The sequence below is a fragment of the Musa acuminata genome, chromosome BXJ1-9 (genome assembly GCF_036884655.1).
Source record: "Musa acuminata AAA Group cultivar baxijiao chromosome BXJ1-9, Cavendish_Baxijiao_AAA, whole genome shotgun sequence".
NCBI classification, from domain to species: Eukaryota; Viridiplantae; Streptophyta; class Magnoliopsida; order Zingiberales; family Musaceae; genus Musa; species Musa acuminata.
This window is the reverse complement of record NC_088335.1, coordinates 23,601,313-23,673,401: the sequence shown is the minus strand read 5'-3', so window position 1 is coordinate 23,673,401 and position 72,089 is coordinate 23,601,313.

The following is a 72,089-nucleotide window of genomic DNA, read 5'->3' as shown; positions in this document are numbered from 1 at the left end:
TGCTTCTTAAAATATGCAAATTTATCAATTTTGCTAGATGTGCAAGTTAGCATGTTTTGCTTCTTGAGATAGGCAAGATAGCACTTTTGCTTGAGATCGTAAGATAGCATTTCTTGCTTTTGTTGAGATAGCAACTTTTTGCTACTTGAGATTGCAAGCTAGCAAGTTTGCCTCTTTTCGTGATGTGTATGTTAGAAATTTTTTCATAATTACGATAAAAATAAAGTATCATTCTTATTGCAATATGTCATAATTAAGATAAATCTTGAATTTAAATTTAATTCAAGTCAATGTAATTTTAATCATGATTCTCATACATGATATGCAATGCATCAAATACATTATCATAATAAACTCATAAGTATTCAATGCATCATTTTTGAATAAGCTAGCAACTTTGCTTCCTAGAAAGTTTTTCTCCTTGCAATTTGTGAGCTAGCAAATTTTACACATGAAAGTTGGCAAGATTTTTTGCATATTTTTTTGATGAGCAAGCATTTTGCTTCTTCTTGAAAGATGCAAGCTAGCAAATTTGCTTTCTAGCAAGTTTTGCTCCCCCTTTGTCATTGTCAAAAAGAAGGGAATAACAATACAATAGTGTAATCCATTTCCCTTTACTATAATCTTCAAATCATGACAAGGGTTAAGTATCAACCTTATTTCAATATGTTTGTGCATCATTATAGTTTCAATTTACAACATGCATAATTTTAAAACTTTACATTTCATTTTTCATGTACGATATCGAAATATAAATCAATCATCATTATGAGCATATCATACATGATACTAAAACATTAAAATTTTTGAGCATTTATCAATATTTTGATCATGATACCAAACATTCATCATTTAGAGCATTCATAATACACATTATATACAATACATTACATACATCATTATAATAAAAAGCATAAGTATTGCATGCATCATTCCAAATCATAAATATTTCATATCATGATGGTATCAATTTGTCAAATTTCATCCTACCATGCATGATCATAACTTTTCCCTCTTTTATCATTTGTATGTATCAAAATAAATTCATGAATATTTCATGCATTCATATCATCACATAAAGAATATCAAGAAGAATTAACTGGCTGATGAGATAAATATTTCATGAATACAAGGAATTATACATAAAAATCATATCATGAGAGATAATATCAAAGATCATGAAGATAAATCATGAGTATCAATAGACATATTATGATTCTTTTTTAATACCTCAAAATAGTGAAAAGAAAGAATCATAGTAGACAATCTTGATTAATAAAAAGAATTTTCAAGTTAAAATTCTGAGAATTCAAGATAAAGCGTGATTTAGTTTAACAAATCTCCTCTTAAATAAATAACAAAAAGAATTTTTAGAAGATCATGATATAGATAGAATTCATTCAATCTTGTAGGAGAACAATTAATGAAAAATCTTGATTCATAATAAATCTTAATTTGTAAATATCAAGGAATCAAGATCATGATTTGGATAAAAATTTATTCAAATTTAAATTATCAAAATCATTTTCAAAGTCCAAAAGATTTACAAAAATGATACAAATGGATTCATCAAAATCAATAAGATGGAGAAAAATAATTTTCAAGAAAAATGTTTTCCTCTCTTTAGTTGTTTTAATTCATATGATTTTATTTCATTTATGCCAAATAAAAACATGTATCATGTTTAAAACCGAAAGTGCAAGATTTATTACGACAAAGATCAATAAGGCATAAATCACAAAAATCATCATGCATTATTTTTAAATCTCATGCATAGTATAAAATCACCAAGTATGGTACCAAAAATTTTTAAATTTTCATTACATAATTACATCATTATACATCATTGAAAATGATTTCATCAAACATAAAGCATTTTCAATCAAGTTCATTTTATTTGTTGTAATCACGCATTTTTCTTTTTAGGTGAATATAACTTTTCATGCTTAGTTTCCATACAAAAGCCATGCATTATTTTCAAAACCAAAAAAGCAACTTTCATTACGGTAAAAATCGATAATCCATAAATCACAAGAATCATCATGCATAATTTCAAAATATAAACTCATTAAGCATGATCTCATTACATTATTTCATCAAGCATGATTTCATAAAGTATTTTCAATTAAATACGAAGATTATCAAGATACACATTATCACTTTATCACATCATTAAAACATCTAGCATGATTTAAGTCTCACATTTTGTTCCTTTATCATATGTACTTTTCATGATTCTTTTCGAAATTACTAGCATGATAAACATGATTCCTAATTTTTTGCGTTTTCATAACATTATTAAACACGCAATTTTCAAGAAAAATAATTTTTTTAAAACTAAATAAAAAAAAGGAAATACATCATGAAAAGCATCATGTAATTTCAAAATAAATTAAGGGAGTTTCGATTACCTCATCGTTGAAAGCCGTTAAGGCGTAGTTTGCCACCTCGCCTTTGTTGATTTTCTCCTCGTCTTCGGAGGAGTTCGATTCATCCCAATTTGTGTTCTTCTTCTTGCGATCAAAGCAAGTAGTTGCGTTCTTTTTGTTATTTAATTTTTGTTTCATTAACTTTTTAAATTTCTTTGTGAGTTCAAGTTCATGTTCACCATCACTTGAGCTTATGCTCGAGTGGTCTTCAAATGTTCTAAGTACCAAATCCTTCCTATTCTTTGAAAAGTGATTTTATTCATCATGTTCATTATATACCACATTAGTCATTTCATAGGTCATCAAAGACCCAATTAGTTCTTCAAGTTGTAGGTTGTTTAGGTTTTTAGTCTCTTGTATTACCATTACTTTTGGATCTCAACTCTTTGGAAGGGATCTTAAAATCTTACAGTTTAAAATCCGAGAAACTTTTACCAAGTCCTTTTAGACTATTAACGACATCCGTAAAACGGGTGTACATGTCTCCAAAAGTCTCACTTAGTTTCATTTGAAAAAGTTTAAAATCATGCATCAAAAAGTTAATTTTTGAATCTTTAACACTACTTGTGCCTTGTGTGTAGTTTCAAGAATGTGCCAAATATCGAAAGCCGTTTCGCACAATGAAACCCGATTGAATTCATTTTTATTTAAGGCATAAAATAGAGCATTCATAACTCTAGTATTTAAAGAAACCGTCTTCTTCCCCAAATCATTCCAACCTTTCATTGGAAGAGAAGACCTTTTAAAACCGGATTCGACAATGTTCCATAAGTTCAAATCCAAAGAAAGCAAGAAAACTCTCATTCGAGTTTTTCAATAAGTGTAGTTCGTCTCATTAAAAAAGGGAGGACGAATGAGAGAGTGACTCTCTTGAAAGCTAAAAAAAGTCATTTCTCTTGGGTGTTAAACCAAATGAGAAATCACAAGGCTTTGATACCAATTGTTATGATCAAGAGGTCGGCACTAAGAGGGGGTGAATTAGTGCAGTGGTAAAATCACGTCTTCAAAAACCTTCGTACGTTGAAAACGGATTCTTCGGAAACTTAACTTGAAACACGTTCATAAATGAATTGAAGGCAGTAAGCAATTAAAGAGGTTTATAGTAAGTAAATGGAAGGAAGTAAATGTAAACCAGAGAACAAGCCAATTTTATAGTGGTTCAGTCAATGTGACCTACATCCACTTTCGACTTCCTCCTCAGACGAGGTCACCGGCATCCACTAGAGGTCTTCCTTCAATAGGTGAAGACCAACAACCTTTTACACCCCTCTTCTCCTTTTCATGGGTTTAGGAGACAACCCTTCCAAGCACTCACACTCCTCTTACAGAATTTTAAACTTGGAGTAGATGAGGGAATTTCTAAAAAGATTGCAGTAGCATTTTCTCACTTTTGAATACTCTGTGCTTGTGTGCTTTAACCTGGGATAAGAGGGGTATTTATAGGCTTCAAGTTGATTCAAACTTGGAGCCAAAAACTTTCCCATCTCGGGTTTCCCGAGCACGGGTGGTACCGCCGCCTACGTTGGGCGGTACCACCGCCTAGTGTCAGTTTGACACTAACACTACCCTGGGAGGTACCACCGCCCAATTTAGCGGTACCACCACCTGGGGGGTAGTGCTGGGCAGTACCACCGCCCAAACTTATAGTACCACTTCCCAAACTGGCGGTACCACCGCCTGGCACCCTGCTAGTGGTGGTACAATCACCCAGACTAGCGGTACCATTGCCTGACATAGTCTTGAAGACTGTGCCACAACGATGAGACTTCTTTGGGCACTGTTTGGGCCTCTTATTATACCCAACATAGTCTTTACATAGGCCTAATTGGCCCCTAATTGGGTTGGCCCAAATCCAAACCCAATTACGTACTAACTACGATTCCTAAGACATTTGCTAAGCTAAATAGGTCTCTATGTCTTGGTTTCTTTTGGTGAGCTTCCGATGATCTTCTAGCGAACTTCCGACGATCTCTCGGCAATGTTCCAGCGAACTCCCGGCAAGCTCCTGGACTTCACAACGATCTTCTTGGCGAGTTCCAACGAGCTTCTCTGGCAGACTCTGAGACTTCTTGGTTGGTTCCGCCAGAACTTACGATGAACGTCCGGACTTCCGACGAACTCTTGAACTCCCAATGAAATCGCGTCCTTGACTCCAAGACTTCATTTTGCTTCATGCCTTACTATCATAGTTAATCCTATACATGTAAAAATACACTTCGATCTAGACATGTAATACTATGCATTAATCATGTTATTCGGCATGTCATTGGTCTCTCGATGCTTCGTCCGATTCTTCAACGCATAGTTCTCTCTTGTGGCCTATTGCCCAATCAGCCAGTTAACTCCGTAATTCCGATATCCTTGGTGCAATATTCGCTCTTCTTGGCCCGATGCCCGAATCTATGGCCCAAAAGCCTTCTGTCGATATGTCGACCGATCCTTCGACCCGACGTCCAATCTTCTGACATATTTTTCTTTGGCATAACATGATTCTTCCTGCTTTAATTATCTTATCCTAATCGAAGCATCCTGCGTCACTCAAAATGCATATTAAAACATAAACACTTATCAATTGGTTTCATCATCAAAATACGAGATTCAACAAAGGGACTCGACCAACTCAACCTACGTCGGGAATTGGTCCCTACCTATAATGTGTTGAATCTTGGATTTTGATGATGAAATCAATTATAAATTATTTGATCTAATCTATATGTTGAAAAAAGTGTGCAGGATTACCTACGATAGTGGTAAGACATAAAGCAAATATTGTGCTGGAGTCAAGATTGAGACTTCGTTGGGAGTTCGACAGTTCGTCGGAAGTTTGGACATAAGTCGAAAGTTCTACCGGAACTAACCGAGAAGTCCAGGAGCTTGCCAAAGAAGCTCATTCGAACTCACCAAGAAGATCATCATAAAGTCTAGGAGCTTGCTTGTGTTGAATCTCAGATTTTAATGATGAAGTCAATTATCATTTGTTATCTAATCTATATGTTGAGATAAGTGTGCCGGATTAACTATGATGAAAATAAGATATGCAGCAGGAGTTGCGCCGGAGTCAAGACAATGATCACGTTGGGAGTTCGAGAGTTCGGCGGAAGTTCGGACAGACATCGGAGGTTCTACGGGAACAAATCCGAGAAGTCCATGAGCTTGCAAAAGAAGCTCGTCGGAACTCGCCAAGTGGATCATCGCAAGTCCAGGAGTTTGCCGGAAGTCCGCAGGAGCATCACCGAGGGTTCCTCGGATGATCGACGGAAGTTCGCCGGAAGCTCGCCAAAAGAAGCGATTGACGCACCGGACCAAGTTGCAGTAAATATCTTAGGAAATATCTTAGTTAGCACAATGATTAAGTTGGAAATGGGAGGTGATCCCATTAACTTAATCTTGGGGCAATTGGGCCCCTGAAAAACCCAAATTGGGCAGAATGGATCAACCCATTCAGACCCTGATTTCTGCCAGGCGGTTGAACCGCCCAAGTGGTGGCATCGCCTGGGCTCAGTCTCCGAGCGAGACTAGGCGGTGCAACTGCCCCAACCAGGAGGTGGCACCGCCTGGGCTCGATCTTCGAGCTCTGACAGGAGGTGGCACTGCCCAGAGGCTCAGTCTTCGAGCTCTACCAGGCGGTGCAACCGCCTCAGTCAGGCGGTGCAACCGCTGTTAGGATTGCGAGCACTAAGAGGGGGGGGGGGGGGTGAATTAGTGCAACGGAAATCTTTCAGCGATTAAAAGCGAAAGCTGTGTTCGTTCGATAAAAACTATTTTGATGCAAAAGCCAATTCTAAGATTACTTATGATTAAGTGCAGTTTATGTCTAAACACAGTTTGCGTCTAAGCGTAATTTATGCAGTTAGCAGTTTGCGTCTAAATGCAGATTGCGTCTAAGCGCAGTCTGCATCTAAGCGCAGTTTGCGTCTAAGCTCAGATTGCGTTTAAGCGCAGTTTGCGTCTAAGCACAGTTTACGTCTAAACTCAGATTGCGTCTAAGCGCAGTTTGCGTCTAAGCTTAGTTTGCGTCTAAGCGCAGATTGCGTCTAAGCGCAGAAGGCAGTTTGCAGTTATAAATGGAATCAAAACGTAAACGTAAACTGCAAAGAAACTCGTTCGTAAAAGCGTAGATGACAGTTTGCAGTTATAAATAGAATCAAAACGTAAATGTAAACTGCAATGTAAGGATCGTACGAAAACACCGATTTACGTCTGAATGCATATTCGAAAAGATCAGAACTTAGAAACTTGTTCGTAAAAGCGCAGAGAGTAGTAGCTATGTAGGAGGTTTGCAGTAATGATAAAGTGCTCAAAATAAAAGCAAACCAGAGATTTAGAGTGGTTCGGTCAGTCTTGACCTACTCCACTTTTGGCTTCCTCCACCGACGAGGTCACCGACGTCAACTAGAAGCCTTCCTTCAATAGGCGAAGGCCAACTACCCTCTTACAGATTCACTCCTTTTGATGGGCTTAGGAGACAACCCTTACAGAAGTTTTCTCTCCTCTCTTTACAACTCAAACTTGAAGAATAGAAAGAGGAGAACTAGCAGTTTTGAGCTCTAAGAAACACAGAAAGATAGCAAGATTTTGAGTGTGTGTTCTGTGCTTTCAGTGCTGAATGGGTGGGGTATTTATAGGCCCCAACCCAGTTCAAATTTGGAGCTCAAAACGATCAAATCCCGAAATTCCGGGATCAGGCGATTGCACCTCCTGACTGGAGCGGTTGCACCGCTTGGCAGAGCTCGAAGACTGAGCCTCTGGGCGGTGCCACCTCTGTCAGGGGCGGTTGCACCTCTCTGCCAGAGCTCGAAGACCGAGCTCAGGCGGTTGCACCGCCTGACTGGAGAGGTTGCACCGCCTGGCAGAGCTCGAAACTTGAGCTCTTGCGGTGCTACCTCCTAACAGAGGAGGTTGCACCGCCCAGTCTCGCTCGGAGACTGAGCCCTGGGCGGTTGCACCTCTTGGCTGGGGCGGTTGCACCGCTCAGTCTCGCTGGGAGACATAGCCTGGGCGGTGCTACCTCCCTGCCTGGGCGGTTGCACCTCCCACAGCAACCTGGGTCCGAATGGGTTGAACTATTCGACCCAATTTGAGTTCTTCAGGGGCCCAATTGCCCCAGGATTAAGCTAATGGGATCACCTCCCATTTCTAACTTAATCAAAGTGCTAACTACGATTATTTCCTAAGACATATTCTGCAGCTTGCTTCGGTGCGTCACTCGCTTCTTCCGGTGAGTTTTCGGTGAACTTCCGTCGATCATCCGATGAACACTCGGTGATACCCCTGCGGACTTCCGGCAAACTCCTGGACTGCGACAATCCACTTGGCAAGTTCCGACGAGCTCCTTTGGCAAGCTTCTGGACTTTTCGGATTTGTTCCCGCAGAACCTCCGACGACTGTCCGAACTTCCGTCGAGCTCTCGAACTCCCAACGTGATCATTGTCATGACTCTGACGCAACTCCTGCTGCATGTCTTTCTTCCATCGTAGTTAATCCTGCACACTCAAAACAAAACTTCGATCGAGACAATTAATCCTAAGCGATTAACCAAGTTGTCCGGCATGTCATTGGTCCCTCGATGCTTCGTCCGATTCTTCGGCGCATCGTCCTTTCCTGCGGCCTATTGCCCAATCGGCCAGTTGGCTCCGCAACTCCGATATCCTTGGCACAATACCCGCTCTTCTTGTCCCGATGCCCAAGTCCACGGCCCGAAGCCTTCTGTCGATACGTCGACCGATCCACCGGCCTGACGTCCAATCTTCTGACATGTTCCTCCGGCACAACATGATGTTGCTGCTTTAATTGTCTCATCCTGATCGAGGCATCCAGCGTCACTCAAAACGCAGATTAAATTATAAACATATATCAAGTAGTTTCATCATCAAAATACGAGATTCAACAATCTCCCCCTTTTTGATGATGGCAACCACTTGATGTCGGAGTTAAACTTAACTCCCGGAGTTTAAACAAACTCCCCCTATCAATATGCCATATTGATAGAAACTCTTAGATTCAAAAATCAAAGCAACATGTCATCATAAACGGAGTTAACCTTAACTCCCAGAGTTTAAACAACCTCCCCCTATCAATATGCCATATTGATAGAAACTCTTGGATTCAAAAATCCAAGCAACATGTCATGTCATCAACATACTTCTCCCCCTTTGTCATCAACAAAAAGGCGAAGTACCACAATCAAGTGTTTGTGATGTAAGTTTAACTCATTGCATGAAAAACATAATATCTATTGTTACCATCATGCAAGTTTGCTATTATTAAATAGTAAGATATTAATATGTAAAATTACGATTCAAGTTCTTGATATCTTAACATGATATGACATTCATAGCACCTATTCATATGAATGCTGCTTTTGATATCTCATCATAATATGACATTCATGACATCTATTCATATTCTTTAAATATGGCACTCTTAGTATCAATTTATATATTTCTCCCCCTTTGTCATCAACAACAAGGAGAACGATATAAGCAAATTTTAAATATAAGTGTGATGCCATAAGTTGGTTCATGTCATTTTCCAATAGTGAGTGATAGGATACCAATTATGCAAACATCTCGAGGAAAACATGACATAGAGATAGCTTTTATTGCTTCTTCCTTTTTATTTGTTATCTTTTTACATGAAGGAGGAAAGCCATATGTGAAGTTCAAATCGATAAGATGTTAAAGCACACTTCATTTTTGCAAGGATTAAGATATGTAAGTGAGTCAAATCCTTGTATATCTTCCTTTTATAAAAGGGAATCATCAAATATGTTTCTCGAAAAATATTTTTCACATGATAAGTGCATTTGCTAGATGATTCCATATGTCAAAAATCAATGATGTGAATTAAACTTGATATGACATATGCTTGTTAAGTTCGGAAGAGGATAATGTATCAAGAAAATCCAATTGTTAGGATCAAGAAAATCCGAAAATGAAATTTGACACTTTCATACATTCGGACAGGGTTTTACTAGAGATATTCAATTACAATCATGAAGGTAAAACATGCTTATTATCATGGAAATTTTTGTATTCAAGCACATAATTTCCAACATGTAATCATGGCAAGTAATTGTGTAAAATCATTATTGCAATCAAGTGATTTGATCATTCAATCAAAAAGGTCCGAAAAATAATTTTAACTCGTTTAATCATTCGGACATATTTTTGCCATAGTTTTTCAAATATAATCATGAAGATAAGGCATGCTCATCATCATGGTAGTATGATAGCAAGTTTACCAAATACAAGCTAGCAAAAAATTTCTACATTTTAAGGCCCGCAAGCTAGCAATTTTGAGATGTTCAAGAAAGCAACTCTTGCTTCTTGAAATATAAGTTTTGCTAGATGTGCAAGTTAACTTTTTGCTTCTTGAGATAGGCAAGATAGCATTCCTTGGTGATGTTCAATATAGCTAAGTTCTACATCATGCAAGCTAGTGAATTTTATAACATTTTAGAACATGCATAATCACCAAAGCATCATAAATTTTAATGATGTGCAAAATTACAAATTTTGCATGATTGCATTTGTGTGTCTTGAGATTTGCAAGATAGCACTTCTTGGTGATGTTCAAGATAGCAATTTCTTCTCTTTTGAGAAGTGCAATTTGCTTTCTTCTTGAATTGTGCAAGCTAGCTATCTCCCCTTTTGTCATTGTCAAAAAGAAGGGAAAAACCCTTTACATCAATTTTTAAATCATGACAAAGGTTAGTATCAATCTCATTTGTGCATCATTATATTTTCAAATTAAAACATGCACATTTTCAAAACATATAAACTCATTATTATATGCATGATTCCAAATCATCATTTATATTATTTCAATCATTGTTTCACTCATCACTATAGCTTATCATGCATAATATGTAAAACCATCTAACATGATATAAACATTTATTTTTTTTAATTTTTTTTAAGCATTCATAATATATCATACATTATCATAATAAAAAGCATATGCATCATTCCAAATCATAAATATTTCAAATCATCATGGTATTAATTTGTCACATTGCATCCTACCATGCATAATCGAAACTTCTCATTTGCATACATCAAAATAAATTCATGAATATCTCATGCATTCATATCATCACTTGAGGAATATTGAAAAAGAAATAATTGGGTGATGAGATAAATATTTCATGAATACAAAGAATTGCATAAAAATCATATCATGAATACAAGGAATACAAGTCACAATCATTCAAGAGAAAAATCAAGATCATGATTTTGATAAAACTCATTTCAAATTTAAATCATCAAAATCATTTTTATGGCTCACAAAATTTATAACATAAATAGATTCATGATTTCATTGATAATATATTTTCCCCCTTTTTAAGTGTTTCATTTTAAGTGGTCAATTTCATGTTAGCATGCCTTTTCATTTATGAAAGCATACATCAATTTTTTAAAGCCACTGTTATTATCATGAAAATCGATAATCAAGAATCATCATACATAAAAAATATATACTCATTAATCATAACTTCAAATTAAGCATGATTTCATATACTCAAAATCGAGAAATAACAAAGGAAATCAACATGATACACATTATTATTTCTCAACCACATATAGCATGATTTCATAAGGTATTTTTAATCACAATCATTTTGTTTATCATAAACATACAATTTTCATGATTATTTTCAAAATTACTAGAATGATAAGCATGATTCCTAATTGTTTGTATTTTCATTATAAAATTATTAACCATGTAATTTTTAAGAAAATTAAATAAAAAAGAAAAATGCTTTAAGCATCATGTAATTTCAAAGTAAATTAAAGGCATTTTGATTACCTCAGCGTCGAAAGGCGTAAAGGCATAGTTTGCCACCTCGCCTTTGTTGATTTTCTCCTCGTCTTCGGAGGAGCTCGATTCATCCCAGTTTTTGTTCTTCTTCTTGCGTTCAAAGCAAGTAGTTCCGTTCTTTTTACTTTTTAATTTTTGTTTCATTTGTAGTTTAAGTTCACCATCACTTGAGCTTATGCTCGAGTAGTCTTCAAATGTTCTATGTCCCAAATCCTTCCTGTTCTTTGGAAGGTGGTTCTCAAGTTCTTCACGTGCATTGCACGTCATTTCATATGTGATCAATGAACCAATTAGTTCTTCAAGTGGAAATTGGTTCAAGTTTTTCGATTCTTGAATAGCAGTTACTTTTGAATCCCAAGTTTTAGAAAGTGAGCGCAAAACTTTGTTAACGAGTTCAAAATCCGAAAAGCTTTTACCAAGTGATTTTAAACCATTGACGACATCCGTAAAACGGGTGTACATGTCAACAACGGTTTTGCTTGGTTTCATATGAAAAAGCTCGAAATAATGTAGTAAAATATTAACTTTCGAGTCTTTGACTCTACTAGTTCCCTCGTGCGTGATTTCAAGAGTGCGCCAAATATCGAAAGCCGTTTCGCACAAAGAAACCCGATTGAACTCATTTTTGTCCAAAGCGCAAAATAAGGCATTCATAGCCTTTGCGTTTAAAGAAAAATACTTCTTCTCGAAATCCGACCATTCGTTCATCGGTTTAGAGGGAAGTTGAAACCTGTTTTCAACGATATTCCATAAATCCAGATTTAGAGAAATCAAGAAAACTCTCATTCGAGTTTTCCAATAAGTGTAGTCCAATCCGTTAAAGAACGGTGGACGAAAGACCGAAAAGCCCTCTTGAAGAGCCATTTCTCTCGGGTGTAAATCCGAAATGAGAAATACCCCGCTCTGATACCAATTGTTAGGATCGAGAGCACTAAGAGGGGGGGGGGTGAATTAGTGCAGCGGAAATCTTTCAGCGATTAAAAGCGAAAGCTGCGTTCGTTCGATAAAAACTATTTTGATGCAAAAGCCAATTCTAAGATTACTTATGATTAAGTGCAGTTTATGTCTAAACACAGTTTGCGTCTAAGCGCAATTTACGCAGTTTGTAGTTTGCGTCTAAATTCAGATTGCGTCTAAGCGCAGTCTGCATCTAAGCGCAGTTTGCGTCTAAGCTCAGATTGCGTTTAAGCGCAGTTTGCGTCTAAGCGCAGTTTACGCCTAAACTCAGATTGCGTCTAAGCGTAGTTTGCATCTAAGCGCAGTTTGCATCTAAGCGCAGATTGCGTCTAAGCGCAGAAGGCAGTTTGTAGTTATAAATGGAATCAAAACGTAAACGTAAACTGCAAAGAAACTCGTTCGTAAAAGCGCAGAAGACAGTTTGCAGTTATAAATAGAATCAAAACGTAAATGTAAACTGCAATGTAAGGATCGTACGAAAACACCAATTTACGTCTGAATGTAGATTCGGAAAGATCAGAACTTAGAAACTTGTTCGTAAAAGCGCAGAGAGCAGTAGCTATGTAGGAGGTTTGCAGTAATGATAAAGTGCTCAAAATAAAAGCAAACCAAAGATTTAGAGTGGTTCGGTCAGTCTTGACCTACTCCACTTTTGGCTTCCTCCACCGACGAGGTCACCGACGTCAACTAGAAGCCTTCCTTCAATAGGAGAAGGCCAACTACCCTCTTACAGATTCACTCCTTTTGACGGGCTTAGGAGACAACCCTTACAGAAGTTTTCTCTCCTCTCTTTACAACTTAAACTTGAAGAATAGAGAGAGGAGAACTAGCAGTTTTGAGCTCTAAGAAACACAGAAAGATAGCAAGATTTCGAGTGTGTGTTCTGTGCTTTCAGTGCTGAATGGGTGGGGTATTTATAGGCCCCAACCCAGTTCAAATTTGGAGCTCAAAACGATCAAATCCCGGAATTCCGGGATCAGGCGGTTGCACCTCCTGACTGGAGCGGTTGCACCGCCTGGCAGAGCTCGAAGACTGAGCCTCTGGGCGGTGCCACCTCTGTCAGGGGCGGTTGCACCTCTCTGCCAGAGCTCGAAGACCGAGCTCAGGCGGTTGCACCGCCTGACTGGAGAGGTTGCACCGCTTGGCAGAGCTCGAAACTTGAGCTCTGGCGGTGCTACCTCCTAACAGAGGAGGTTGCACCGCCCAGTCTCGCTGGGAGACATAGCCTGGGCGGTGCTACCTCCCTGCTTGGGCGGTTGCACCTCCCACAGCAACCTGGGTCCGAATGGGTTGAACCATTCGACCCAATTTGAGTTCTTCAGGGGCCCAATTGCCCTAGGATTAAGCTAATGGGATCACCTCCCATTTCTAACTTAATCAAAGTGCTAACTATGATTATTTCCTAAGACATATTCTGCAGCTTGATTCGGTGCGTCACTCGCTTCTTCCGGCGAGTTTCTGGCGAACTTCCGTCGATCATCCGATGAACACTCGGTGATGCTCCTGCGGACTTCCGGCAAACTCCTGGACTGCGACGATCCACTTGGCAAGTTCCGACGAGCTCCTTTGGCAAGCTTCTGGACTTCTCAGATTTGTTCCCGCAGAACCTCCGACGATTGTCCGAACTTCCGTCGAGCTCTCGAACTCCCAACGTGATCATTGTCATGACTCCGGCGCAACTCCTGCTGCATGTCTTTCTTCCATCGTAGTTAATCATGCACACTCAAAACAAAACTTCGATCGAGACAATTAATCCTAAGCGATTAACCAAGTTGTCCGGCATGTCATTGGTCCCTCGACGCTTCGTCCGATTCTTCGGCGCATCGTTCTTTCCTGCGGCCTATTGCCCAATCGGCCAGTTAGCTCCGCAACTCCGATATCCTTGGCACAATACCCGCTCTTCTTGGCCCGATGCCCGAGTCCACGGCCCGAAGCCTTCTGTCGATACGTCGACCGATCCACCGGCCCGACGTCCAATTTTCTGACATGTTCCTCCGGCACAACATGATGTTGCTGCTTTAATTGTCTCATCCTGATCGAGGCATCCTGCATCACTCAAAACGTAGATTAAATCATAAACATATATCAAGTAGTTTCATCATCAAAATACGAGATTCAACAACCGCCAGATCCCGGAATTCCGGGAATTGATAGTTTTAAGCTCCAAATTCAAACTAGGTTGGGGCCTATAAATACCCCACCCTTTCAGCATTGAAAGGGCACCCAGAAACCACCGAAATTCTGATTTTACTTTGTGATTTTTAGAGCTCAAAAGTGTTGTATGAGTTAAAAGTTCTTCTTCCTCTTTTCTTCCAAGTTCTAATCTGTTAAGAGAGGAAAGGAAATTCTATAAGGGTTGTCTCCTAAGCCCGTCAAAAGGAGTGAAACTGTAAAAGGGTGGTTGGCCTTCGCCTATTGAAGGTAGGCCTCTAGTTGACGTCGGTGACCTCGTCGGTGGAGGAAGCCAAAAGTGGAGTAGGTCAAGATTGACCGAACAACTCTAAATCTCGGTTTGCATTTACTTTGAGCATATTATCTTTACTGTAAACCTCCTCAAAAGCTTACTGCTTTCTGTGCATATAAGATTGGGTTTTAAGCTTTGCACTTTCCGAATCGGCGTTTAGACATAAATCAGTTTTATCGTACGATCATCATATTTCAGTTTGCGCTTATGTTTTGATTTCTATCATAACTGCAAACTACCTTTATATCTTTGCTTTAACTGTATCTGGCTTAATCAAGTAATTTACGAATCAGCATTTAGATGTAAATCAGTTTTTTCGTACGAATATCATATTTCAGTTTGCGCCTACTATCTGATTTGAACCATAACTGCAAACTGCATTTATATCTTTGCTGCATCTTGCTTAATCAAAAGTTAAAGTGATTTACGAATCGGCTTTCTTACTGAAATTACTTTTATCGTACGAACACTTTTTTAATCGTCGAAAGTTTTCCGCTGCACTAATTCACCCCTCCTCTTAGGGCTCTTGATCCTAACAGCTTGGAGTCCGTCGAAAGATTGTTGAGAGATCATCGGTAATTCATCGGAAGATCGCAGGAAGCTTATCGGAAGAACAATTGATGTACCGGAACAAGAATGCTTTGTTAAATGTCTTAATTATTGTAGTTAGAACTTAAGTTGAGTTAAGAATGGGAGGTAATCCCACTAACTCAGTTAGGGGTCAACTGGGCCTTTAATATGGTTGAATTAAGCCGGTTGAAATAGCCAATTCATCACCTGAAGTCACGACTAGTGGTGGTACTGCCAGGGTCGGTTGTAGCACTACTTGGTGACCCAGTCTCCCAGGTGGTTTGGGTGATGGTACCACCCAGATTGGGTGGTGGTACCTTCGATAGTTAATGCGGCCAGTGGTGGTATCACCCCTATCAAGCGGTGGTACCGCCAGAGCTCAGTCTCTGAGCTCTGTCAGGCGGTGGTACCGCCCAATGTTAGTCTTTAGGCGGTAGTACCACCCAATAAAAGCAGTGGTACCACCAGTACCCCAAAATCTGAGCATGTGATATTTTTTGGCTCCAATTCTGAAGCCATTAGGGCCTATAAATATCTCACCCTTTTCTGTATGAAAGGGCACGGAAGTGTTAACATAATCTTAAATTCCTGGGGTGCTAAAGTGTTATAAAAGTGAGAAGAGTCCTCCCCTTCCTCTCTTAGCTTTATAACCATCCAAGAAAGAGGAGTAAGGCTTATAAGGGTTATCTCCTAAACCCGACAAAAGGAGAAAGAGCTGTAAAAGGTGGTTTGTCTTCACCTATTGAAGGAAGACCATTAGTGGACGTCGGTGACCTCGACGGAGGAGGAATCCAAAGTGGATGTATGTCACAACGACCAAACCACTCTAAATTCTAATTTGTATTTCTATTATCATCATTTACTTACTTTGCAATTGCTTCACTTTCTCTTTACGTGGCTTTCACTACTCTATGAGCAAACACGCCTTTAAGTCATTTTCGAGATTGCTTTCAATAAACAAAAAATATTCAAAACCAACAATTTTTTCGCTACACTAATTCACTCCCCCCCCTCTTTATGCTGCTCTTGATCCTGACAATTGGTATCAGAGCAAGGTTACTCTCATTTGGTTTGACATCCAAGAGAGATGACATTTGCCGGCAACCAAGAGGGTTATTCAATCACACATCCTCTAATATTCAATAGGATGGATTACATATATTGGAAGACTAGAATGAGGATATTTCTGATTTCTATGGATTTTGAGCTATGGAATATTGTCGAAAATGGTTTTTCTCTTGAAGAACTAATCGGGTCACTAATGACCTATGAGATGACTTGCAATGCTCATGAAGAGCTTGAGAACAACCTTCCAAAGAATAGGAAGGATATGACACTAAGAACTCATGAAGACCACTTGAAAGAAAATTCAAGCAATGAGGACTATGATGATGACTTGGCACTCCTAATAAGAAAGTTCAAAAAAATTATAAAAATGAATAAATTTAAAAATGACACTAAAAATAAAATTGAACCCAAGATAGAACAAGTTATATGCTACGAATGTAAAAAGCCGGGACATTTCAAAAGTGAATGTCCGCAAGCAAAGAACAAGCAACCAAAGAAGAAGAAGGCTCTTAAAACAACTTGGGATGATTCAAGTGCATCCGAAGAAGAGGAGCCAACCAACACAGAGCAAGTTGCTCACTATGTACTAATGGCTATTAGAGGTGAGAAATGTTTACCATCACAAGCTTGGAGCAAGAGTTGGTACCTTGATAGTGGATGCTCAAGGCATATGATCGGAGATCCATCTCAATTCTCTAAGCTCACTAGCCTAGACAAATGATATGTCACTTTTGGAGACAACAACAAGGGTAAAATCATTGGCAAAGGAACCATAGGTAACAAATCTAACTTTTTGACTGAAGATGTGTTGTTGGTTAATGGCTTAAAGCATAATCTCTTGAGCATTAGTCAATTATGTGATAAACGATACATTATTAGATTTGAATCCAATGCTTATATTATTGAAAAATCACACAAAAACATATCTATGATTGCCCTAAAACAAAATAATGTATACAATATCAACATTGATGATCTTTATAATAAAATATATTTTTTGGTTTTGAATGACAATGCTTGGCTTTGGCATAGAAGATCAGGTTATAATAGCATTAAAATTATTATTTTAAATCTCATCTAAAGAACTTGTAAGAGGTATTCCTCATATTAAGTTTGTTAAAGATAATGTGTGATGCATATCAACTAGGAAAATAAATAAAAGTTAGTTTCAAACCAAAGAATCAAATAAGTACCTCTAGGCCATTGCAATTGATCCATATGAATTTGTTTGAACCAATTGATACATCACGCTTAGGAGGTAGCAAATACGCCTTTGTAATTGTGGATGATTATAATAGATACACTTGGACATACTTCTTGTTACACAAAAGTGATTGCTTTAAGTATTTTTTAAAATTTTGAAACTTGTTCAAAATGAAAAGGGCTTTATAATTTCATCAATTCGGAGTGATCACGGTAGCAAATTTCAAAACCGTGATTTCTAAATATTTTGTGAATCTAATAAATACAACGATAATTTCTCTACTTCAAGAAATCCTCAACAAAATGCAATAGAAAGAAAAAATAGAAACTTATAAAAAATGGTAAGAACCATGTTGAACGAATATAGCCTAGCTAAATATTTTTGGGCCGAAGCTGTTAATACGGTATACTATGTCATGAATAGGGTTTTAGTAAGACCATTACTTTCCAAAATTTCTTATGAATTCTGGAACAACAAAAAACCCAACGTTTTATATTTTAAAGTTTTCAATTGTAAATGCTTTATCTTGAATGAAAAAGATGCTTTAGGAAAGTTTGATGCAAAATCCAATCAAGGGATTTTTCTTGGTGATTCTTTTATTTCTAAATTTTTTCATATTTTTAATAAAAGAACTTTGGTTATAGAAGAATCTGTTCATATTGTCTTTAATGAAGTTTTCGATTTTAAGAAAAATGAGTTTGATGATGATTTTAATTTTGATGCTTTGAATTTAAATGAACCTCCTCCTTCAACTAGCAACTTGGATGCATCTTCTTTTGAAACATCCTTACTCAAGGAATAAAAGTACGTAGATGCTCATCCTAATAAGCTAATTATAGGAGACACATCAAAAGGGGTTCAAACTCATTCTTCGATTAAGAATTTTTGTGCCAATGCCGCTTTTCTTTCTCAAATTGAACCTAAATGCACTGACGAGGCCTTGAAAGATGATTCAAGGGTTATCGTAATGTAAGAAGAGTTGAATCAATTTGAGAGGAATGAGGTGTGGAAGCTTGTTCCGAGGCCAAATGACTATTTAGTTATTGGTACTAGATGAGTCTTTAGAAACAAGCAAGATGAATTTGGTATCGTGGTTGGAAACAAGACTAGATTAGTGGCCAAGGATTTTAACCAAGAAGAAGGTATCGATTATGAAGAAACCTTCACTCTTATAGCATGATTTGAAGCTATAAGGATGCTCCTTACCTATGCTAGTAGTAATAATTTTAAATTATTTCAAATAGATATCAAAAGTGCTTTTCTTAATTGCTTTCTTTCCGAAGAAGTTTATGTTGAACAACCTCCCGGATTTGAGAATGATAATATTTTAAATCAAGTGTTTAAATTGACTAAAGCTCTCTATGGATTAAAACAAGCCCCAAGGACTTGGTATGAGAGACTTAGCTCCTTTCTTATCTAAAATAATTTCTATAAAGGCAAGGTCAATACTACATTGTTTATTAAAAATTTTGAAAATAATTTTCTTATTTTTCAAATTTATATTGATGATATTATTTTTGGTTCTACAAAAGAACCTCTATGTGAATCGTTTGCCAAGAGTATGAGCCAAGAGTTTGAAATGAGCTTAATGGGTGAACTAACCTTCTTTTTAGGCTTACAAATCAAACAACTTAGTAATGATATTTTTCTTAATAAAATAAAATATGTATTAGACTTGCTAAAATAGTTTAAAATGGATAGTTCAAAAGCAATCAATATACCTATGAGTACCTCTACTAAGTTAGACATTGACGAAAGTAGATAAAGCTTTGATCAAAAAACTTATAGGGGTATGATAGGTAGTTTACTATACCTCACTACAACTAGACCATACATCATATTTAGCGTAGGACTTTGTTCTAGGTTTCAATCTAATCCTAAGCTATCTCATCTAAAAGTAGTTAAAAGAATTCGTAGATATCTTAAAGGAACCTCTAATCTAGGATTATGGTATCCAAAATCTGAAAACTTTGAATTAATTACTTATGCCGATGCGGATTTTGTTGTATGTAGATTAGATAGAAAAAGCACCTTTGGAATATGTCAATTTTTAGGTCATGCACTTGTCTCTTGGTCTTCCAAGAAACAAAACTCGATTGCACTATCTACAACCGAAGCCGAATACATAGCAGCTAGTGCATGTTGTGCACAAGTCGTATGGATGAAAAATACATTAGAAGATTATAGAATTTATCTTAAGAATATTCTCATAAAATGTGATAACACAAGTGCAATATGTTTAACAAAAAATCCTATTCAACACTCTAGAACTAAACATGTTGACATTAGGCATCACTTTATACGAGATCATGTTAATAAATATGATGTAATCTTAGAATTTATTGATAAGAAACATTAATTTGCCAAAATATCTTTGCAAAACCTTTAAATGAAGAATAATTTGATTTCATTAGAAGGGAGTTAGGAATATTAAATTGTCCGAATGCATGAGTTTGTTGTATTTCTTTTCCAGTCTATCTTTATCTTAATGTATTTCATGAATGGAGCTTTCATGAATTTATTTCGTTTTTATCTTCCTTGATATCAAGTTTACTTCATATCCTTGCTCCATCACTTAATGATTTTTTATACACTTAGTCCCTTCACTTATGGAATTCATTAACAAATGCATCTCTCATGGATTTCACTCTTGTGAATTTTTCTCAGATTTGAATTATGAAGTTTTATTCATGAATTTCTTTTTCATGTGATGCTCCTCTCCCATGAATTCTTCCTTATTCTTCTCATGAAAGATGAATTTTATGAATTCCAATGAATATCTTGATTCTTGAAAGATGAATCTTAGTGTGTGATGATTACTTGCAAGAATGGCGATTTGATTTCACATGATATTTCACAAATTCGGTTCTTAATGGATTCCCTCCTTACCTTCCTTCCTCTTCTTCATGCAAAGTTTGGATGACAAGGGGGAGAATCTATCTCCTTAATGTTGATAACTTTTGATGTTAAGAACTTTTGAATGTTACCATGCAACGATACAATATCGATTGGATAAATTAGTGTGAAACTTGCTTGAATTTTTACCACACTTGCATTATTGAATTGTTCTCTTTTTTGTTGATGACAAAGGGGGAGAAATGATAACAAAATATGACAAATTGATGACCAATTGGCATTGGCATTGTAAATATAGGCAATGTATCTTATCGTAAATGCTTGTATCTTATCATAAATGCTTGAAATATGATTGGTACCGTCAAATACAAATACTTAAAAAATATCAAATGTTTACTTGAAATGTACCGTATGGCATGATTACTTATGTAGCATGATTACTTATAAATATTTCATTCCTAGTATCATGCTTGATTTTGTAATAAAATGATAAATGTCTATCATTACGATGAAATATCAAAATTACGATGCTTTATTTCGTATTGGAATCATGCCTCGGATTGATGAATCATCATTTTTTGAAATTTGAATCTTGGAAAGTTTCATATTTGAAATTTCTATCATATGTAAAAATGATGATTGTTTATCATTTTTCTATGTTGAACTTGAAAATGGATGTCATACATCAACATCATTTTTATTTATAAATATGTGGTATAGTATTTCTGAAATTGGTAAATCATGATAAGTATCATGGTGTGCATTTTGATAAGTTTAAAATGAATACAACTTATCAGTTTGATGCTTGAATTCAAAGGCCTTGAATTCAAGGTCTTTTCTCAAGTATGACATATAGATAGGGGGAGTTCAGGTTAACTCCATCATCAATTGATTATCATCATCAAAAAGGGGGAGATTGTTGAATCTCAGATTTTGATGATGAAATCAATTGTAAATTGTAATCTAATCTATATGTTTAGAAAAGTGTGTAGGATTAACTACTATAGCGATAAGACATAAAGCAAATATTGTGCCGGAGTCAAGATCGAGACTTCGTTGGGAGTTCGAAAGTTCGTCGGAAGTTCGGACGTTCGTTGGAAGTTCTGATGGAACTGACCGAGAAGTCTAGGAGCTTGCCAAAGAAGCTTGTCGGAACTTGCCGAGAAGATCATCGTAAGGTCCAAGAGCTTGACAGGAGTCTGCTGGAATATTGCCGAGAGATCATCGGAAGTTCACCGGAAGATCACCAGAAGCTCACCGGAAGAACAATTGATGTACCGAAACAAGAATACTTTGTTAAATGTCTTAATTATTGTAGTTAGAACTTAAGTTGAGTAAGGATTGAGAGGTAATCTCACTAAGCTAGTTAGGGGTCAATTGGGTCGGTTGAAATAGCTCATTCAACACCTGAAGTCACGACCGATGATGGCACCACCTAGTGACCTAGTTGTTGAATCTCGGATTTTGATGATGAAGTCAATTGTCATTTGTTGTCTAATCTATGTGTTGAGATAAGTGTGTAGGATTAACTACGATGAAAGTTAGACAAGCAGCAGGAGTTGTTGGGAAATAATAGGGGGGGGGCGACATCATATGCGCAGCGGAAGAACAAGAAAACAAAAATCCCCGATTCCCAAAAAGATGTTCATCGTCGTGCGAAGATTGGTGCGCAAAATCCGCAAAAACACAAAACTGCGTATAGAGATTGTGTTACCTAGGGAGATCGTATATCCCTGTTTCCTTGCAGATCCTTAGGAGAGGGTGAAGGAGGTCAAGTGTCCTCCTCTCTAGCGGTGATCCACACAGCAGGGTTGCGACGACGCTCCTCAAAACTCCAGGCCTACTCTGAGGTGGAGAGGGAGAGGAGAATAGGAAGGGCAAGCAAAGACACTAGCCTATGAGGCTGTGAATCCCTCCTATTTATAGAGATCCCGTGTCAAAACCCTAATGGGTCCTTTCCCTAGTGGGTATTGGATCTGCATCCAATAAGACAAGGGCTCCGTCGGATATCTCATATCCGAACCTCTACTCATCGCAATGCCTACCATATGTGTGTGACCCTCTAGACCCAATATCGAGCTGGCCGTGAGTCATACCTGTCAGAACTCCTTCTAACTAAGTGAATTATTATCTCTGTAATAATTCACTCGACTCATCGACTACGGAAGTACTAGGCCACTACGCCGTAGTCCCCAGACGATACAGGGGAATCCAATCCATTGGACCTGTCTGTCCTCAGTTACCATGTACCTATAGTCCCTCATCCATCTAATATCCCAGAGACCGTATATCGAGCATGGTGCTGTCAGACCCATACGGTTTCTTCTCGAGTCTCGCTCTAATCGGATTCTCCCGGAGAACTCTTTCTCTCTCAACCCGAATGACCCTGGCCAGGGATTTGTCTGAGCAAGAACACATGGGATATTCCTCTCATGATACCGAGAGTGGATGATCCTCTATCGACACTCAATAGCCCTCGTAAGGTCGACTACCACTCCCAATGACCAGCTGTACTAGATCTAGGAACAGCCAAACCTATAAGTCTGGTATCAAAGAGTGGAGCACTCATACAGGACATCCTTGGTGTCTCAAGTCTAAGAACCAGATACACCACTAGGACTACGGAATCGTTGTCTGACAATAAGGCATCATCAACCATCCAGCATTCCGTAAGCGGATCAATCAGTGAACTCATTCTCCAATGAGCACCTGTACTGTATCCCTAGTGTCCCTACACGAGCAGCTATGAGACCAGCTGCATCCATCATATGGACGGGTATACAGCACACCAGTCTATCCGGTTATCACGATGTCCCTCTCGAGTAACCTATGACCGGGATTATTTAGGGTATGTGTTTAAAGGTGAATCGATCTCATTATCGTGATCTCATCACGATCCGATTCCTATTGCACAAATCCAAGGACATCACAATATATATGCATTTATGCAATAGTTATAAAGTGATATACGCCAAAATATAATAAGCAAAAAGATTCTGTATCAAGTCACACGTGCCATCACTCACGTGATTGGCTTGCTGGGCACTTATGACTAGCAATCTCCCACTTGACCTAAAGCCAATCACCTATGTGTCTGATCCCCATCAGACCCCTGTGACGCTCAAAGACAATCTGAGACAATGGCTTTGTTAGTGGATCTGCAATGTTATCTTCGGATGGAACTCTTTCCACTGCTACATCTCCTCGGGTCACGATCTCTCTGATAAGGTGGAACCTCCTCAGAACATGCTTAGATTTCTGATGAGACCTAGGTTCCTTCGCTTGAGCAATTGCCCCGTTGTTGTCGCAATATAGGGAAATCGGCTCCTTACTATCCGGCACGACTCCCAAATCTGTGATGAACTTCTTCAACCAGACTCCCTCCTTTGCTACATCTGATGCAGCAATGTACTCCGCCTCTGTGGTCGAGTCAGCAGTGGTATCTTGCTTGGAACTCTTCCAGCACACTGCTCCTCTATTCAAGGTGTACACATACCCTGAATTCGACTTGCTATCATCGACATCAGACTGAAAACTTGAGTCAGTGTAGCCTTCAACCTTAAGGCTATTACCTCCATATACTAGTAAAAGATCCTTAGTGCTTCTCAAGTACTTAAGGATACACTTTACTGCTTTCCAGTGCTCCAAGCCTGGATCCGCCTGATACCTGCTCGTGACACTCAGAGCATGCGCTATATCAGGCCTAGTACATAGCATGGCATACATGATAGACCCTATTGCTGAGGCATAAGGTATCATATCCATGTTCGCCCTTTCTTCTGAAGTCTTTGGGGACATACTCGTAGAAAGCGATATCCCATGTCTCATCGGTATGAGACCTCTTTTGGAATTTTCCATGCCAAACCTTTTGACAATAGTTTCTATGTACCTGGACTGGGACAAGCCAAGCATCCTTTTGGATCTATCTCTATAGATTCTAATCCCCAAGATATAAGATGCTTCTCCTAAGTCCTTCATGGAGAAGTGTCTAGATAACCAAGCCTTTATTGTGGATAGCATTCCTATGTCATTCCCAATGATGAGGATGTCATCCACATATAATACCAAAAAGCTAATAGCGCTCCCACTTACCTTTCTGTATACACAAGGCTCATCTTCGTTCTTAACAAAGTCATAAGATCTGATTGCCTCATCAAATCTTATGTTCCAACTTCGGGAAGCTTGCTTTAGTCCATAAATGGATCTAAGTCCATACACACCTTATCTGGGCAGTTCTTGGACACGAATCCCTCAGGTTGCATCATATACACCTCCTCCTCCAGGTTCCCGTTGAGGAATGCGGTTTTCACATCCATCTGCCAGATCTCATAATCATAGTGTGCTGCAATAGCCAATAGAATTCTGATGGATTTTAGCATTGCTACGGGTGAGAAAGTTTCGTCGTAGTCAACACCTTGCCTTTGACGATACCCCTTAGCCACTAGCCTTGCTTTATAGGTCTCTACCTTTCCATCTACTCCGATCTTTTTCTTAAAGATCCACTTGCAACCGATGGGTACAATACCTTCGGGTGCATCAACTAGGTTCCAAACCTTATTGGAGTACATAGAATCCATCTCAGAATTCATGGCTTCTTTCCACTTCCCGGAGTCTATACTCATAATAGCCTCCTCGTAGGTCTGAGGATCAATATCCTCTACATCCTCTGCTCTAATATGTCCCACATATCTCTCAGGAGGATGGGATACTCTATCAGACCTGCGTAAAGTTGAAACTTGTGTATTAGATACCTGAACAGACTCGGGCTGTAGAGTGGTGCTTGAGCTTGGTTCTCCAACCTCGCTCAATTCTATCATTCTCCCACTGTCTCCGTCAAGAATGTGTTCCTTCTCAAGGAACACTGCTCTCTTAGCTACAAAGACCTTTTGGTCCTCGAGATGATAGAAGTAATACCCACAAGTTTCCTTGGGGTATCCCACAAATTTACATCGCCCTGTCCTTGATTCTAACTTATCGGGGTTGTGTCTTTTAACATGGGCAGAGCAGCCCCAAATCTTAACTACTTTAAGATCAGGCTTCTTCCCTTTCCATATCTCATATGGTGTAGACACCACCGACTTAGTTGGAACTCTGTTCAGAAGGTAAGCTGCGGTTTCTAGGGCATATCCCCAGAATGAGATGGGTAGGTCAGCGAAACTCATCATGGACCGTACCATATCTAATAATGTACGATTTCTCCTTTCAGAGACACCATTGAGCTGAGGTGTATAAGGAGGTGTCCATTGGGATAATATCCCATGGTCCTTGAGGAAGTGAGTAAACTCTGTACTTAAGTACTCACCTCCTCGATCTGATCGAAGAGTTTTGATACTCTTTCCAGTCTGGTTCTCCACCTCATTCTTATACTCTCTGAATTTCTCAAAGGCCTCGGACTTGTACTTCATTAAGTACATATATCCATACCTTGAGAAATCATCAGTAAATGTAATGAAGTAGGAGTAACCTCCAATGGCATGAGTTGACATGGGTCCACATACATCACTATGTATGAGTTCCAACAACTCAGTGGCTCTCTCTCCAGTTCCACTAAATGGAGAGTTGGTCAGTTTTCCACGAATGCAAGGCTCACAAGTTGCATATGACACATAGTCGAATGGATCTAGATATCCATCATTTAGCAACTTTTGAATCCTTCTTTCATGGATGTGACCTAGCCTACAATGTCACAGGTATGCACTGTTCAACTCATCTCGTTTCCTTTTGGACACATTTATATTCATGATATGTGGAGTGGTGTCTAACATAAATAAACCATTATGCAATGTTCCTTTCGTGATGATCTTATCATCTAATAATATCGAACAACCATTGTTCTCAAAAACAAATTTATATCCACTAACTGTTAAACATGAAATGGAGATAATGTTTTTGATAATAGAAGGAACAAAATAACATGCATCTAATGCAATAAAAGCTCCACTAGGCAGATGTAGGGCGACCTCGCCAACAGCTAATACAGCAACTTTTGCTCCATTACCCATCTTGAGGTCCATCTCGCCTCTCTCTAGTCTCCTAGGCCTTGCCAGAACCTGCAACGAATTGCATATATGATAAGCACTACCGGTATCTAATACCCATGTGTTATCATAAGAGTCTGACAAATGGAGACTGATCATGAATGTACCTGAAGCTTCATCAAGCTTTTGTTTCGCCCTTTCTGCAAGGTACTCTTTGCAGTTTCTCTTCCAGTGCCCATCTTTACCACAGTGGAAGCACTGGCCTTTGTCCTTTGTTGGGTCTTTCTTAGCAACCTTTGCTTTACCTTGTTTGCCCTTGCCCTTTCCCTTCATATTAAAATTCATTATGAACTATGAAAATGAATCTGGTAGGGACTGAAGCACAATGTCCACACACAAGTTATCCTCTAGGACCATTCCTAGACCTGTGAGTTTCTCTATCCACTCAATCATCTTTAGGACATGGTTCTGAACCGGTGTCCCCTCAGTCATCCTAGCGCGGAAAAGGCTCTTGGATATCTCATATCGTTGAGTCCTTCCCTATTCCTCAAACAATTTGCGGACATGTAGGAGAATGGATCTGGCATCCATCTTTTCATGTTGTCTCTGTAACTCTAGAGTCATAGAGCCCAACATATAGCATTGAGCAAGAGTGGAGTCATCAATGTACTTCACGTAGCGAGTGATCTCATCCTCGCTTGCCCCTTCTTCGGGCGTAGGCATCATTGTATCAAGGACATACACGATTTTCTTCGCTGTGAGAACAATTCTCAAGTTACGGAGCCAATCCGTATAATTTGGACCAGTGAGGCGGTTGACATCAAGTATGCCACGTAAGGGATTTGAAAGTGACATTTTCTAAAAATAAAGATGCAGCAGAAATGAATAATATGCAGATTTTGCAAGAAATAAACTATCAAGATATGGACTTCTATCTTAATATGCTCCCACTATTTTACTAACGAGTCACGCGACACCCTCAGCACGTGAAACGGAAGTCTCCGGCAGACTTCTAGTGGGGATCAGGATCCAATCAGCGTCTTAGTGTAACCTCGAGGGACTCGACCAATCACACTAAGCCTAAAAGGTAGACAACTCTTGCCGATCACAACTCCTTGTGATTCCCGTCCTGTTCGGCCTCCGAATCACCATGGTCTCGAGGGACTCGACCAACCATGATGCTCGGTTAAATCAACACCTTCGTTACAAGATGAGTCTGATTTGATGATATACCCTCGAGGGACTCGACCAAGCATATCATGCCCTCAGGTCACCGGTGACATCTCTATGTTGTAAGCAAGATAGCGAATTGCGATATAGGTGAGTCTCGAGGGACTCGACCAACTCAACCTACACCGGGATTCGGTTCCTACTCATAACGATGGAAGGCCACGTGGGTCAATCTAATTGCCTCACGTTTACCGACTTAATATTATCGAGAGATGTTTCTATGATTTGGTCTCCTAATATGACATGTCACACATATACATATTTAATATATATCTACATCGCATGCAAATATATATACATATCTAGTATGTGTATAAGCAATCACACCAGATGATCATGGACCACAACCTAATATGATTAGGCCCGAGCCAGTAGGCCTAATCACTCACATCAAGATCTATGTGTGCAACGGTGCATCTCCATGCCTTGTGATCGTCCATCTCGTCCTCGTTGGTTCCGTCGACATCTTGATGCATCTTCATGCATCACGATCGTCCGTCTCGTGGGTCCCGCTATGGCTTCCACGCTCCCGCTGCGCCTCCTCATGTGATTACAACTTAATCATAGGCACGCAGGCCCGATAATAAACGAGAAATATAATGGAGATTCGCAGACCTCAATAATAATAATCACAAGTACACACATCACACGGTCCATGATCATCCGTCCACTCATCATACATCACATGTATAAATAATCATCATCATGTAGGACTACTAGATAATAATAAAAATAATAATCAACTAAACCTTTTAATTAATTAATATTTTCTGAAATCAAGGATATATAGGGAATTTCTCAATTCCTAAGGGTATTTTCGTAATTTGGACAAAAGACAGAAACTGGAATTTCGCAAATTCCGAGAGGCAAAACTGTCTTTTGCGCAGAAAACCCTAATACCCTTTCCCCTTTTCGCTGCTGCGCCGCCGCCGCCGCCACCCTGCTGGCGGCGGCCTGTGCGGCGAGGGCGAGGGCACTGCCCTCGCCTGCAGGTGGCACGCCCGCTGGGGTCGCTGCCGCTGCAGGTGGGCGCCCCCGCGGGCGCCGCCGCCTTCGCGGGCGGTTCTGCCCGCGAGTCAGCGCCCGCAGGTGGTGCTGTCTCGCTGGCGGCCGCCCCTGCGGGGTTTTTGCCCGTGGGAGCAGCGGCCACAGGCGTCGCTGCCCTGCGGTGCCTCAGCCCGCGCTGCTGCCCCACGGCGCCTCTGCCCGCGGGCTTAGTGGCCGCAGGCGCTTCTACCGAGCGGGCTCCCAGCCCCGCCGGCCGCAAGCCTGCTGCAAGCAGACCGCCGGCCGGCTGCTACAGGCACAGCGCTTGCGCATGCGCCGGCGCTGTGCTGCCTGGCTGCGGCTGCGGCTGGCTGTAGGCATGCAGATCGAGGGCAGCAACTGTTGCTGCCCTTCCTCGCTTTTGCGTCAACGATTTTGACGTCAATATTCTTCCTAAACACAACACACGCAGTTCAAAAACCAATCATTCGCACGAACAACCTGGCTCTGATACCACTGTTGGGAAATCATAGGGGGGGGGCGACATCATATGCGCAGCGGAAGAACAAGAAAACAAAAATCCCCGATTCCCAAAAAGATGTTCATCGTCGTGCGAAGATTGGTGCGCAAAATCCGCAAAAACACAAAACTGCGTATAGAGATTGTGTTACCTAGGGAGATCGTATATCCCTGTTTCCTTGCAGATCCTTATGAGAGGGTGAAGGAGGTCAAGCGTCCTCCTCTCTAGCGGTGATCCACACAGCAGGGTTGCGACGACGCTCCTCAAAACTCCAGGCCTACTCTGAGGTGGAGAGGGAGAGGAGAATAGGAAGGGCAAGCAAAGACACTAGCCTATGAGGCTGTGAATCCCTCCTATTTATAGAGATCCCGTGTCAAAACCCTAATGGGTCCTTTCCTTAGTGGGTATTGGATCTGCATCCAATAAGACAAGGGCTCCGTCGGATATCTCATATCCGAACCTCTACTCATCGCAATGCCTACCATATGTGTGTGACCCTCTAGGCCCAATATCGAGCTGGCCGTGAGTCATACCTGTCAGAACTCCTTCTAACTAAGTGAATTATTATCTTTGTAATAATTCACTCGACTCATCGACTACGGAAGTACTAGGCCACTACGCCGTAGTCCCCAGACGATACAGGGGAATCCAATCCATTGGACCTGTCTGTCCTCAGTTACCATGTACCTATAGTCCCTCATCCATCTAATATCCCAGAGACCGTATATCGAGCATGGTGCTGTCAGACCCATACGGTTTCTTCTCGAGTCTCGCTCTAATCGGATTCTCCCGGAGAACTCTTTCTCTCTCAACCCGAATGACCCTGGCCAGGGATTTGTCTGAGCAAGAACACATGGGATATTCCTCTCATGATACCGAGAGTGGATGATCCTCTATCGACACTCAATAGCCCTCGTAAGGTCGACTACCACTCCCAATGACCAGCTGTACTAGATCTGGGAACAGCCAAACCTATAAGTCTGGTATCAAAGAGTGGAGCACTCATACAGGACATCCTTGGTGTCTCAAGTCTAAGAACCAGATACACCACTAGGACTACGGAATCGTTGTCTGACAATAAGGCATCATCAACCATCCAGCATTCCGTAAGCGGATCAATCAGTGAACTCATTCTCCAATGAGCACCTGTACTGTATCCCTAGTGTCCCTACACGAGCAGCTATGAGACCAGCTGCATCCATCATATGGACGGGTATACAGCACACCAGTCTATCCGATTATCACGATGTCCCTCTCGAGTAACCTATGACCGGGATTATTTAGGATATGTGTTTAAAGGTGAATCGATCTCATTATCGTGATCTCATCACGATCCGATTCCTATTGCACAAATCCAAGGACATCACAATATATATGCATTTATGCAATAGTTATAAAGTGATATACGCCAAAATATAATAAGCAAAAAGATTCTGTATCAAGTCACATGTGCCATCACTCACGTGATTGGCTTGCTGGGCACTTATGACTAGCAGGAGTTGCGCCGGAGTCAAGTTCATGATCACGTTGGGAGTTCGAGAGTTCGACGGAAGTTCGGACGGTCGTCGGAGGTTCTGCGAGAACAGATCCGAGAAGTCCAGAAGCTTGCCAAGCGAAGCTCGTCGGAACTCGCCAAGTGGAATGTCGCAAAGTCCAGGAGTTTGCCGGAAGTCCGCAGGAGCATCACCGAGGGTTCATCGGATGATCGACGGAAGTTCGCCGGAAACTCGCCGGAAGAAGCGATTGACGCACCGAAGCAAAGCTGCAGAAATTGTCTTAGATTTAATCGTAGTTAGCACGTTGATTAAGTTGGAAAATGGGAGGTGATCCCATTGGCTTAATCTTGGGGCAATTGGGCCCCTGAAAGACTGAAATTGGGCCGAATGGAGCTAACCATTCGGACCCTGATTGCACCAGGAGGTGCAACCGCCAAGGCCAGGAGGTGGCACCGCCTGGGCTAAGTCTTCCAGCGAGACTGGGCAGTGCAACCGCCCCAGCCAGGAGGTGGCACCGCCTGAGCTCAGTCTTCGAGCAAGACTGGGCGGTGCAACCTCCCTAACAGAGAGGTGGCACCGCCTGAGCTCGGTCTTCGAGCTCTAGCAGAGAGGTGCAACCGCCTCAGTCAAGAGGTGACACCGCCTGGGGCTCAGTCTCCGAGCCAGACTCAGGCGGTGCAACCGCCCCTGACAGAGAGGTGCAACCGCCTGGGCTCAGTCTTCGAGCTCTGCCAGGCGGTGCAACCTCTCCAGTCAAGAGGTGCAACCGCCTGATCCCGGAATTCCGGGATTTGATCGTTTTGAGCTCCAAATTTGAATTGGGTTGGGGCCTATAAATACCCCACCCATTCAGCACTGAAAAGATACAGACCTACACCGAAATCTTGATCTTTTCTGTGATTCTAAGAGCTCAAAAGTGTTGTAAAGCCTTTAAGTCTCCTCCTTCTGTTCTTCAAGTTTTAAGTTGTAAAGTGAGGAGAGAAAGGTCTGTAAAGGTTGTCTCCTGAGCCTGTCAAAAGGAGAGAAACTGTAAAAGGGCAGTTGGCCTTCGCCTATTGAAGGAAGGCCTCTAGTTGACGTCGGTGACCTCGTCGGTGGAGGAAGCCAAAAGTGGAGTAGGTCAAGACTGACCGAACCACTCTAAATCTCTGGTTTGCATTTATTTTGAGCACTTTATCATTACTGCAAACCTCCTTCATAACTACTGCTCTCTGCGCTTTTACGAACAAGTTCTAAGTGCTGTTCTTTCTGAATCTGCATTCAAACGTAAATCGGTGTTTTCGTACATTACAATTTACGTTTACGTTTTAATTCTGCAAAACTGTCTTCTGCGCCTTCACGAACAAGTTTCTAAGTGCTGATCTGTCCGAATCTGCTTTCAGACGTAAACCAGTGTTTTCGTACGATATTTACATTGCAGTTTACGTTTACGCCTTGATTCTGCAAAACTGTCTTCTGCGCTTTTACGAACGAGTTTCTAAGTTCAGATCCCTTTGAAACTGCGTCTAGACGTAAAATTGCATTTAGACGTAAAACTGCCCAAACTGTGTTTAGACGTATTAGACGTAAACTGAGTTTAGACGTAAATCTGCGTTTAGACGTAAATCTGCGTTTAGACGTAAATCTGCATTTAGACGTAAAACTGCGTTTAGACGCAAACTACGTTTAAACGTAAAACTGCGTTTTAGACTTAAACTGAGTTTAGACGTAAATCTGCGTTTAGACGTAAATCTACGTTTAGACGTAAATCTGCGTTTAGACTTAAAACTGCGTTTAGACGCAAACTGCATTTAAACGTAAATTGTGTTTAGACATAAACTGCGTTTAGAAGTAAAACTGCGCTTAATCTTAAGTAATCTTAAAATCGGCTTTTACATCGAAATCGTTTTTATCGAACGAACGCAGCTTTCATTTTTAATCGCTGAAAGATTTCCGCTGCACTAATTCACCCCCCCCCCCTCTTAGTGCTCTCGATCCTAACAATTGGTATCAGAGCAAGGTTAACTCTCTAACGGATTAAAACCCAAGAGAAATGGCATACGCCGGAAACCAAGAGGGGCATTCTATTACGCGTCCACCCATGTTCAATGGGACGGACTACACCTACTGGAAGACCCGAATGAGGAACTTTCTTATTTCTATGGATTTTGAATTGTGGAATCTTGTCGAAAACGGATTTTCGAAGTCTTCTCTTCCAATGATCGATTGGAATGATTTGGAGAAGAAGGCTTTCGCTCTTAATGCAAAGGCTATGAATGCCTTATTTTGTGCACTTGATAAAAACGAGTTTAATCGTGTTTCAACTTGTGAAACTGCATTTGATATTTGGCACACACTCGAAGTGACCCATGAAGGCACAAGTAGAGTAAAAGAGTCAAAAATCAATTTGCTGTTACATTCTTTCGAACTTTTCCGGATGAAACCGAGTGAAACCATTGGCGACATGTTTACCCGTTTCACGGATGTCGTCAATGGTCTAAAAGGACTCGGAAAGAGCTTTTCGGATTTTGAGCTTGTTAATAAGATACTAAGATCCCTTCCTAAGAGTTGGGATCCTAAAGTCACGGCTATTCAAGAGGCAAAAGATCTGCGAAATTTCCCTCTTGAAGAATTAATCGGGTCATTAATGACCTACGAAATGACTTGTAAAGCTCATGAAGAGCAAGAAGACATCCTTCCAAAGAACAGGAAGGATATGGCACTCAAAACTTCTGAAGATCACTTGAGAGAAAACTCAAGTGATGAGGACTGTGACAATGACTTGGCACTTCTAACTAGAAAATTTAAAAAATTCATTAAAAGAAACAAGTTTAAGAATGATACTAAAAATAAACTTGAACCCAAGAAGGATCAAGTTATTTGCTATGAGTGCAAAAAGCTGGGACACTACAAGAGTGATTGTCCCCAAGCCAAAAAGAGAACAACAAAGAAGAAGGCGCTCAAGGCAACATGGGATGATTCGAGCGCATCTGAGGAAGAGGAGTCCAACACCGAGCAAGTTGCTCATTACGCCTTAATGGCTATCGGAGAGGAGGTAACGAATTCATTAAATGCTGATTTATCTTTCGATGAATTATTAAATGCTTTCAATGACTTATTTGACGAATGCAAGAGTATCAGTAGAAAATATAAATTGCTGAAAAAGGTGCATGATAGTCTTACTTGTGAGTTTGACAAGTTAAAAGTTGAACATCATGATAGTTTAAATTCATGTATCAAATGTCATGATTTAGAAACTTTCCAAAAAGAAAACATGCTACTCAAGGACACCTTGAAGAAATTCGAGGTTGGTAGCAAGTCATTGAACATGATCCTTGCAAACAAGGGTCACGTTCCCAAAAGAAGTGGAATTGGATTCGTGAGAAGTTCTCACCAAAATCCAACCACCTTCATAAAAGGCTCCATCTTACATGTTCGACATCAAAACAAATGCAACTTTTGTTGCAAATTTGGACACAAGACACATAGTTGTCCATTCAAGAAAATATGTCCAAACAAATTAATTTGGGTTCCTAAAGGAACCATGACAAATTCTATGCAACATGATAGGAAATGTAGATCTATTTGTGAGACACCCAAAAGCAAATGGGTACCTAAAAATCATCCCTTCCTTTAAAACCATTAAAATTTTAGGCTGGAGCAAGAAATAATATTCTGCTCCTTGATTCTCGATAATCATAAACCAAGAGTCAAAAAGGAACTCGCAACACTAAAGTAACAAGTGGAAGTTATGAAATCACAAATGCAATTGGGATACAACCTTATTAGAAACATATGATTCCCAAATTCACATATCCCCTTGATCTTCGAACTCGTCAACTCTATCATCTACGAATTAATTCTTGTATCATAAAGAAACTAAATATGTCATGATCTTAAAAGGGATACCAAACAAACTATCAACATACGCACGTTAAAAGATCTATCTTACAAGAGCTTCTTCCTTAAATAAAAACTCATACGAAATCACGTAAGAAACGTTAATTGCTCTGAAATGAAAAACTCTCCTCAAGGCAAAGGCTCCCTGATCAAATCACATTAGGTGCTCACTGGCTGCAAGCGGTGGCACCTCTCCAGCTAGCGGTGGCACCTCCAGCTACCACGGGTTGCCAGCGGTTGCACCGCTCCAGCCAGAGGTGCAACCGCCCGCAACTCTGCCTTTTTAAACCCATGCTAGGGCCGGCGGTAGAACCGACCCCAACTCACTCCCATTTCCTCCTCTACTCTTCCAAGTCTCCTCCATTCTCATTTCACTCCTCTAAGCCTTCCAAATACCTCCCATTTCGGAGCAAAACATCAAGAATCCTTCCTTCTCTTGAAGATTTCACAAAGGTACTCTCTAAGAAGCCCTTAAATTCTGTTTTGTTCTTCATTTACTCTTGCTCATCATTATCCCTCTAAACAGCAGTAGTTATGGGATCTAGAAGATCCTCAAGGGACAAGGGAAAGAGGAGATTAGTAGAAGAGTTTGATTTAACCCTTTTCGATTCAAAAAACCATGCTGAAAAATTTCCCTCTTTCGGACTTAGAAGTATCAATAAGGGAAAATACGTAGATCTTAATGAACTAAGAGACTTAGAGACTATCCAATGGTTTGCAAACCTAGATCTACTTCCAATCTTATAGATTAACGAACCCATCTATCCTAGGCTAGTTAGATTATTTTACAATAACATACAAATAGATGATGAAGAAAGGATGTCCACCTATCTTTTAGGACAACACATCTCAATCACTGATAGGTTCATTTGTGATATGATAGGCATTCCCATAAAAAGCATAGGACTTTACTTTAGAGGATCATGGGATGATGAAAGTATTGGAACATCCTATGTTGAAGCCTTAGGAACAATCTTTGCCAATCCAAACATAGCATTGGTTCCTAAAAGTTGTGAACATCTACTGCCTTTGAATACTAAGATACTTCATCATATCATGACTAGTATAATTCTTCCTAAACAATACCATCATGATGAAGTAAGTCAATTAGAATTAGGAACTATGTACTTAATCATGAAGGGACATGACATCTGTCTTGGTTATCTTATCCAACAAAACATGTTAGAATTATCTAAGAAAGATATGATGCTCCCATATGGTGGTATAATCACAAGAATAATAAAAGCTTACGACATTCTAATACCACTAGAAGAAGAAGTAATGAAAGCAGATAGATTCAGCATAATAAACAAAAATCTACTTCACCGACTAAGATGTTACTATAGAAATGGTAACTGGGTTAGAATCCCTAGAAGGACTGATCACCCTCAACCTGAACCAGAACCGGAAACACCAGTATTTAGGGGTACCCAATCTCCTCCGATCCTTCCCTTTGAGGAAACACATCCAGTTGAGCAAACTCATACATCCATCGAAGAAATTGGGATTCGAATGGATCGATTCGAACAGAGACAAGAACGGATTGAACAACGACAAGATCAAATCCTATCTGAGCTGCAGCAAATTCATAGTCAATTTGACTCCTTGTTTAGGCACTTTAATTTTCCACCTCATCAATGAACTTGTTGAACACCTGTTGTTGTTGTAAACTTCTTATGTTACTCATTTCTGATGTACTGGCTGTAAACATCTATCTTGCGCCTTGTGGTAAAAGTTATCTCAGATTTTTATGGTATCATTACTGGTTGGTATGTGATGTGTCCAAATTAAGAATGTTGTGCTTTGAAACTAAAAGTTTTGAAAACCTTGTGGCTTGATTTCATTTGAAGAGAATTAGGAATGTTGATGTGTCCGAATAGATAAACTTACTAAAATTATTTTTCGGACTATATTGAATTATCAAATCACTTGATTGCCATGTTTCTATGTGAAAATCTACAACAAAATCTTGTCCGAATGCATCTTATTTATTCGAATGCTATAAAACAGATTTTCTCGTACACTTTCATGAATAAATTTGATGAAGTGATGTGTATGTATTCCATCCTGCAAAATCTTTACGTATATAACAAAAAGGGGAAGAAGTATTTAAAGCAATCTATGTAAAATTCCTTTATAAGCTTGCTAATATTATTTTCCTGGTATCATAATTACTATGCTTTTTGTTGATGACAAAGGGGGAGAAATATATGAATTGATAAACACTGCTATGATTATGCCATCCTTGCATCACCAAGAGATATATGAACATGTGCTAAAGTTTGCATTATGCCCTGAGTTGATATATGAACACTGCTATGATTAGAAATACTATGAGTGATGCTATAAACACTGCTATGATTATGCCATCCTTGCATCACCAAGAAATATATGAACATGTGCTAAAGTTTGCATTATGCCCTGAGTTGATATCTTATCATGTGAAGAAAATGCAAAACTTGCTAGAATATTTCAAATGTGTGCATCATGTAATAGTGCTTCACAGCTATATATAATAATGTTCAAACTACATGATGAATAGGTACAAACACAATCATACAAACTTGATGATGTATGTCAAGCCTTGACATCATCTTTGAAGAGATACATCACGAGTATCATGATGGGAGTATTGATAAGTTTAACTGATCTAACTTATCAATACGTCACTTGAATTCTTGGGTCTTGAATTCAAGGTTGACTTATCTCAACTATGGCATATAGACAGGGGGAGTTAAGGATAACTCCATTATCAATTGATTGTCATCATCAAAAAGGGGGAGATTGTTGAATCTCGGATTTTGATGATGAAGTCAATTGTCATTTATTGTCTAATCTATGTGTTGAGATAAGTGTGCAGGATTAACTACGATGAAAGTTAGACAAGCAGCAGGAGTTGCGCCGGAGTCAAGTTCATGATCACATTGGGAGTTCGAGAGTTCGACGGAAGTTCGGACGGTCGTCGGAGGTTCTGCGAGAACAGATCCGAGAAGTCCAGAAGCTTGCCAAGCGAAGCTCATCGGAACTCACCAAGTGGATCATCGCAAAGTCCAGGAGTTTGCCGGAAGTCCGCAGGAGCATCACCGAGGGTTCATCGGATGATCGACGGAAGTTCGCCGGAAACTCGCCGGAAGAAGCGATTGACGCACCGAAGCAAAGCTGCAGAAATTGTCTTAGATTTAATCGTAGTTAGCACGTTGATTAAGTTGGAAAATGGGAGGTGATCCCATTGGCTTAATCTTGGGGCAATTGGGCCCCTGAAAGACTGAAATTGGGCCGAATGGAGCTAACCATTCAGACCCTGATTGCACCAGGAGGTGCAACCGCCCAGGCCAAGAGGTGGCACCGCCTGGGCTAAGTCTTCCAGCGAGACTGGGCGGTGCAACCGTCCCAGCCAGGAGGTGGCACCGCCTGAGCTCAGTCTTCGAGCAAGACTGGGCGGTGCAACCTCCCTGACAGAGAGGTGGCACCGCCTGAGCTCGGTCTTCGAGCTCTGGCAGAGAGGTGCAACCGCCTCAGTCAAGAGGTGGCATCGCCTGGGGCTTAGTCTCCGAGCCAGACTCAGGCGGTGCAACCGCCCCTGACAGAGAGGTGCAACCGCCTGGGCTCAGTCTTCGAGCTCTGCCAGGCGGTGCAACCGCCTGATCCCGGAATTCCGGGATTTGATCGTTTTGAGCTCCAAATTTGAATTGGGTTGGGGCCTATAAATACCCCACCCATTCAGCACTGAAAAGATACAGACCTACACCGAAATCTTGATCTTTTCTGTGATTCTAAGAGCTCAAAAGTGTTGTAAAGCCTTTAAGTCTCCTCCTTCTGTTCTTCAAGTTTTAAGTTGTAAAGTGAGGAGAGAAAGGTCTGTAAAGGTTGTCTCCTGAGCCTGTCAAAAGGAGAGAAACTGTAAAAGGGCAGTTGGCCTTCGCCTATTGAAGGAAGGCCTCTAGTTGACGTCGGTGACCTCGTCGGTGGAGGAAGCCAAAAGTGGAGTAGGTCAAGACTGACCGAACCACTCTAAATCTCTAGTTTGCGTTTATTTTGAGCACTTTATCATTACTGCAAACCTCCTTCATAACTACTGCTCTCTGCGCTTTTACGAACAAGTTCTAAGTGCTGTTCTTTCCGAATCTGCATTCAGACGTAAATCGGTGTTTTCGTACATTACAGTTTACGTTTACGTTTTGATTCTGCAAAACTGTCTTCTGCGCCTTCACGAACAAGTTTCTAAGTGCTGATCTGTCCGAATCTGCTTTCAGACGTAAACCAGTGTTTTTGTACGATATTTACATTGCAGTTTACGTTTACGCCTTGATTCTGCAAAACTGTCTTCTGCGCTTTTACGAACGAGTTTCTAAGTTCAGATCCCTTTGAAACTGCATCTAGACATAAAATTGCGTTTAGACGTAAAACTGCCCAAACTTTGTTTAGACGTTTTATACGTAAACTGAGTTTAGACGTAAATCTGCGTTTAGACGTAAATCTGCGTTTAGACGTAAATCTGCGTTTAGACGTGAAACTGCATTTAGACGCAAACTACGTTTAAATGTAAAACTACGTTTTAGACGTAAACTGAGTTTAGACGTAAATCTACGTTTAGACGTAAATCTGCGTTTAGACGTAAATCTACGTTTAGACGTAAAACTTCGTTTACACGCAAACTGCATTTAAACGTAAATTGTGTTTAGACATAAACTGCGTTTAGAAGTAAAACTGTGCTTAATCTTAAGTAATCTTAAAATCGGCTTTTACATCAAAATCGTTTTTATCGAACGAACGCAGCTTTCATTTTTAATCGCTGAAAAATTTCCATTGCACTAATTCACCCCCCCCCCCCTCTTAGTGCTCTCGATCCTAACACTAGTCTCCCAAGTGGTCTGGGTAGTGGTACCGCCGATAGTTAATGTTGCCAGCGGTGGTACTGCCTCTGTCAAGCGGTGGTACCACTAGAGCTTAGTCTCCGAGTTCTGTCAAGCGATGGTACCGCCAAGACTGGGCAGTGGTACCACCCAGTGTCAGTCTACAAGCGGTAGTACCACCCAATAATGGCAGTGCTACCACCAGTGCCCTGAAATCCGGGGATGTGACACATTTTGGTTCCAATTTTGAAGCCATTGGGGGCTATAAAGACCACACCCTTTTCTACATGTAATGGCACGAAAGTGTTAACATAATCTTGAATTCCTAGGGTGTTAAAATATTATAAAAGTAAGAAGAGTCCTCCCCTCCCTCTCTTAGCTTTGTAACTATCTAAGAAAGAGGAGTGAGGCTTGTAAGGGCTATCTCCTAAACCCGACAAAAGGAGAAAGAGCTATAAAAGGTGGTTGGTCTTCGCCTATTGAAGAAAGACCATTAGTGGATGCTGGTGAACTCAATAGAGGAGAAATCAGAAGTGGATGTAGGTCACAATGACCGAACCACTCTAAATTTTGGTTAGCATTTCTATTATCGTCATTTACTTACTTTGCAATTGCTTCACTTTCTCCTTACGTGATTTTTACTACTCTATGAGCAAACATGCCTTTAAGACATTTTCAAGATTACTTTCAACGAACAAAAAATATTCAAAACCAACGATTTTTTCACTACACTAATTCACCCCCCCCCCCCTCTTAGTACCGCTCTTGATCCTAACATAATGATGGAAGGCCACATGAGTCAATCTAATTACTTTACGTTTACCGACTTAATATATCAAGAGAGGGAATTTGGTTTGGTCTCCTAATATGACATATCACATGCATACATATTTAATATATATCTACATTGTATGCAAATATATATACATATCTAGTAGGTGTATAAGCAATCACACATCACATAAACAATCACACCAGATGATCATGGACTATAGCCTAATGTGATTAGGCCTGAGCTAGTGGGCCTAATCACTCACAATAAGATCTATATGTGTAGCGGTACATCTCCATGCCTTGTGATCATCCATCTTATCCTCGTCAGTTACGTTGGCATTTCGGTGCATCTCCATGCATCGCGATCATCCATCTTAGCCTCGTGGGTCCCACTATCATTTCCAAGCTCCCGTTGTGCCTCCTTATTTTAATATAATTTAGTCATAGGTACACAGGCCCGACAATAAATGAGAAATAAAATGGTGGCTCGTAGGCCTCAATAATAATAATAATCACAAATACACACATCACACGGTCCATGATTATGTTGAATCTCGGATTTTGATGATGAAGTCAATTGTCATTGTTGTCTAATGTATGTGTTGAGATAAGTGTGTAGGATTAACTACGATGAAAGTAAGACATGCAGCAGGAGTTGCGCCAGAGTCATGACAATGATCACGTTGAGAGTTCGAGAGCTCGACGGAAGTTCGGACAATCGTCGAAGGTTCTGCGGGAACAAATCCGAGAAGTCCAGAAGCTTGCCAAAGGAGCTCGTCGGAACTTGCCAAGTGGATCATCGCAGTCCAGGAGTTTGCTGAAAGTCCGCAAGAGCATCACCAAGGGTTCATCGGATGATCGACGGAAGTTCGCCGGAAACTCGCCGGAAGAAGCGAGTGACGCACCGAAGCAAGCTGCAGAATATGTCTTAGGAAATAATCGTAGTTAGCACTTTGATTAAGTTAGAAATGGGAGGTGATCCCATTAGCTTAATCCTGGGGCAATTGGGCCCCTGAAGAACTCAAATTGGGTCGAATGGTTCAACCCATTCGGACCCAGGTTGCTATGGGAGGTGCAACCGCCCAAGCAGGGAGGTAGCACCGCCCAGGCTATGTCTCCCAGCGAGTCTGGGCGGTGCAACCACCCCAGACAAGAGGTGCAACCACCCAGGGCTCAGTCTCCAAGCGAGACTGGGCGGTGCAACCTCCTCTGTCAAGAGGTAGCACCGCTAGAGCTCAAGTTTCGAGCTCTGCCAGGCGGTGCAACCTCTCCAGTCAGGCGGTGCAACCGCCTGAGCTCGGTCTTTGAGCTCTGGCAGGGAGGTGCAACCGCCCCTAACAGAGGTAGCACCGCCTAGAGGCTCAGTCTTCGAGCTCTGCCAGGCGGTGCAACCGCCCTAGTCAGGAGGTGCAACCGCCTGATCCCGAAATTCCGGGATTTGATCGTTTTGAGCTCCAAATTTGAACTGGGTTGGGGCCTATAAATACCCCACCCATTCAGCACTGAAAAGATACAGACCTACACTGAATTCTTGATTGTTTCTGTGATTCTAAGAGCTCAAATTTGTGTAAAGTCCAAAAGATCTCCTCTTTCTGTTCTTCAAGTCTTGAGTTGTAAAGAGAGGAGAGAAAGGTTCTATAAGGGTTGTCTCCTGAGCCCGTCAAAAGGAGTGAAACTGTAAAAGGGCAGTTGGCCTTCGCCTATTGAAGGAAGGTCTCTAGTTGATGTCGGTGACCTCGTCGGTGGAGGAAGCCAAAAGTGGAGTAGGTCAAGACTGACCGAACCACTCTAAATCTCTGGTTTGCTTTTATTTTGAGCACTTTATCATTACTACAAACCTCATACATAGCTGCTGCTCTCTGCGCTTTTACGAACAAGTTTCTAAGTTCTGATCTTTCTGAATCTACATTCAGACGTAAATCGGTGTTTTCGTATGATCTTTACATTGCAGTTTACATTTACGTTTTGATTCTATTTATAACTGCAAACTGTCTTCTGCGCTTTTACGAACGAGTTTCTTTGCAGTTTATGTTTACGTTTTGATTCCATTTATAACTGCAAACTGCCGTCTGCGAACGAGTGTCTAAGTTCAGATATTTCCGAATATGAGCTTAGACGTAAACTGCGCTTAGACGCAAACTGCGCTTAGACGCAATCTGAGCTTAGACGCAAACTGCGCTTAGATGCAAACTGCGCTTAGACGCAATCTGCATTTAGACGCAAACTGCATTTAGACGCAAACTGCGTAAACTGCGCTTAGACGCAAACTGTGTTTAGACGTAAACTGCACTTAATCATAAGTAATCTTAGAATCGGCTTTTGCATCAAAATAGTTTTTATCAAACGAACGCAGCTTTCATTTTTAATCGCTGAAAGATATCCGCTGCACTAATTCACCCCCCCTCTTAGTGCTCTCGATCCTAACAATTGGTATCAGAGCCCGGTTAACTCTCAAACGGATTAAAACCCAAGAGAGATGGCTTACGCCGGAAACCAAGAGGGCCATTCCATTACACATCCACCCATGTTTAATGGGACGGACTACACCTATTGGAAGACCTGAATGAGGATCTTTCTTATTTCTATGGACGTTGAACTCTGGAATCTTGTCGAGAATGGTTTTTCAAAGTCTTCTCTTCCAATGATCGATTGGAACGATTCGGAGAAGAAGGCTTTCGCTCTTAATGCAAAGGCTATGAATGCCTTATTTTGCGCACTTGATAAAAACGAGTTTAATCGTGTTTCGATTTATGAAACTGCATTTGATATTTGGCACACACTCGAAGTGACTCATGAAGGCACAAGTAGAGTGAAAGAGTCAAAAATCAATCTTTTGTTACACTCTTTCGAACTTTTTCGGATGAAACCGAGTGAGACTATTGGCGACATGTTTACCCGTTTCACGGATGTTGTCAACGGTCTAAAAGGACTCGGAAAAAGTTTTTCGGATTTTGAGCTCGTAAATAAGATTCTAAGATCCCTTCCTAAGAGTTGGGATCCTAAAGTCACTGCTATTCAAGAGGCAAAAGATCTAAACAACTTCCCTCTTGAAGAACTAATTGGGTCATTAATGACCTACGAGATGACGTGCAAAGCTCATGAAGAGCAAGAAGACATCCTTCCAAAGAACAGGAAGGATATGGCACTTAGAACTTTGGAAGATCACTTGAAAGAAAACTCAAGTGATGAGGACTGTGATGATAACTTGGCACTTCTAACAAGAAAATTTAAAAAATTCATTAAAAGAAACAAGGTTAAGAATGACACTAAAAGTAAACTTGAACCCAAGAAAGACCAAGTTATTTGCTATGAGTGCAAAAAGCCAGGACACTACAAGAGTGATTGTCCCCAAGCCAAAAAGAGAACAACAAAAAAGAAGGCACTCAAAGCAACATGGGATGATTCGAGCGCGTCTGAAGAAGAGGAGTCTAACACCGAGCAAGTTGCTCATTACGCCTTAATGGCCATCAGAGAGGAGGTAACGAATTTATTAGATGCTGATTTATCTTTCGATAAATTATTAAATGCCTTCCATGACTTATTTGATGAATGCAAGATTATCAATAGAAAATACAAATTGCTGAAAAAGGAGCATGATAGTCTTACCTATGATTTTGATAAGTTAAAAATTGAATATCATGATAGTTTAAATTCATGTATCAAATGTCATGATCTAGAAACTCTCTAAAAAGAAAACCTACTACTTAAGGACACCTTGAAGAAATTCGAGGTTGGTAGCAAGTCATTGAACATGATCCTTGCAAACAAGGGTCACGTTCCAAAAAGAAGTGGAATTGGATTTGTGAGAAGTCCTCACCTAAATCCAACCACCTTTATAAAAGGCCCCATCTTACATGTTCAACACCAAGCAAAATGTAACTTTTGTTGCAAAATTGGACACAAGACGCATTATTGTCCATTCAAGAAAATTAGTCCAAACAAATTGATTTGGGTTCCTAAAGGCACCATGATAAACTCTATGCAACATGATAAACAATGTAGATCTATCTTTGAGGCACCCAAAAGCAAATGGGTACCTAAAAATCATCCTTTCTTGTAGAAACCCAAACCATCGCAAGCTAGGAGCAAGAGATGGTACCTTGATAGTGGATGCTCAAGGCATATGACCGAGATCCATCTCAATTCTCTAAGCTCACTAGCAAAGATGAAGGCTATGTCACCTTCGGAAACAACAACAAGGGTAAAATCACAAATGCGACCTAGATACAATCCTGTTTAACTTTTCAAGAATTAGAAACGTATGATTCCCAAATTCACATATCACTGGATTTTCGAACCCATCAATTTCATCCTTTCATAACCTTCTAATTTAACTCGTATCATGAAATGACTAACTCTATCATGAACTTGCAAGACTTATCAACTTGAAGAAACTATCACAAACATATGTACGACATTGAGAATGTGCACATTAAAAATCTACCTTGATCGTGCCAAAGTCCCTGTCTTAAAATGAAAATTCTTACGTAATTACGTAAGTAAAGTTGATTACTAGGAATGAAAACTCTCCTCAAGACAGAAAAATTCTCAAATCAGAACAAGTGTTCACCAGGCGGTGGCACCGCCCTAGCTGGAGGTAGCGCCTCCAGCTGTCACATGTTGCAAGCGGTTGCATCGCTCCAGCCAGAGGTGCAACCGCCCGCAACTCTGCCCCTTTATAACTCAAGCTAGGGCCGGCGGTGAAACCGACCCCAACTCATTTCCTTCCCTCCTCTACTCTCCTAAGCCTCCTCCATCCCCATTTCCCCCATCTTAGCATCCCAAATACTCTTCATTTCGAAGAAAAACATCAACATTCCTTCCCTCTCTTGAAGATCCCTCTCTTGAAGATCTCATTAAGGTACTCTCTAAGAAGCTCTTAAACTCTGTTTCTTGATTCATTTACTTTTGCTCATCACTATTATTCTAAATAGCAGTAGTTATGGGATCTAGAAGATCCTCAAGGGACAAAGGAAAGAGGAGATTAGTAGAAGACTTTGATCCCACCCTTTTCGATTCAAAATACCATGCTGAAAAATTTTCCTCTTTTGAACTTAGGAATGTCAACAAGGGAAAATACGTAGATTTAAGTGAGCTAAGAGACTTAGAGACAATCCAGTGGTTTGTAAACTTAGATCTACTCCCTATCTTACAAATTAATGAACCCATCTATCCAAGACTAGTAAGATTGTTTTACAACAACATACTAGTAGATGAAGAAGAAAGGATGTCCACCTATCTCTTAGGACAACATATTTCAATTACGGATAGATTCATTTGCGACATGATAGGCATTCCCATGAAAAGTAGAGGACTTTACTTTAGAGGATCATGGGATGATGAAAATGTTGGAACAACATACGTTGAAGCCCTACAAACAATTTTTGCCAATCCGAACTTAGAATTTGTTCCTAAAAGTTGTGAACATTTACTGCCTCTAAACACTAAGGTACTTCATCACATCCTAACTAGCATCATTCTTCCTAAACAATATCATCTTGATGAAGTAAGCCAATTAGAATTAGGAACTATGTATATGATCATGAAAGGAAATGACATCTGTCTTGGTTATCTTATCCAACAAAACATGTTGGAACTATCTAAGAAAGACATGATGCTCCCATATTGTGGTATAATAACTAGAATAATGAAAGCCTATGATATTCTAATACCACTGGAAGAAGAAGTAATAAAAGTAGATAGATTCAGCATAATTAATCAAAATCTACTTCACCGATTAAGATGTTTTTATAGAAACGACAACTGGGTTAGAATGCCAAGAAGAACTGATCCCCCTCAACCTGAACCAGAACCGGAAACACCAGTCTTTAGGGGTACCCAATCTCCACCGATCTGTCCCTTTGAGGAAATACATCTATTTGAGCAAACTCACACATCATCTGTCGAAGATATTGGGATTCGGATGGACCGATTCGAACAAAGACAAGAACGGCTTGAACTTCGACAAGATCAAATCCTAACTGAGCTGCAGCAAATTCATCGACAATTTGACTCTTTATTTAGGCACTTTAACCTTCCACCTCATAAATGAGCTTGTATGAACACAATCATCCGTTGTTGTTATAAACTCCTCATGGACTTTGTCTTTGATATGGCATGTTGAAAACTCCTTATGTTACTCATCATGAAGGACTTTGTCTTTGATATGGTTACCTGATATGTTGTAAACTCCATATTTTACTCTTTACCTTGATCTGTAAGCATATGCAAAGTTACAAACATCTCTTGTTGTTTATCTCGGATTTTACATTGAAACTAAATGTTTTGAAAACCTTATGCCTTGATAAATATAAAGTGACATACCAATGTAGTTGGTAAGTCAGCAATATGACATTGATATGAAACATCAACTAGCTGATATCTTTACAAAACCTCTAAGTGAAGAACAATTTGATTTCATAAGAAGAGAATTAGGAATGTTGATGTGTCCGAATACTTAAACTAGTTAAAATTATTTTTCGGACGTTATTGATTACTATTACATGCCTTGGTATCACTTGATCAAATAACATGTTGGAAATTATGTGACAAATGTTTTTGAAAATCAGTAGCTTACTCATATCCGAATGCATGTAAGAAGTTCATCTTATTTTCGGTTTGAATGCTAAAAATAGGATTTTCCTGTACACTCTTATGAAAACTTTTTGAAAAATGAGTTTCCTCCTTCAAGCAACGAACTATAACATAACAAGGAGAAGAGATATTCAAAGTATTATATGTGTCATGCCTTCCTTTATGTGCTTGATAACCTGCTGGAATCACATCTACCATGCTTTTTGATAATGCTACCATGCTTTTTGTTGATGACAAAGGGGGAGAAAAATATGAATTGATATGGTTGCTATCACTGATGCTATGATTAGGCCATACCTGCTATCACTGATAATGATATGGTTGCTATTACTGATGTTGATATGGTTGCTATCACTGATGCTATGATTAGGCCATACTTGCATCACCAAGAAATATATGATTGCCATATGCCCTGTATCAAGATATCAAACAAAAATTTGCATCGTACGAACTGATATCTTACCATGTGATGCAATGCTACACTTGCTAAAATATTCGAAATGTGTACATCATGTAATGATATCAAAATCTTGCTTCACAGCTTTACATGTCGATATCTTACAATATGATGAATTGCTACAATAACCATCATTCAAACTTGTTATATTTGAAAATGTATGTCAAGGCTTGACATCATCTTCAAAGAGATACATTATGATAGGAATCATGATGGGAATATGTCTCTTGAATTTATAAAGTTTTTAAATTCAAGAATTATGGCATATAGACAGGGGGAGTTAAGGTTAACTCCATTATCAATTGATTGTCATCATCGAAAAGGGGGAGATTGTTGAATCTCGGATTTTGATGATGAAGTCAATTGTCATTTGTTGTCTAATGTATGTGTTGAGATAAGTGTGCAGGATTAACTACGATGAAAGTAAGACATGCAGCAGGAGTTACGCCGGAGTCATGACAATGATCACGTTGGGAGTTCGAGAGCTCGACGGAAGTTCGGACAGTCGTCGGAGGTTCTACGGGAACAAATCCGAGAAGTCTAGAAGCTTGCCAAAGGAGCTCGTCGGAACTTGCCAAGTGGATCGTCGCTGTCTAGGAGTTTGCCGGAAGTCCATAGGAGCATCACCGAGGGTTCATCGGATGATCGACGGAAGTTCGCCGGAAACTCGTCGGAAGAAGCGAGTGACGCACCGAAGCAAGCTGCAGAATATGTCTTAGGAAATAATCGTAGTTAGCACTTTAATTAAGTTAGAAATGGGAGGTGATCCCATTAGCTTAATCCTGGGGCAATTGGGCCCCTGAAGAACTCAAATTAGGTCGAATGGTTCAACCCATTCGGACCCAGGTTGCTGTGGGAGGTGCAACCGCCCAGGCAGGGAGGTAGCACCGCCCAGGCTATGTCTCCCAGCAAGACTGGGCGGTGCAACCGCCCCAGCCAAGAGGTGCAACCGCCCAGGGCTCAGTCTCCGAGCGAGACTGGGCGGTGCAACCTCCTCTATCAGGAGGTAGCACCGCTAGAGCTCAAGTTTTGAGCTTTGCCAGGCGGTGCAACCTCTCCAGTCAGGCGGTGCAACCGCCTGAGCTCGGTCTTCGAGCTCTGGCAGAGAGGTGCAACTGCCCCTGACAGAGGTAGCACCGCCCAGAGGCTCAGTCTTCGAGCTCTGCCAAGCGGTGCAACCGCCCCAGTCAAGAGGTGCAACTGCCTGATCCCGGAATTCCGGGATTTGATCGTTTTGAGCTCCAAATTTGAACTGGGTTGGGGCCTATAAATACCCCACCCATTCAGCACTGAAAAGATATAGACCTACACCGAATTCTTGATCTTTTCTGTGATTCTAAGAGCTCAAATTTGTGTAAAGTCCAAAAGTTCTCCTCTTTCTGTTCTTCAAGTCTTGAGTTGTAAAGAGAGGAGAGAAGGGTTCTGTAAGGGTTGTCTCCTGAGCCCGTCAAAAGGAGTGAAACTGTAAAAGGGCAGTTGGCCTTCGTCTATTGAAGGAAGGCCTCTAGTTGACGTCGGTGACCTCATCGGTGGAGGAAGCCAAAAGTGGAGTAGGTCAAGACTGACCGAACCACTCTAAATCTCTGGTTTGCTTTTATTTTGAGCACTTTATCATTACTGCAAACCTCCTTCATAGCTACTGCTCTCTACGCTTTTACGAACAAGTTTCTAAGTTCTGATCTTTCCGAATCTGCATTCAGACGTAAATCGGTGTTTTCGTACGATATTTACATTGCAGTTTACATTTACGTTTTGATTCTATTTATAACTACAAACTGTCTTCTGCGCTTTTACGAACGAGTTTCTTTATAGTTTACGTTTATGTTTTGATTCCATTTATAACTGCAAACTGCCTTTTGCGAACGAGTGTCTTGTTAGGATCGAGAGCACTAAGAGGGGGGGGGTGAATTAGTGCAGCGGAAATCTTACAGCGATTAAAAACCAAAAGCTGCGTTCGTTCAATAAAAACTATTATGATGCAAAAGCTAATTCTCAGTTTGTATCTAAGTGCAGTTTGTGTCTAAGCGCAGATTGCGTCTAAGCGCAGTTTGCGTCTGAACACAGTTTGCGTCTAAGCGCAGTTTTGCGTCTAAGCGCAGTTTACGTCTAAACTCAGATTTACGACTAAACGTAGTTTTACGTCTAAACGCAGATTTACGTCTAAACGTAGTTTTACGTCTAAACGCAGATTTACGTCTAAACTCAGATTTACGTCTAAATGTAGTTTTGCGTCTAAAAGCAGTTTTGAACCTTGAAAAGCGTTTTATGTAGAAAGCAATTTGCAGTTATAAATGGAGTCCGAATGTAAGCGTAAACTGCAGTGTGAAGATCGTACGAAAACACGATTTACGTTTGAATGCAGATTCTGAAAGAACAGCACTTAGAACTTGTTCGTGAAAGCGCAGAGAGCAGTAGTAATGGAGGAGGTTTGCAGTAATGATAAAGTGCTCAAAAATAAACGCAAACCAGAGATTTAGAGTGGTTCGGTCAGCCTTGACCTACTCCACTTTTGGCTTCCTCCACCGACGAGGTTGCCGACGTCAACTAGCTGCCTTCCTTCAATGGGCGAAGGCTAACTGCCCTTTTACAGTTTCTCTCCTTTTGACAGGCTCAGGAGACAACCTTTACAGATCCTTTCTCTCCTCTCTTTACAACTCAAGACTTGAAGAACAGAAGGAGGAGAACTTTAGGACTTTACACAAATTTGAGCTCTTAGAATCACTGAAAAGATCAAGAATTCGGTGTAGATCTGTATCTCTTCAGTGCTGAATGGGTGGGGTATTTATAGGCCCCAACCCAGTTCAAATTTGGAGCTCAAAACGATCAAATCGATCAAATCCCAGAATTCTGGGATCAGGCGGTTGCACCTCTTGACTGGAGAGGTGGCACCGCCTGGCAGAGCTCGAAGACTGAGCTCAGGCGATTGCTTCTCTCTGCCAGAGCTCGAAGACTGAGCTCGGTGATTGCATCACCTGGCAGAGCTCGAAGACTGAGCTTGGTGATTGCATCACCTGACAGAGCTCGAAACTGAGCTCGGTGGTTGCATCACCTGGCAGAGCTCCAAACTGAGCTCAGGCTGATGCACCTCTCTGCCAGAGCTCGAAGACTGAGCTCGGTGATTGCATCACCTGGCAGGGCTCGAGACTGAGCTCAGGCTGATGCACCTCTCTGCCAGAGCTCGAAGACTGAGCTCGGTGGTTGCATCGCCTGGCAGAGCTCGAAACTTGAGCTCTGGCGGTGCTACCTCTTGGCAGAGGAGGTTGCACCGCCCAGTCTAGCTCGAAGACTGAGCTCTGGGCGGTTGCACCTCTCGGCTGGGGCGGTTGCACCTCCCAGCCTCGCAGCCCTGGCGGTTGCACCTCCTGGCTGGGGCGGTTGCACCTCCCAACCCCCACAGCCCAGGCGGTTGCACCTCCTGGCTGGGGCGGTTGCACCTCCTGGTGCAATCAGGGTCCGAATGGTTCACTCCATTCGGCCCACTTTGAATCTTTTCAGGGGCCCAATTGCCCCAAGATTAAGCTAATGGGATCACCTCCCATTTTCATGCTTAATCATCATGCTAACTACGATTAACTCTAAGACAACTTCTGCAGCTTTGCTCTGATGCGTCAATCGCTTCTTCCGGCGAGTTTCCGGCCAACTTCCGTCGATCAACCGATAACCCTCGGTGATCCTTCTGCGGACATCCGGCATACTCCTGGACTTTGCGACGATCCACTTGGCGAGTTCCGACGAGCTTCGCTTGGCAAGCTTCTGGACTTCTCGGATCTGTCCTCGCTGAACCTCCGACGACCGTCCGAACTTCCGTCGAACTCTTGAACTCCCAACGTGATCATGATCTTGACTCCGGCGCAACACCTGCTGCTTGTCTTACTCTTATCGTAGTTAATCCTGCACACTTATCTCAACACTTAGATTAGATAACAAATGACAATTGACTTCATCATCAAAATCTGAGATTCAACAATCTCCCCCTTTTTGATGATGACAATCAATTGATAAAGGAGTTGTCCTTAACTCCCCCTATCTATATGCCATAGTTGAGATAAGTCAACCTTGAATTCAAGACCAAAGAATTAAAGTGACGTATTGATAAGTTAGATCAGTTAAACTTATCAATACTCTCATCATGATGCCCATCATGATGTATCTCTTCAAGAATGATGTCAAAGCATGACATATATCATCAAGTTTGTATTATAGTGTTTGTAACTGTTCATCATGTAAACATATAAAGCTATGAAGGACTTTTTACATGATGCACACATTTGAGATTTTCTAGCAAGTTTGCATTTACTTCACAAAATAGGATATCAAATCAAGATATGATGCAAACTATAGCACATGTTCACATATCTCTTGGTGATGCAAGGATGGCATAACATTGTTTATAGCATCATTCAAGTATTTGCAACTATGACATAGATATGATGATGGCAGTTCAGCTATGACATAGTGTTTATCAATTCATATGTTTCTCCCCCTTTGTCATCAACAAAAAGCATGATAGCATTTTCAAGCATATAAAGGAAGTCATGACACATATATCTTTTTATTATTTTTGCTTGACGGAGGAAAGTCATTTTTCAAAGAGTTTTCATAAGAGTGTACAAGAACATCCCATTTTTAGCATACAAACCGAAAAATGAACTTCTTACATGCATCTGGTTAAAAATATTTGTCACATAATTTGCAACATGTTATTTGATCAAGCGTTTGTCAAGGCATGTAATAGTAATAACATCCGAAAAATAATTTTAACTAGTTAAAGTATTCGGACAATTCAACATTCCTAATTCTCTTCTTATGTAATCAAATTGTTCTTCACATAGGGGTTTTGTAAAAATGTCAGCTAGTTGATGTTTAGTATCAATGAATTCTATGGTTACGTCATGATTGGTGACATGATCTCGTATAAAGTGATGTCTAATATCAATATGTTTTGTTCTTGAGTGTTGTATAGGATTTTTGGTTAAGCATATTGCACTTGTGTTATCACATTTAATTGGAATATTTCTGAGATAAACTTTATAATCTTCTAAGGTATTTTTCATCCATACAACTTGTGCACAGCATGCACTTGCTGCAATATATTCAGCTTCGGTTGTTGATAGTGCAACTGAGTTTTGTTTCTTTGATGACCAGGAAACAAGGGCATGTCCTAAAAATTGACATGATCCTGATGTGCTTTTTCTATCTAATCTACACCCAGCAAAGTCAGCATCAGCAAAAGCAATTAACTCAAAATTTTTTGATTTTGGGTACCATAATCCTAGATTTGTGGTACCATTAAGATATCTAAATATTCTTTTAACTGCTTTGAGATGAGACATCTTAGGGTTTGATTGAAATCTAGCACAAAGTCCTACACTGAACATGATGTCTGGTCTGGTTGCAGTGAGGTAAAGTAAACTTCCTATCATACCCCTATAAGTTTTTTGATCAAAGCTTTCTCCACTTTCATCAATTTCTAATTTAGTGGAGGTGCACATAGGAGTGTTACTGGCCTTTGAGTTGTTCATATTAAACCTTTTTAATAAATTCATGGCATATTTAGCTTGACTAATAAAGATGCCATTGCTTAGTTGTTTGATTTGTAAACCTAAGAAGAATGTTAATTCTCCCATTAAGCTCATTTCGAATTCAAGACTCATAGTTTTACCAAACGATTCACAAAGAGATTCATTTGTAGAGCCAAAGATGATATCATCAACATAAATCTGAACAATGAGAAAATTATTTTCAAAATTCTTGATAAACAATGTAGTATCAACCTTGCCTTTTATGAAATTATTTTCAATGAGAAAAGAACTAAGTCTCTCATACCAAGCCCTTGGGGCTTGTTTTAAACCATAGAGAGCTTTAGTTAGTCTAAACACATGATTAGGGTAGCTATTATTTTCAAATCCAGGGGGTTGTTCAACATAAACTTCTTCGGAAATGAAACCATTTAGAAAAGCGCTTTTAACATCCATTTGAAATAACTTAAAATTATTGCAACTAGCGTAGGCAAGGAGCATCCTTATGGCTTCCAATCGAGCCACAGGTGCGAAGGTTTCTTCGTAATCGATACCTTCTTCTTGGTTGAAACCTTTGGCCACTAATCTAGCCTTGTTTCTAACCACGATACCATTTTCATCTTGCTTGTTTCTAAAGACCCATTTAGTACCAATAACTAAATGGTCATTTGGCCTAGGAACAAGCGTCCATACCTCATTTCTCTCAAATTGATTTAATTCATCTTGCATTGCGATAATCCATGAATCATCTTTCATGGCTTCATCAACACATTTGGGTTCAATTTGGGAGAGAAAAGCGGCGTTGGCACAAAAGTTTTTAAAAGAAGATCGTGTTTGAACCCCCTTTGATGTGTCTCCTAGGATTAGCTCCTTAGGATGAGCATCTATATACTTCCAATCCTTGGGTAAGGATATTTCGGAAGTGGATGCATCCAAGTTGCTAATTGGAGACGGGGTTTCGTTTAAATTCAAGGAATCAAAATCATCATCAAGATCATTTTTCTTAATTTCTGAAATCTCATTGAAAACAACATGGATGGATTCTTCAATAACTAAGGTTCTTTTATTGAAGATGCGAAAAACTTTAGAAACCGAAGAATAACCAAGAAAGATTCCTTCATCAGATTTAGCATCGAATTTTCCTAAGTTATCCTTTTCATTCAAGATAAAACACTTACACCCAAAGACTTTGAAATATGAGACATTGGGTTTTTTGTTATTCCATAACTCATAAGGAGTTTTGGTGAGTAAGGGTCTTACTAGGACTCTATTTAAAATATAGCATGCAGTGTTTACAGCTTCGGCCCAAAAATATTTGGGTAGGCTATGTTCATTCAACATTGTTCTTGCCATTTCTTGTAAATTTCGATTTTTTCTTTCTACTACCCCATTTTGTTGAGGATTTCTTGGAGTAGAGAAATTATGGTTATATCCGTTGAGTTCACAGAATTCTTGGAAGTCATGGTTTTGAAATTCTCCACCATGATCACTTCTAATTGACGAAATCATAGATCCTTTTTCATTTTGAACAAGTTTACAAAACTTGGTAAAATATCTAAAGCATTCATTTTTCTGTTTTAAGAAGTAGGTCCATGTATATCTGCTATAGTCATCAATAATGACAAAGGCGTATTTGCTACCTCCTAGACTCGATGTAGAGATTGGTCCGAACAAGTCCATATGGATCAATTGTAAGGGCCTAGAGGTGCTTATTTGATTCTTAGCTTTGAAGCTACCCTTAATTTGCTTACCTAATTGGCAAGCATCGCATACATTATCTTTGATGAACTTGATATGAGGAATTCCTCTTACAAGTTCTCTAGATGATACTTGAGTGATTAGTTTCATGCTAGCATGGCCTAATCTTCTATGCCATAGCCAAGCATCCTCATTCATAACGGCAAGGCACATTTCATCACATAAGTCATTGATGTCAATAGTGTATACGTTGTTTTGTTTTAATGCAATCATAGATATATTTTTGTGTGGTTTTTCAATGATACAAGCATTAGATTCAAATCTTATAATATATCCTTTATCACATAATTGACTAATGCTCAAGAGGTTATGTTTTAAACCATCAACTAGTAAAACATCTTCAATAGAGAGGTTGGATTTGTTACCTATGGTTCCTTTGCCAATGATTTTACCCTTGTTGTTGTCTCCGAAGGTGACATATCCTTCGTCTATGCTAGTGAGCTTAGAGAATTGAGATGGATCTCCGGTCATATGCCTTGAGCATCCACTATCAAGGTACCATTTCTTGCTCCTAGCTTGCGATTGTTTAGTTTTCTACAAGAAAGGATGATGTTTAGGTACCCATTTGCTTTTGGGTGCCTCATAAATAGATCTACATTTCTTATCATGTTGCATAGAGTTTATCATGGTTCCTTTAGGAACCCAAATTAATTTGTTTGGACTTATTTTCTTGAATGGACAACAATGTGTCTTGTGTCCAGATTTGCAACAAAAGTTGCACTTGGTTTGGTGTTGAACATGTAAGATGGAGCCTTTTATGAAGGTGGTTGGATTTTGGTGAGGATTTCTCACAAATCCAATCCCGCTCCTGTTTGGAATGTGACCCTTGTTTGCAAGGATCATGTTTAATGACTTGCTACCAACCTCGAATTTCTTCAAGGTGTCCTTGAGTAGCAGGTTTTCTTTTTGCATAGTTTCTAAATCATGACATTTGATACATGAATTTAAACTATCATGATGTTCGACTTTTAACTTATCAAACTCACAGGTAAGACTATCATGCATCCTTTTCAGCAATTTATATTTTCTACTTATACTCTTGCATTCGTCAAATAAGTCATTGAAAGCATTTAATAATTCATCGAAAGATAAATCAGCATCTATTGAATTTGTTACCTCGTCTTCGATGGCCATTAAGGCGTAATGAGCAACTTGCTCGGTGTTGGACTCCTCTTCCTCAGATGCGCTCGAATCATCCCATGTTGCTTGGAGCGCCTTCTTCTTTGTTGTTCTTTTCTTGACTTGGGGACAATCACTTTTGTAGTGTCCCGGCTTTTTGCATTCATAGCAGATCACTTGGTCCTTTTTGGGTTCAAGTTTATTTTTTGCATCATTCTTAAATTTGTTTCTTTTAAAGAACTTTTTAAACTTTCTTGTTAGTAGTGCCAAGTCATCATCACAGTCCTCATCACTTGAGTTTTCTCTCAAGTGGCATTCTGACGTTTTGAGTGCCATATCCTTCCTGTTCTTTGGAAGGATGTCTTCTTGCTCTTCATGAGCTTTACAAGTCATTTCATAGGTCATTAGTGACCCGATTAGTTCTTCAAGAGGGAAATTTCGCAGATCTTTTGCCTCTTGAATAGCGGTGACTTTAGGATCCCAACTCTTAGGAAGGGATCTTAGTATCTTATTAACAAGCTCAAAATCCGAAAAGCTCTTTCCGAGTCCTTTTAAACCGTTGACGACATCCGTGAAACGGGTAAACATGTCGCCAATGGTTTCACTCGGTTTCATCCGAAAGAGTTCGAAAGAGTGTAATAGCAAATTGATTTTTGACTCTTTTACTCTACTGGTGCCCTCATGGGTCACTTCGAGTGTGTGCCAAATATCAAATGCAGTTTCACAAGTTGAAACACGGTTAAACTCGTTTTTATCGAGTGCACAAAATAAGGCATTCATAGCCTTTGCATTTAGAGCGAAAGCCTTCTTCTCCAAATCATTCCAGTCGATCATTGGAAGAGAAGACTTTGAAAAACCATTCTCGACAAGATTCCATAATTCAAAATCCATAGAAATAAGAAAGATCCTCATTCGGGTTTTCCAGTAGGTGTAGTCCGTCCCATTAAACATGGGTGGACGTGTAATAGAATGGCCCTCTTGGTTTCCGGCGTAAGCCATCTCTCTTGGGTTTTAATCCTTTTGAGAGTTAACCGGGCTCTGATACCAATTGTTAGGATCGAGAGCACTAAGAGGGGGGGGGTGAATTAGTGCAGCGGAAATCTTACAGCGATTAAAAACCAAAAGCTGCGTTCGTTCAATAAAAACTATTATGATGCAAAAGCTAATTCTCAGTTTGTATCTAAGTGCAGTTTGTGTCTAAGCGCAGATTGCGTCTAAGCGCAGTTTGCGTCTGAACACAGTTTGCGTCTAAGCGCAGTTTTGCGTCTAAGCGCAGTTTACGTCTAAACTCAGATTTACGTCTAAACGTAGTTTTACGTCTAAACGCAGATTTACGTCTAAACGTAGTTTTACGTCTAAACGCAGATTTACGTCTAAACTCAGATTTACGTCTAAATGTAGTTTTGCGTCTAAAAGCAGTTTTGAACCTTGAAAAGCGTTTTACGTAGAAAGCAATTTGCAGTTATAAATGGAGTCCGAATGTAAGCGTAAACTGCAGTGTGAAGATCGTACGAAAACACGATTTACGTTTGAATGCAGATTCTGAAAGAACAGCACTTAGAACTTGTTCGTGAAAGCGCAGAGAGCAGTAGTAATGGAGGAGGTTTGCAGTAATGATAAAGTGCTCAAAAATAAACGCAAACCAGAGATTTAGAGTGGTTCGGTCAGCCTTGACCTACTCCACTTTTGGCTTCCTCCACCGACGAGGTTGCCGACGTCAACTAGCTGCCTTCCTTCAATGGGCGAAGGCTAACTGCCCTTTTACAGTTTCTCTCCTTTTGACAGGCTCAGGAGACAACCTTTACAGATCCTTTCTCTCCTCTCTTTACAACTCAAGACTTGAAGAACAGAAGGAGGAGAACTTTAGGACTTTACACAAATTTGAGCTCTTAGAATCACTGAAAAGATCAAGAATTCGGTGTAGATCTGTATCTCTTCAGTGCTGAATGGGTGGGGTATTTATAGGCCCCAACCCAGTTCAAATTTGGAGCTCAAAACGATCAAATCGATCAAATCCCAGAATTCTGGGATCAGGCGGTTGCACCTCTTGACTGGAGAGGTGGCACCGCCTGGCAGAGCTCGAAGACTGAGCTCAGGCGATTGCTTCTCTCTGCCAGAGCTCGAAGACTGAGCTCGGTGATTGCATCACTTGGCAGAGCTCGAAGACTGAGCTTGGTGATTGCATCACCTGACAGAGCTCGAAACTGAGCTCGGTGGTTGCATCACCTGGCAGAGCTCCAAACTGAGCTCAGGCTGATGCACCTCTCTGCCAGAGCTCGAAGACTGAGCTCGGTGATTGCATCACCTGGCAGGGCTCGAGACTGAGCTCAGGCTGATGCACCTCTCTGCCAGAGCTCGAAGACTGAGCTCGGTGGTTGCATCGCCTGGCAGAGCTCGAAACTTGAGCTCTGGCGGTGCTACCTCTTGGCAGAGGAGGTTGCACCGCCCAGTCTAGCTCGAAGACTGAGCTCTGGGCGGTTGCACCTCTCGGCTGGGGCGGTTGCACCTCCCAGCCTCGCAGCCCTGGCGGTTGCACCTCCTGGCTGGGGCGGTTGCACCTCCCAACCCCCACAGCCCAGGCGGTTGCACCTCCTGGCTGGGGCGGTTGCACCTCCTGGTGCAATCAGGGTCCGAATGGTTCACTCCATTCGGCCCACTTTGAATCTTTTCAGGGGCCCAATTGCCCCAAGATTAAGCTAATGGGATCACCTCCCATTTTCATGCTTAATCATCATGCTAACTACGATTAACTCAAAGACAACTTCTGCAGCTTTGCTCCGATGCGTCAATCGCTTCTTCCGGCGAGTTTCCGGCCAACTTCCGTCGATCAACCGATAACCCTCGGTGATCCTTCTGCGGACATCCGGCATACTCCTGGACTTTGCGACGATCCACTTGGCGAGTTCCGACGAGCTTCGCTTGGCAAGCTTCTGGACTTCTCGGATCTGTCCTCGCTGAACCTCCGACGACCGTCCGAACTTCCGTCGAACTCTTGAACTCCCAACGTGATCATGATCTTGACTCCGGCGCAACACCTGCTGCTTGTCTTACTCTTATCGTAGTTAATCCTGCACACTTATCTCAACACTTAGATTAGATAACAAATGACAATTGACTTCATCATCAAAATCTGAGATTCAACATGTCTAAGTTCAGATCTTTCCGAATCTGAGCTTAGACGTAAACTGCGCTTAGACGCAAACTGCGCTTAGACGCAATCTGAGCTTAGACGCAAACTGCGCTTAGATGCAAACTGCGCTTAGACGCAATCTGCATTTAGACGCAAACTGCATTTAGACGCAAACTGCGTTTAGACGCAAACTGCGTAAACTGCGCTTAGACGCAAACTGTGTTTAGACGTAAACTGCACTTAATCATAAGTAATCTTAGAATCGGCTTTTGCATCAAAATAGTTTTTATCGAATGAACGCAGCTTTCATTTTTAATCGCTGAAAGATATCCGCTGCACTAATTCACCCCCCCCCCCCTCTTAGTGCTCTCGATCCTAACAGATTATACGTCCAAATCATACATCATATGAAAATATCATTATATAGGACTACTAGATAATAATAATAGTAAATTAAACTTTTTAATTAATGAATATATTTCTGAAATTAAATTTTCAATTATGAGGGGTATTTTCATAATTTGTAAAAAAGATAGAATTTAGAATTTCTGATATTTCAATAGGCAAAACTATATTTTTCCCTGCTGCTACATTGTGGCCATCACCACCTTGCCAACGGCGGCCACTACGTCGGGGGGAGGGGGCGCCGCCCCTACATGTGGGCGCCCCCTCGGGCGAGCGGCCCTATAGGCACCACCACCCCCGTGGGCGGCTTTGCTCATAGGCATAGCGCCCGCAGGCACCATTGCACCTGCGGGCACTTTTGCCCGTGGGCGCTACGCCAGTAGGCGTCGTTGCCCCCATGGTGCCTTTGCTCGCGGGCGAAGCACCTGTAGACACCGCTATCCCGGCGAGCGCCTCTGCACATGGGCGTTGCGCTTGCAACCCCCGTGGCTACCTGCCTATAGTCCACATGTTGTAGGCTGCAGGCGGTCGGCTACTGCCCATCGGCGACTTACATGCAGGTGGCTAGGCCTCGACCAAGGCTACAAGCAGCCATTGACCAACTTGCGAGGGCAGCAACAATTGTCGCCCTCTCTCACCTTTTGCGTCACCAATTTTGATGATAAAAGTCTTCCTAAAACACAACACATATAGTTTAAAACCAATATTTCACACGAAAAACTTGGCTTTGATACCACTATAGGGAAATCTAGCGGGCGACATCACATGTACATCGGAAAGAACAGAAAACAAAATATCCCAAATTTTCCAATGATCTACAAAATCGAAAACTATATTTATGAAAGATTATGTTTTACCGAGGGAGATCATATATCCTTGAATCCTAGTAGATCTGTCGAAGAGGATGAAGGGGGTCAAGCATCCTCTCTAGCGGTGATCCACATAGTAGGGCTGCAACGACGCTTCTCAAACCTCCATGCCTGCTATTTAAAGATGAGAAGGGGAGAGGTGAATATGAGATGACAACCAAGAGAAGCTCTAGCCTATTAGCCTTTAGTTCCCTCTTATTTATAGAGGTCTCATATTAACTTAACCCTAATGGTTCCTACTTTATTGGGTATTGGATCTCCATCCAACTCTCTAATCCTCTTTGATTAGTGAATCTTTATATAATATTCTCTTATTAGCTCTTATTGGATATCATCCATTGGATCCAATAATTTAGGGGCACCGGTGGATATCTCATATCCAAACCTCTACTCGTCGTAATGCCTACCATATGTGTGTGACCCTCTAGGCCCAATATTAAGCTAGTAGTGAGTCATACCTATCAGAACTCATTCTGGCTTAGTGAATTATTATCTTCATAATAATTCACTTGACTCATCGACTACCAACATACTAGGCCACTACGCCGCAGTCCCTTGACGATACAGGGGAATCCAATCCATTGGACCTATCTATCCTCAATTACCGAGTATCTATAGTCCCTTATCTATCTAATATCCCAGAGATTGTATACCGGGCAAGGTGCTATCAGACTCATATAGTTCGAGTCTCGCTCTAATTAGATTTTCCTAGAGAACTCTTTCTCTCTCAATCCAAATGACCTTAGCTAGGGATTTGTATGAGCAAGAACATATAGGTTATTCCTCTGATGACATTGAGAGTAGATGATCCTCTATCGATATTTAATAGTCCTCGTAAGGTTGACTACCACTCCCGATGACCGGTTGTGGTAGACCTAGACTTCCAAACCTACAAGTCCAATATCAAAAAGTGGAGTACTCATATATGATATCCTTGCTATCTCAAGTCTAAGGACCAGGTACACCATTAGGACAACGAAATTACTATCTCACAATGAGGTATCATTAATAATCCAGCATTTTGTGAGCAGATCAATCAGTAAACTCATTCTCCAATGAGCACCTACATTGTATCCCTAGTGTTCCCATATGAGCAGCTATGAGACTAGCTGCCTCCATCATATGTATAAGTATACAGTACACTAGTCTATCCGGTTATCTCGATATCCCTCTCGAGTAACCTATGACTAGGATTATTTAGGGTTTTCGTTTAAAGGTGAATAAGTCTCATTATTGTGATCTCATCATGATCTGATTCCCATTGTACAGATCCATGGATATCATAATATATATATGCATATATTCAACAAGTAATATAAAGTGATAAAATGTCAAATAATATAATGAGCAAAAAGATTGCGTATCATGTCACCCATGCCATCACTCACGTGATTGGCTTACAGAGCACCTATGACTAGTACTTTTATAATCAAGCATTCTCCCTCCATGAGAACAAAGAATCGATGACTTCATGGAAGTCCCGCCTCTATAGTACCATAGCGCTACCATGCCCATGGCCCTACTATTTGTGACCTCGCATTCGTGTCCATTTCTTCATGATTGGTAGATCTGCCTTTATGGCACTGTGGCACTCCATCGAGTCCATCTCCATTCTTTCCGATACTTAGTTTTTTTAGGTAGCTAAGTCTCTATGGACTCGTCATCGCTTCCTCGCCCCTTTCGACCCCCTATTTTAACACCTTTATGTTCTCCGAGCAATTCCCCTTAGTCGATGGAAAGATATACTACAACTCCCATGCATGGCCTCCACCATCATGTTGCAAGGTTCGCATCGATTTTATTCTCCTTAGCTTCCTTGGTAGCAACGTTCGCTTACTCGATCTTGTCCTCTGACTTGTTGGGCTCCCTTAAGTGAATATGAGCTCTGAAGTACTCCAACTCTCAAATTGCTCTAATCATGCCTCTGCATGATCAAGTCCCTCCTATGGGACTCACTGGTACTTGCATTCGGTATACTCCCTCGATGGTACATAGCCTTCATATGCTGATGACCAAGGCTTTTATCCGATGCAAAATTTAATACACACATGGAAGACTGACCTTTGTGATACCATGTCATTCACTCCTTGAATCCATAGCCTTTCTTGTCGTCATGTTGTTCACCAAAGTGGAGCTCTCAACAACTCCTAATCATACCTCTGCATAATCTAGTCCTTCGTGGGACTAGTTTCGTGTGTATCGCATAGTCATGAACTATTTCACCACGATCTGCTGCACCATGTCGCCTCTTGATGATATTTTCATTGCATTTTGATCATTGTGGGATAAACTCGGATTGCGATCCCTCCATGTGTGACCTCTGCCAACACATTGTAAGGCCTCTTCCACCTTTGACTATATTCCATCCACTAGCAATTGACCTTCATCCACCCGCTCTCAGGTCACACTTAGACGACGTATAGCTCTAGGACAGTCCATTGCCTAGTAGCTCCCGAAGTTCACTGACTTCGCTGAAATTGGTGCACTATTGTTTGGATCCTAGGCCTCTACCCCCACCAGCACAATCTCCGCTATGCACTACTTCCTTTATGGCAACTTGAATGGCAGCACTATAGCATATTCTTCAAGAGTACCTACCTTCGTGTCCTCTTACCTCATGCTAAGGCCTTTTGAACCTAACTTTGCCTTTGCAAGTTGAGTCACCTTAGTTCCTCCATCAAATGCTTTTGTGAGATAAAGTGCATGTGCCTTGAATCCCCCTTCATCTTTGGCACCATGCAGGATGAGTTCGCTCCATCAGAATGAGGGACCCTTAGAACGACTTGATCCTGCTCTTGCCTCTACAAGAATTCATGTCCTGGACCTCTGTCCAAGAAAAGCTTCATGCCTCCACTCCATGTTTCATCTTCTATGCCAACTCCCTTCATGTAGCTTAGGTCCATCACCAAATTATACCTAAGTCGTGTCACTTCTCGATTTGTATTGAGTTGATGATAGCCCTCACGCCCACCATTCTATAGGTCAGCCCTTTGTTGAGTCTGATCTCCATATCAACTTCAAGTATGCCTTCATTTTTATTGCCTTGGGTCACTCCCCCACTTAATCTCGCAATGCATCCCCTAATGCATTATCTCAAGCGAGATCAAGTGATGACTCCTCACTGCTCACTTGGTCTGTTAAACTTTGTGGAGTTGTTGTTTTGAGGTACTCTTCCTCAACATGTATAGTCTGTTGCATATAATTCTCCCTCTAGAGAACTAGGACTTAACCCTCCAAGGTATCTGTCCTGTTAGAGCAACTTCTCTCTTCACTTCCTTCCCTCTGGAAGTTTCAAAGATCACCATCCCCTTGGACTACTCCACCTTACTAAACAAACTATGTGTTGTTTTGCCCTTACAAACGCTCTTGCTAGATTGTGATTCTACGTCAATATAACCCCCACTACACCCCTCAAGGCCTAGCAACATATTAAACGCATTGCATACTTTAGCCTTCTACAAACATATCATTCTCATGTCAAACAAAAAGTTTTCATGCTCTATGGCACCAAGTTTCGGTCGTCTTGAGATGGCCATGAAATTCTATCGTCTGCATATAATCCCTTACATGAGTACCGAATTCTTTGAGTTAGCAATTCCCCTCAACTTTGTGAGCTTTGCATAACTCTTTCGGTCACTGAACAACCCATTCTACCTTGCATGGTCTCATCCTTTGCTAAGCACCTCACTTACCTTAAGCACTATCAAGTATGGTTGCCAACGTCGAGCCGTAGCATGAACTCAGCCATCCTAACCTTTATGCACTATGCATTCTTCCAAGCTTGCTGGTCCTCGTGGTGCCTCTTGCACAAAGGGTTGGCCATTCCTCTGAATGTCAATCTCAAATGTCGACTCCTTTGAGCAACTCATTTTCCCTACATCTTCATGCCTGTTTCCCCCAAACGGTCTTGCATGCTGGCTGCCCTCAATACAGCCCTGCTAGGTCCCCTACTTAGTTGGTTTGACCTAAGTCATACAGCATTCTTGCGTGTCTGTCCGCAAAGGTCAGCCTCCTTAAAACCTCCTATGGTCCCTTAGGACTTACAAAAGAAAAAATGGGTTAGAGAAAGCATCTCACTCGGGATCCAAAAGCAATAATTTTAGTAAACACTTCATAGTTAATGCAAATTATAGATAGACTTCACAAGCTCTGAACCGTCGCATAACAAAGAGTCCAAAATGGTCAAATACAAATCGAAATTCTCACAAGTGCCCACATAACACAACCTTTGTTGGCAAGCCTAGGACGATCACCAAAACCAAAGAAAATGGGCCTGCTAAGCTTACTATCAGCCATTTACATGTTGTGCAAAGCATGAACAAAATCGAAAGACATAGATATGCATGAGCATTATATCAAATGCTCCATTTACTATTTTGTTCGTGACAATGTGCTAGGATTGTTTGTAAAAGTTACCTTTGACATTAGTAAAATATGTGCCTTTGTAGTTAAATAAATTTGATCATGTATTAATATTGAAACTTAATTGTATGAGTGATTAATTTTAATAGAGTTTTGATTTAATGTCAAATTAATTATTAGATATTATTTATCTAATGCAATGACTAGATCTAATGAGAATTAAATATAATGTTATTTCTTTGACACATATATTATATAAATTAATTAAAATTATAAAAAATATATGTTAAATAGTTGGATAAATTTTCATCCTTTCAATTGCTCTTGTTTGTTGAGTTACACCTTAACTTATATTTTATGTCAACAATCAATTAATTTTTAAAACTTAAAAATTTTAAAGATTTATTGGATATAGAATTTGATATACTTGTTATGGGTAATCTAAAACTAAATTTCTTGAATGAGGTTGATCAATTTATCATATATTTTATGTTAAAAAATATACAAAAAAAACATATCTTTTGACTTGAAGTTTTCAAGTGCACATTTAATCTAAATAGTTTTCAAGCTAATTTAGATTTGTCTTTTGACTAGTTATTTCAAGAGCTAACTATATTGATTAATATTATTTTTAATCAAATTTAGGGACTAAATGGGGGGCAAATGTAATGACAATTTTTTTTTCATTAACATAAATTAATTACTATAAATATTATATTTTGTTATTATTAGCTTTTATATTTATATACTATAATTAAGGAAATGATTAAATTTGATTTCCATAATCATGTGGACATGTTAGGAATTTTGTTAACTAATTAAATTATTATTTGATATATTTCCTAATGAGTGATATGATTTTAGGATGTAAATTATTAATTGATATATTTCCTATTGAATCTCGGATTTTGATGATGAAACTAATTGATTGTGTTTAGATGTTTAACTACATTTTGAGTGATGCATGTCTACTCGATCAGGATTAGATAGTTGATGCAGGAGGAATTGACGTTGTGCCGGAGGAGATCACGTCAGGATATTGGACGATAGAAGGCTTCGGACGTCGGGCATTGGGCTAAGGAGAGCGGAATTGCACCAAGGATATCGGGGTTGCGGAGGTCAACTGCCGATTGGGCAACAAGCGGCAAGAGAGGATGATGCATTGAAGAATCGGGCGAAGTGCCAACCAATGACGTACCGGGCAATAGAATGTCAATTCGCGTTGTAATCATTGTCTAGATCGGAGTAGAGTTTTGGCTTGTGTGTGCAGGATTAACTACGATAACGACGAAGACATAAAGCGAAACAAAGTGTCGGAGTCAAGCGCGAAGGATTCGTTGCGAGTTCGAGAGTTCGACGAAAGTCTGAAGGTTCGTCGGGAATGCTGCCAGAACTAGCCGAGAATGAGTAGGGAGATTGCCGAAGGGTTTTTCGGAAGCTCGCTGGAAGGTTCATTGGAAGTTCACAGAGCTCGCCGAGAAATATTGGAGCTTGCCAAAGAAGCTTGTTGGAACTCACCAAGATCAAATCGTGAAGTCTAGGAGCTTGCCGAGAGTCCGCATAATGGTTTCCGAGAGTTTATCGGAAGACTGTCGGAAGTTCACCGGAAGCTCGCCGGAAGAAGTCTTGACTTGCGGACTTTGTAATAGCTTAGGAAATGTCTTTAAATTCATATTTAGCATATTAATTAGGGTTAGGATTAGGTGTTAATCCTATAACCCAAGTAGGTGCCAATTGGGCCCGAGTTCGGACTGGTTTGGGCCAAGTTTAGAGCCCAACCAGTGAGCTGAAATAGTATAGGCGGTGGCACTGCCCAGAACCCGAGAACCAAGCGGTGGCACCACTAGACTGAGCGGTGACACCACCCGGCACCCGAGAGGTTCGGCGGTGGCACCGCTAGTACATTGTCAGTGTCAGACACTGATAGGCGGTGGCACCGCCAGCCTCGGAAACCCAAGAGAATTCAAAATTTAGAGCCCAAATTTGAATCCTCTTAGGGCCTATAAATACCCCTCAATTCTTAGCTGAGAAAACAACCTTTGAGAAGTTAGAGATTGAGATAAAGCCTTAGCAAAGTCTTTAGCAAGTCTTATTTTCAATAGTTTAAGTGTTCACCTCCCTCATTCTCTTTGAAAATCTGTAAGAGTGTGAATCACTTGTAAAAGGTTGTAAGAGGGGTATTTGTCCTTCCCCTTCAAAGTGATTTGCTAGTGGAAGTTGGGAGCCTCATCGAAGAAGGCTTCGTAAGTGGATGTAGGTCATTTGACTGAACCACTATAAAATTGGCGTGTTCACTGGTTTGCATTTACTTATTGCTATTTACCTTACTGCAAACCTTCATACATGCTTTGCTTTCTCATTACTTTTGCTGCACACCTTTACGAACATGCTTTCAAGTTAAGCACTTCCGAGTTCGGTTTTTATCATATGAAAGATTTTTCAAAACCGATGTTTTAATCCGCAACACTAATTCACCCCCCCCTCTTAGTGCCGTTCCGATCCTAACATTTTCATAGTCCAATTTCCTATCCTTTTATTGGTTTGAGCTCATTAATTGATTGAATTAGATAGGTTTGATTGGTTAAAGTTGGTTTAGGGTAATTCTAAACCAACTTAACTAGTTTAAACCTACTTGACCTAATTGAGATCAATCAAATCTAAATTAGACCAGTCTAGGGTGATTCTAGATTGATTCTATAAGGATTTGATTTTAGTTCCATTAGGTCATAATCGAATTGAGTTTGGTTTAAGTCAATTGAGCTATTCCAATTAGGGTTTTGGTTAATTAAGGGCTATTGAGATATTGATGTTTCATGTCATTATGATTTTATGAACTTAAAAGTTTTATTTAAAAATATAATTTGAAAAATATTATTAGTTTTATACTTTCCTTAAATTTATGATATTGATATGATTATTGTCATGTTTTATATGTGACTAGGCTAATGGTGCACATTAGAAGTGCAACATGTGAAAGGAGCTGCGGGCCTATCATAGTGTGGAGCCGAACATAGTCTAGTAGATCATACATCAAGTATAGTCTCTCATCATATTTGATCATACTAATTTCTTAGATGCATGTATAAATGAATGGATGAATGTAAATAAATGATTGTGGATGTTTATGTATTCCTGCCTGTTAGGATCAAGAGCACACTAAGGAGAGGGGGGGGGGGGGGTTGAATTAGTGCAGCAGAAAACTCATTCGATTTCAGAAAATATTTCGTATGTTCGAAGGAAATCGATTCAGAAAGATAATTACTTTAAAACGTAAGAGAGTGTATGTGTAGTGAAAGCAAGATGAGGAGAAGAAGTACTTTGCTATAAAATAATTTGCAGTTAAAGAAGATTGATCAAAACGAAATGCAAACTAGATTTAGAATGGTTCGGTCAATCATGACCTACATTCACTTGCCTTTCTTTAATAGGCGAATGCCAACCACCTTTTATAGATTTTCTCCTTTTGCCAGGTTTAGGAGACAACCCTTACAAGTTTCACTCCTCTCTTGAAGGATCTCAACACTTAGAAAAGGAGGAGAACTCTAGAACTTTTATAACTCTTTGACACTTCAAAGACTCAAGAATGTATCAAGTTTTCAGTGCCCTTTAATGCAGAAAAGGGTGGGGTATTTATAGACCCCAATGGCTTTAAAAAATAGAGCCAAGAAGTGTCTCATCCCGGATTTTAGAGGTCCTAGAGGTACCACCGCCATTACTAGGCGGTACTATTGCCTGGCATCTGACACTGGGCGGTACCACCGCTTGATAGAGCTCGGAGACCAAGCTCTAGCGGTACCACCGCTTGATAGGGGCGGTATCACCGCTGGCAGCAATAACTACCAGCGGTGCCACTACCTGACAGGGGTGGTACAACCACCTAGAATTCCTGGGAGACCGAGTCTCCCAAGCATTGCCACCATCGGTCGAGAATTCTGGGTCCTGGTTAGGCCTTGAATCCGGCCCAAACCATCCCAAATTAGGGCCCTGTTGGCCCCTAATTAAGTTAGTGGGATTACCTCCTAATTTTAACTTAATTAACACTCTAACTACGACAACTAAGATATGATTACTGTAATTTATGTTCCGGTGCATCAATCGTACTTTCGGCGAGCTTCCGGCATATTTCCGACGAACATCCTACAAACTCTCGGCATTGTTGAATCTCGGATTTTGATGATGAAATCAATTGATGGGTTAATTGATCTAATCCATATTATTGAGTTAAGTGTGCAGGATTAACTACGATAACCAGAAAACATAAAGTAAGAATACCAGAGTCAAGATCGATGGACGTTTAAGAGTCCGAAGAATCGTCGGAGATGCTGCCGGAACCAACCGAGAAGAAATCGGGAACCTATCGGAATTTTCGGAAGTTCGCCGAAGAGATCGTCGAAGGTTCATGGAGATCACCGAGAAGGCTCGGCTACTCGTTAAAGTCATCACAAGATCGGGAGCTTGATGGGAGTCCGTCGGAAGAAGTTCGTCGGAAAGCTCACCAAAACAAGACTCGACGTTCGCGGTTGAAAGCTTGCTTAGGATGTGTTTTTGTTATGTAGTTCACTTGTAATTAGGATTAGGATTAAGAGATAATCCTATATCCTGGTTAGGGGCCAACTGGGCCCAAAGTCAGATATGGTTTGGGCTTAAATTAAGCCAAACCAGTGAAATCGGAGTGCCAGGCGGTGGCACCGCCCAGCACCCGAGAGCTAGGCGGTGACACCTCCTTGGCTGGGCGGTTGCACCATCCAGCACCCGAGCGCTGGGCGGTGGCACTGCCTGGCTAGGCGGTGGCACCTCCAGCACCGGGAACCCTAAGATAATTTAAATTTTGGAGCCCAAATTTGAATCCTCTTGAGGCCTATAAATACCCCTCAAATCTCAGCTGAGATAACAACTTTTGAGAAGCATTTTGATTGAGAGAAAAGTCTTAGAAAGTCTTAGCAAGTCTTGTTTTCAATTTGCTAGAGAGTTCTCCTCCTTCTTTCTTATTGAAAATTTGTAAGAGGTTGAGCTGCTTGTAAAAGGTTGTAAGAGGGGTGTTTACCCTTCCATTTCAAGAGATTTGCTAGTGGAAGGTGGGAGCCTCATCGAAGAGGGGCATCGCAAGTGGAGTAGGTCATTTGACCGAACCACTCTAAAAATCGACGTAATCTCTGGTTTGCATTTTATTATTGTCATTTACATTACTGCAAATCTTCTTACTACTTTAGTTCCTTATTACCCTTGCTGCGCAACTTTAAGAATACGCTTTCAAGTTAAACTTTTCAAGTTCCGTTCTTTTCGTATGAAAGATTTTGTTAAAATCGAAGTTTTAATCCGCTGCACTAATTCACCCCCCCCTCTTAGTGCCGCTCCGATCCTAACAAGTGGTATCAGATCGAGGTTATCTCTCATATTTGGTTTAATACCCAAGAGAGATGGCTTACTCCGGCATGCAAGTGGGCCATTCTATTGCACGACCACCTTTATTTAATGGGTCAGATTACACATATTGGAAGACTCGCATGAGGATCTTCCTCATTTCTATGGACTTTGAGCTTTGGTCTATTGTTGAGAATGGATTTCAAAAATCTTCTCTTCCGATGAGTGAATGGAATGAATTGGAGAAGAAGGTTTTTGCTTTAAATGCAAAGGCTATGAATGCCTTGTTTTGTGCATTAGACAAAAACAAATTTAATCGTGTTTCAATGTGTGATTCGGCTTTTGATATTTGGAGAACTCTTGAGGTCACTCATGAAGGCACTAGCCGAGTGAAAGAGTCCAAAATCAACATCCTTGTGCACTCTTACGAACTTTTCCGAATGAAACCAAGTGAGTCCATCGGAGACATGTACACCCGGTTTACGGATGTCATCAATAGACTCAAAGCTCTTGGTAAAGATTTTACTAACTTTGAACTAGTAACTAAAATCTTAAGATCCCTCCCTAAAAGTTGGGATCCAAAAGTTACGGTCATTCAAGAGGCCAAAGACCTTAAAGCATTTCCTCTTGAAGAACTCATTGGGTCTCTAATGACCTACGAAATGACATGTCAAGCTCATGATGAGCTCAAGAACCCCCTTCCAAAGAACAGGAAGGATATGCCACTCAAATCACAAGAAGACCACTTGAAAGGAACATCAAGTGATGAGGACAGTGACAATGACATTGCACTTTTGACTCAAAAATTTAAAAAATATTTAAGAAAGAACAAACTTAAAAATAATGTAAAAAATAAATTTGAACAAAAGAAGGACCAAGTGATTTGCTATGTATGCAAAAAAACCGGGACACTACAAGAACGATTGTCCTCAAGCCAAAAAGAGGACATCAAAGAAGAAAGCGCTCAAGGCAACATGGGATGATTCAAGCGCGTCTGAAGAAGAGGAGTCCAACACCGAGCAAGTTGCTCATTACGCGCTAATGGCTTTAGGAGAAGAGGTATGTGATTTATTTAATGAAGATTTATCTTTTGAAGAACTCTCTATCGCTTTTCATGAATTATTTGATGAATGTAGAACTGTTAGTAAGAAGTTAAGTATCTTAAAGAAAAAGCATGCTTTGCTACAAGATAAGTTTGATAGTCTTCAAACTCCTCCATGCTCTAAGTGTGAGCATTTAGAAGCAATAAAAAATGAAAATTTGCTTCTTAAGGAAACCTTAAACAAGTTTAAGGTTGGTAGCAAAGGATTAGATATGATCCTTGCACACAAGGGTCACATCACAAATAGAACTGGAATTGGATTTGTAAAAGGATTACATCAAAATCCTACCACTTTCATAAAAGGACCTACATTACATGTTTCCTCTTATATGAAATGTAACTTCTGTTGCAAATCCGGACATATTGCCTACAAATGTCCATTTAGGAAAATTAGTTCACAAAAATTAATATGGGTTCCTAAAGGAACTATAAAGGATTCAAAAATAAATAACAAGGTTAGTGGGTCAATTTTTGAGGCACCCAAAATCAAATGGGTACCTAAAAATCATCCTCTTTTGTAGACAAACCCACAAGCTAGGAGCAAGAGATGGTATCTCGATAGTGGATGCTCAAGACATATGACTGGAGATCCATCTCATTTCTCTATGCTCACTAGCAAAGAAGAAGGGTACGTCACCTTCGGAGACAACAACAAAGGCAAAATCATTGGCAAGGGAACTATTGGTAACAAATTTAGTTTTTTCATTGATGATGTTTTACTAGTTGATGGATTGAAACATAATCTCTTGAGTATTAGTCAACTATGCGATAAAGGTTATATCGTTAGATTTGAATCAAATATGTGCATTATTGAAAAACCAAATCATAACATGACTATGATTGCTTTAAAGCAAAATAATGTCTATACCATCAATCTTGATGAACTAAGTAATGAAATATGTTTCTCCGCCGTAAATGATGATGCTTGGCTTTGGCATAGGAGATTAGGCCATGCAAGCATGAAAACAATATCTAAAATCTCATCTCAAGAATTAGTACGAGGGATTCCGAATATAAAGTTTATTAAGGATAAGGTATGCGATGCATGTCAACTAGGCAAACAAATAAAAACAAGCTTCAAACCAAAAAATCAAATTAGCACCACTAGACCGTTACAATTGATCCATTTGGACTTATTTGGACCAATTGATACAACAAGTCTAGGTGGAAGCAAATATGCTTTTGTGATTGTGGATGACTACTCTAGATACACTTGGACCTATTTCTTAGCTCACAAAAGTGATTGCTTCAAGTGCTTCTCTAAATTTTGTAAACTCACTCAAAACGAAAAAGGTTTCATGATTTCATCAATTCGGAGTGATCAC